The 72,089-nt window shown below is 35.8% G+C and overlaps 2 protein-coding genes across 2 annotated transcripts; one reads left to right on the top strand and one right to left on the bottom strand.

Annotated features, from left to right (window-relative positions):
- The first annotated feature begins 17,589 nt into the window (after positions 1-17,589).
- LOC129255726 (testin-like) lies at positions 17,590-46,335 on the top strand. The gene is made up of 8 exons (XM_054894057.2): positions 17,590-17,628; positions 18,693-18,778; positions 20,807-21,086; positions 29,612-29,902; positions 31,350-31,634; positions 37,739-37,954; positions 39,206-39,364; positions 42,965-46,335. The coding sequence occupies exons 1-8, from the start codon at positions 17,590-17,592 to the stop codon at positions 43,154-43,156; spliced, it is 1,548 nt and encodes a 515-aa protein (XP_054750032.2). The 3' UTR covers positions 43,157-46,335.
- A 7,014-nt stretch (positions 46,336-53,349) lies between these two features.
- Positions 53,350-64,641, bottom strand: LOC129257493 (prickle planar cell polarity protein 3-like). Its single transcript, XM_054895828.2, has 4 exons — positions 61,689-64,641; positions 61,233-61,484; positions 58,820-59,023; positions 53,350-58,209 (listed from the first exon to the last, which is right to left on the bottom strand). Exons 1-4 carry the CDS (start codon positions 61,818-61,820, stop codon positions 56,689-56,691), a joined length of 2,109 nt encoding a protein of 702 aa, XP_054751803.2. The 5' UTR covers positions 61,821-64,641; the 3' UTR covers positions 53,350-56,688.
- Between the last annotated feature and the right edge of the window lie 7,448 nt (positions 64,642-72,089).

The raw sequence follows: 72,089 nt of genomic DNA, 5'->3' as shown, positions 1-72,089 counted from the left end.
CCTAATCCTTATCTTTATATCATTCTGAACCAAAATTTTTATTACAATGCCCTCTGAGATATTAAGACTGGAGCAATTGTCGCAGGAGCAGATGTCGCGTCACCATCACCTACATGTATGCATCAATAATAAAGTTAACAATGAGATGCCTATCATTTCACTCCCATTGAAGTTCCATGATCTGTTCCATGGCTTTTCAATTGTTCACAATTTTTCGTCGAACTTTTTAATATCAATTTGAATTTTTTGGTATTCTATTGGGAATAATTTATACATCAAATAATGCATCAATTTTAGTGATTGGCTCTTCCTGTATAGCTGTTTGCCAGCAACCCAGCATAGAATAAGGAAAAATAGATCATGCACATGCCTATCGTCACAATCCCAGAAGGATCTCCCAGAGACCCAGACATTGGCCTACATACATGTGTAGTCTCTCATCATCTAATCTTCCATCCCATTGTAACACCATGAAGCTATTCTCTTAATAGCTTCATGGTAACACCAAACAGATTGACTAGAATAGCAATTAACTGAGTGTTGAATGACTATAGCCATTAACCACTCAAGTCATTACACATCAACAGCTTCTGTGAATCAAACTGATGGGGTGTTGACTAATGCCCATGTCAATCAGTGTTTGCTTGGATGAGGGATCAAATCAGAAAACAAAATGTTTACGGACTTGTGTGTACATGTAGATATATTTACATTGTACATTGTATACATGTATGTACATGTATACTGAACAGGTTGACAAGTGGGTCTTTACTTCGGCCTACATGTAGGCCTACGCCCTTCATTAATTCGTGGATGTGGATTGGGTGTAGACCAGCTGAGGCTTTATATTTCAATTCAAAAATTAAAAATCACAACCTACTGACTTAAACTATATTAACTTTATTATCTCTTATATATATCTTTTTTTCTATATATTCTTTGATGTTTCACTTATTTTTCTGCTTATAAAATCAACTTATCAGGATATCGATATCTCCTTTTTAAACCTCACCTACTTTTGGTTTGCACGTCTTATTTTATTTGTACTGTACTTTGTATTTCTTTTCTCAAGAAAATTTTACATTCCTTGAACCAGTTGTGACCTCCTAGGCCTACCTCACAATTAAAAAGTAACAAAGGTGTGAATTTACCTGTATCTTTATTATGTAGACCACTGGCATACATTTCAATTGGCACAGAGTTGGCTGAATGTATGAAACATTATATGAAATGACAAGGAAGTGCTGTATAGCTTTTCGTTTCATATTTCCCGGAGAAAGCAATGCAAATGGTACTCCACTGAGAAGTGCCATTAGGAAATTAGCCTTATGAGAAATCAAATGGTTTCAAATTCCATGTGAGATAGGAATGTGCCAAAGAAATTTTCTTCAAATTGTTTAAAATGTTGTTTTTTTCCAGACTACATGAATACCCATTAGGCTCTGTCAGCAGATAGCATATGGTGTGACTTGAGCTATGATTATTCTATTAAAATTTGGCAATAGGATTTTTACAATAATTGAATTCAGTTTTGCTTGATTATGTTGACCATGCGTGTATGTAGTTTCAGAATTTAATTACTGGTAGTTTTTAATGACTTTGATAAAGTTATAGCAGGAAGATACATGTACATGTATGTACATACCCTCCACGCTTTATATACAGAGTCCCCCGCCCCTCGGGATTCTAATTTCGAATCAACTCGCAATAAGAACTGTGATTTTTCAGAATATTTATCGCGATTATTTACAGAGTTTTTTGTGTGAAAGAAAATTAGTTTTATCTATAGATCCCATCATTCTTTGTGGGTGTGCGCTCAATGCGCATTGCATGCAGTATGCAGTGTGTGTGAATGGTAAAAAAAAATTGAGATTCAAATCTCGAACCTAATAATCTTGCAGTTTCCCCTTGTAAGAATGGTGGCTATAAATAACATCGCAATTTAAATCAGAATAAAGATCACTCTACATGTATGGTCATTCATTTTATTAGTGGTGGTTTAATATCTGACCTCATCTTCCATCAATCAGATAGAAGTGTGTGTCATCATCTGGACAGCTTGAATCATCATCATACTCCAATGAGCATATAGGCCTTGATTCATAGTCTGCAGTGTAATTGCTAAGAAAGCATTAATGCTTGTATAATTGGTAGCTTTTAATTTTCTATTCAGTGGATCAGATGGATCCCAATCTTTCCTTTTCATGCATTCCAATTAGAATATTAAAAATATGTCTATAGATATATGTATGTGAAAGGATCGGATGGTGATGATTTTTTACCTGATTGCTAAGAATTGTAAGAAAGCAACCTGAGGTCCAAAGGCTTTACGGTCCTCTCCAAGGGACCTGGTACTGATGTTAAATGCTTTAAAGGCACTAGCAATCAAAATGGGAATCAAACCCGGGTCAACGGATTGCGAAACCACTGCTCTAGGTACCGACACACCTCCATATAAATGTCTTTGTCTGTATTTAACGGAACTATTTTAAACTGGAGCTGTATGTGTCAGTGCAGTGAGCAATGCATGTGGATGAATGAATGAATCATCCCCTCCAACCATCATCCATCTGGTCACAAGGCTATGTTTCTTGCATTCTAACATTATTTGCACATTCATTGGAAGCTTTGGTGAAGATGGGGTTACATCGTGATGAAAGGTACAGGGAGGAAAATGAAAGGGGGGGTAGGTAGTGTGGATGACGAGGGAAGGGTAATGTACTTCTTACCATGTGTCCATTACATTTATCAGTTGATATGATTGATTGATTTATTATCATGTACATTTGCATCCAATTTTAAATGAAAAATAAAACTGATTTTGTGAAATTAAAGCACCTCCCAAAAATGAATGAAATTAAAAACTTCATCTGCAATAAATTCTTACATGTATGTATCATCCCTGTTAGATTATTTTGGAGTGTACAACTGTTCATGTAGCTACACGTAAAAATAAGATTAATTCACTTTGTGCACAGTGAAAAAGAAATAACCAAAATAAAAAAAATTATGTTTATGATGGGTGAAGTGAACTATGAAGAAATGGATTGTGATCATTCATGAGCATTATAAATTTTAATGGAAAATGACATGCATCTTGAGATAGGTAGCCTCTGTTTTATATGAGCAGGCTCAGATATAGATCTCATTACAGACACAATTTATTCCTGACCCAAATTGACTTCTCCATTTCATTTTACGCCCAGCTGATGAAAAATTCATTTCAGTCCTAATATAGAATTCCATGTAATGCTTCAGTGATGCAATTACAACCGTGATCATGCATTAAGATAGATGCAACTGTGCTATCAGTGAGCAATGTGATTATTTTCTTTATTCCTACTCCCCCTCCTTGAATCTTTGACATGTAGGTATTTCTTTTTTTGAGTGAAACCATTTTGCAATCAGATGGAACCATTTTTATTTTAAATCCTATGATCCAGCATGGGAGTCTATTTGTGGGAGAGGAGATTTTGAATGCCTTTTGATACACTTTTACAGTTTCACTTGTAATCCAATGTAAGTCCTTGCTAAATCAGATTATCCCGATTTAGGAGGATGTTTGGATATGCCCACCAGAGGGATAAAGCCGTGGCTGCTAGATGTTTTGAGAAAATGCATATGATTTTCAAACTATTGAAAACAGTAATACAAAAAAAATGAATACAATGATTAACTGAGCCCCTCCCCCTCACTCAATTCCATTGCTGATTTGTATTAGGGAATCAAAATGAACACACATGGTTTTAGTGTCAAGTTTGCACCATGATGCCCAACACCTCCCCCCCCCCAGGCAAAGTGCCCCATGATACGCCCTATTTCTAATTTTTTCAAAGACACTTCATCTCTGAATTTGAGATTTTCATATCACATCTGCTGGTAGAACCAGTCAAATAATACTCATGTGACGATGTCAGGTGTTAAGGTTCATGGGCCACATTTGCCACAAAGAACAATCTGCTTCTGTTTTTTAGACACAGAATTTAGTTTTTGTAATATTTTAGATTAATCGTGTTCTTCGATTTTAATGTATAAACATCCTTGACTTATTCATATTGAGAGGATCTTAGGTTATCTGCATACATGTAACCTTGGCAGACTGCTTGATATGAACTTCCAGCAAGAAAATATATGGAAGTATGATTTAAGAGAACCTAGGCTTTTTAATAGGGTACTTGAATTCAAGGATTTTCGCGTGATAGAATTCAACCTATGATATAAGGTATCTCCTCACCTGGTTCGTAAATAGGGCTGTACTGGTAGGTTTGTGCCTTACTTCCTCAGGATCTGTTTTATTACCCAGTCTCCAGTTCTTTATTAAAACAAAGCGTGACGGTTCTCTTTGTCATCTTTTGTTATGAGCTATTAAAATTGTGGGGGAGGGAGGAGCGTATGTACATGTAGCTATCAAAGGAAGTTTCTGAGACACCTCGAGTCCTTCAGAGTTTGTGTTTTTTGGTGGATCGGGTGGACATGGACCTGATTTCAGAGTGGTTCTTGTGTTGCTGCGGTGGCAGACCACTGTTTACTGATGGTGGCATCTTCAGTAATGAAGTATTCCTGAAGGATGTGAGTATTGGAACCCTACTCTCATTGTTTATAAACTTTCTGTTAATTTCACAAAACTACTCTTCTTCATGTACATGTAGATACTGCCACGTTTGCTGTCTTTGCCATTTGCACACTGCAAGAACTGGTGTTGACTGATGCTTACCAGTCATTTTGTACTCCTGTGTTGAATTTGCAGTGTTAGTTCCATGCCTTTGGTTTGGTGTTGTGTTAGATCTCTAGGGTGTTATGTTATACACATCAGGGTGTGGTCTTTAAGGGACACCATCTGGTGTCATGTCCAATGTCCATGGAAACCATGGATTTGAGTGGCTATTTCTCTGTGACTTAAATTTTATTGTGATTGCTGTTTAAGATCGACCATTCAGCATTTAGATCATAATGAAGACGCAAAGTGTGTAGCAAATCCTATGACATTGTTGTGATAATGTGAAGCCCACTTATTGAAGGATATTTATAAGGCCATATTAAACATAAACCAGTTTCTGGATTTTTTTTTCTTCAATAGGGCATACGTGTAATATTTTGGTTAAATTTTGTAGAGACCTTTTACCAATGTTGGTTTGTAGTGCCATAAAATGTCCCTTGCTTTCTCTCTGTCGTTCTGTTTATTAATTTATTCATCCTTGCAATCGAGCATTATTTCATCAAACGTATTGCCTCAATCAGATATATGGTTCCACCTAAGAGACAATAATTAGATTTGCACTCAGATCTGTTTAGTCAGGGATAGTGCAATTTGATTATGTTCATTCCACTGTGCTAACTTAAACCCTCTTGGACTTGGTATTGCAATAAAAAGTCCAAGCAACACATTATGTAGGTAATGGAAGAGGGGAAAAAATGTGACACTAAAAATGTGTGAGATTCAGATATGAAATGAATGCGAAGCAAATAAAGTAAATTATTTATATTTCTATACTGATGCAATGTGGTTTTCTGTGAAAATACACCCAATTATATCTACCAGCTTCTTTATTGCAACTGAAATGCAGTTATTATTTCTAAGTATCATTAACTTGAATGTAAGTGTAAATCAATGCAGCTGTTGTTCTGGACTTCAATATGAAAAGCAACAACCAATTGCTGGCCTCACCAACTACCACACCCTCAAACTTGAATCAAAGGGCACATGATACGCCAAGGCCCCGTCTTACAAAGAGTTATGATTGATCCAATCAACCTCAATGTATGGTAATCTATCTATTTCATGATATTTTCTACAGGAAAGTTTCATACATGTAATATCCTTTGTAAAGAAGCATACTGAATTTTCACTAAAAATGTATGAATATACATCATATCGCGAAAACATTTTGAAAAAACATACATTTTTAGACACCGATGTTGCTGGATTTCCAAAGTTGTGGTTGATTGGATCGATCTTAACTCTTTGTAAGACAGGGCCCTGATTTGACAAAGCGAAAGTACATGTATTGTTTTCATGTACCAGCACATTTTCAACAATCATAAAAAACATTGTATCTCGTGTTTTTTTTCAAAGGGGATGTGGTATCATAATCAGCCCATCATTTTAATCTCAAAGTTGTGTCTGCTTTCAGGAAGTCGGACTGACTGCGCAATAAACGATTCCACCCACAAATATTATTCTTACCTAAACTTTTGGAGTGTGAGAAAGGTGCAGCTTCCAATTGTTTCTATCTAGTTGATTGAGTTCTAAGGCTGGTGAAGAGTTGTGTTTTTCATCTAGTGGTATGAAATGGAATACTTGATCGGTCCAACTGCAGACCCCATTCTGTGGGTATGTGTCATTACAGTATTCAGCTGGGTTTTCCTCAAGTTCAACAGAGAAAGGGTAAGATGGTTCGTCTTGGGTTCTATGACATTGGCTCCTGCGACAATTGTTCCTATTGAAAATCCACACATTATAAAGCCAAACGTGAACCTGAACTTCAGACCTATAAATCTAACCCTAATCCTAATCCTAACATCATTCTGAACCCTGTACCTTTATCTTCAGAGAAATTAGCGGAGGAGCAATCGTCGTAGGAGCAAATGTCGCATTACTGTTTATTTATCCACTGGGATCTGTGACCGGACTGTAATTGTCAAGTTCTTGTACTCGTAACATACTTGTAGACTTTGACAGCAATGGCAGATTTTGTGATGTAAAATGTTCTGCCTATGACAAACAAAGCTTTATAGTCAATCAAGCCTGTGAAGGATTTCACAAGAATTACATGATTAACTTAAAGGAGAATGAAACCCTTGAAACCAGCTGAATCCATATCAAAGAGAAAAATCAAAGAAACATATTGTTGAAAGTTTGAGGAAGATTGAATGAATAATAAGAAAGTTATGAGCATTCGAATATTGAGATCACTAGTGCCATGTAGATCCTTCCAACGGCAATGCGACCAAGATATGTGATATCACACACGTACAACTCCCTCATTACTTTAGTACTTATTTCACTTATATTCTCACTTTTATAGAGTCTATCACAAGGTGAGGTGTTCTCTTTATGAGATGACAAGTACAGAGGTTTCACAACATTATATAATTGATGAATCGTTTGTCATATGATTAGAATGAGCAAAAAGAGATGTTTTGGGGTATATTTTCAGTGTCCAAATGGGAGAGTTGTACGTGTGTGACATCACAGATCTTGGTCGCATTGCCAATGGGAGGATCTCCATAGCATTAGTGATCTCGACATTCAAATGCTCATAACTCTTTTATTGCTTCTCCTGTTTTACTCAAAGTTTTGTTGATTTTATTCTTTGATTTTTCTGCTTTCACAAAAGCTAACTTGCTCCAAGAGTTTCATTCTCCTTTAATATTTTCTTTGATTAGTTTTACTTCTGTTTTTTTTTTCTACACACATGTCCATGTATGTACTTTGCATGGCTACTGTCAATAATTGAAAAAAATTAATCTAGAATCTATTAGAATTTTGATAGACACTCATATAATCGCCATATGGTAATTGGACCTAAAAGTAGTATGTTTTGAGAATGCAGAGTTTTGACGTGCAATAAAATTTTCTCGAGGTAGGCCTACTAGCTGGTCGACATCATAAGTGGTAAAGAGACACTTATTGCTAAAAAGTGATCTCTCTTGTTTGACTTCTATTTCCTGGTTTTTAAATAAGGTAAACATTCCAATGGTAGTGTAACTCTATTGTTGTTCTTATGTAACTTGAGAGTCTTACATCAGGATAATCTTGAAGATTTAAGGTGCATTTAGTCTTTATTTTCCAAAGAACAAGCATATTGAAAGGCATGGTAAACAACAGTAAAATATTTTTAGAAAATGATAAGAGCAATATTTATGCTCAATTTGGGGTCCTGAAAGAGAGTCAATGCATTGTGAATAGTAGTAGCGTGTAGATATTTAAGAAGTGTACATGTATGTGTGCGAGTTTGAGAGTTTCAAACTCATAAATGCATGCAAAAATAATTTACATGTAGTTCTGCATTTTGAACTACATTGAAAAGTTTGCTGTAACTGGACCAACCTGAGTAAAACCTGCCAACTTTTACTTTTGTATTAAAATTTTTGAGAAAAATTTTAAAATGTGCCTTCTGACCCTAATTTCATAAACTTTCCTATACTTGTAAATTAGACAACCCTCAATCCCCAAATAGAAATAGATCTTCACTGTAGAAGCTCTTTAATGTCATACTTTAAACTAAAATTGAAAGAATTACAGACCAACCAACTTTTTCCCCCCTTTTACAGCAAAAAAAAAAAAAATGTATAAATAAATGTACTAATAAATGTACATGTAAAAAAGACATAATGTCTAGAAAGGAAGTCCATTGTATACCATGTTTATACCAGAGCCTCTTCGATATTTAACTCTCACTTCTGGTTCCTTCACATTAATGTTTTTAATTTGATTAATGTTTATACCAAGGAAAAGTAGTACTCTGGTGAAAGTGCAATAACTGTTTAATATCTTGACTTAATGTAGTATTGATAGTATTTAATAATGAGAAGTTGTTTCAGTCCAAAAGGATAGTTTTCTTCAGCAAGCCTGTGAAATAAATTTTGTGTAAATTGTGATATAAACAAACAATATAAAGTATTACAAAGAAAATGAAAGGAACAAAGTATTTTCATTTTTCAAGATTGAATGCTGGTACTGATGATTTGGAGGGGTGTTTATCCAATGTGGCTGGTTTAAGCGCTTCTTTCATATTAAGGATGCCAACTGTCTTCGCAAAATTTTGACGATTGTTATTCATATAATACTAGTAAATACCTACATTTACATGTAATGTTTATATTCACTGTTTGATGCTCATTATCAATGATAATGTTAAGTTGAAATGGGTTAAAAATGATCAAATTATGTGAATATCTCCAGGTGAAGCACACTGCAGTGAATTGAGATGGTGTACATACAAAATATTCTTCAGCACAGCTGCATACTGTACAGCAATTACCAGCTCAGTCTTTTTGAAGATTTTTTGTTGTTTAAATATCACAGTTCAAAGCAGTTTGGTGTTGACAAGGACTGATTAGGATTGTCTGCTTCAGTTGTTCTGAACAGAAAATTCAAGACTTTGTGTCTTCATCAAGCCTAATCACAGTCCACCTGTCGTTCAAATTCATTAGTCTGCTATTCCCTGGGTGACGGGTTTCACATCTATGCGACTGCAGATTAAAATTGATATCGATGAAACAGATCAAAGTAATAAAATCAGTTATACATTTTTTGTGGCTTTCTGGATTAATTTTAAGAACTTTTACTTAACTGTAGGGGAAGGCGGGGTAAGTTGTGACACTTTTTGCATTTTGCATGATAGAATTGATATGACTAATGATATTGTAGAAATAAGTACCTTGCCTTTAAATATGATTATTGGGAAATCTTTTTCACCTATATTCAACTTTCTACCCCCACACTGAAAGTCGTTGTGACCTTTGAAAAAAACGATGTCAAGTGGCACAACTTGCCCCATCTGTGGGGTAAGTTGTGCCACCTTCGGGGGTAAGTTGAGCCACAAAAACTATGTACAAAATGTATGCGGGAAGAACCAGCATGTCAATTTTTTATTTAAAGTCTTTTCACTTGCTAATTACTAACATTCTCTAAAAGTAAAAGAACTGTCATGTGAATTTGCTCTTTTCTGCCTGCATATCGATGACTGATTAAGGTTTGATTGTGTTTTTATTTACATTACCATAAGAATTACCATGGCTCAACTTGCCCCATGTTTGCTGGCTCAACTTACCCCAGTCCGAACTTAATGCGATAATTTCGCATCCACACATTTCTTATGTATCCATCATGTAAAAAACTGACGAGAATGAAGATCCATACCTGGACTGACAATGTTGTTCATATGCTTTATTATATGTAAAGAAGTGTGTGTGTAAAAAACACTTATCTATTTCACACCCTTTTTTACTTTTTTGGCTGAAATTTGTATTTTTCCCTCTAAAAAATTACTTTTTGTTTCAAAGGTGAAAACAATGTGGTGGGGTTAAGGGTTATGTAATGGGTCATCAATACATGACACCACCATAATGTCTAACTAATTCATTATTGGCCTGGGGGCGGTGGCTCAACTTGCCCCTATGCTCAACTTACCCCGCCTTCCCCTATACTTTTAAAGTAAAATGAATTTCAGGCCTTTTGCTTTTAAAACATGTTTAATCTTTGTGATGTGGCCTAGGAAATAGTTGACTGTAGGTATTATGAGGTATATTATTTTACAAGAAATATCAATAAAGATACAGTTAAATTCCTAATGTGTTAAGATTGGAAAATTAAAATTTCAACCTCTCTATTAAACCATCACCACTAAATTTTCAGGTGCTTCAACTCTTATTTATTCTACATCATTTGTATTTTAAATACAAAATAAATCTTACAATCATTTTAATAAAAACCATGTCAGGTGCATTTTTACCACTTTAATGGGCAACTTTGAAAGCAGGTGCAGATTTGATGTTGGTCAAAATTGACAAGCACCAGAAAATGTCTCTCATAACAGTTGAGTAGCCTTAATATATTATCCATGAGTATGAATTGGCAACAACAAAAAAGAGGCCAAAAAAAAAATGAAGAATAAGAGAAGAACATTGATTTCAAATCCCTGCACCAAACATCCTGCATCCGAAAGAGATGCAGTAATTGTAGCATGCCACCTTATATCGATTGTTTCTAACAGACTAACACGTGAGAGCGTTGGCGGTGACAGCCGCAACCCATCCTTCACGGTTTGTGCTCAGCGTTGCTTGGTCTCCTGTGCCTCATGTATTATTCACTTAATGTATCCCAGCCTCACAAGGCAGGAGTAGCGCTATTTTTGCAGCAATCTTTCTAAAAGACTTTCCCACCCGAAGGGGGGTTTTCACATTAATAAGAAATAGAATTACCTGAGTTGAGCAAATAGTTTTTTTTTAAAGAACCAGGAGCAGAATAAGTTGCTGAAATGCGCCTATTATTGTGGTTCAACGTACAATATAATATAGTTTTTGTAGAGCTATGTGAAGTTTCCATACCCTTTCATCTATGCTCATCTGCAACACACCAAATTTTTCTATTTTTTTTATTTATGCATTGGTTTTCAGTGTTTTTAGTGCCTTCCTTGTCATCCCTCTCCCTCCTCCCCATGCAGGTTGAACATTTCAAGTATTGATTTTGTGCATAAGTATCACCAGTTTTAACAATCATTGGGACATAACTTGTTCATCTATAACTATATCAATGGTTTGCTATGAAGATTAATTTTATGTTTATTAACTTTATTTTAAAAAAAGCATGGCTTCCCTTGCTCGGTGTGAAAAGGGCCTTTATACCATTATATGGAAATGGAGTTTGTACCATCAGGGCTGATTTGTAGAAAGACACATGCTGAGTTTGGCTATTCACGTTGATGCAATCAGTGAATTAGTATTCACCGTTAACTCCCTGACACAACCCTAATGGGACTTTTGATAGGAACTGGAGTACCCACTACATCCGCTGATCTCTCCCGAGACTAGTGGAGGGTTCTATTGTACTTCTTGATGCAAGAATTTGGCATAATGGAATCTTGTCTCAAACTTGATCAAGTCAGTGAATCGTTTCCCCCTGATCATATCAAGCTTATTTTCACTCATTAAATGAATAATTTTCTGGGTTTTGCATCGCAGTATGCTCTACATTTTTTAAAGACTGTTTCACATCACAGCAGATCTTTTGTGAAGTATATTTTCACAAAGGACTGTATATACAGAACTCTTTTGTCTTATGACCAAAAATGCTAGTCAAATAGAAGCAAAGTTTTTGTCTCACCTGCATAGCAGAGTGAGACTATAGGCGCCGCTTTTCCGACGGCGACGGCGGCGGCGACGGCGGCGGCGGCGTCAACACCAAATCTTAACCTGAGGTTAAGTTTTTGAAATGACAGCATAACTTAGAAAGTATATGGACCTAGTTCATGAAACTTGGCCATAAGGTTAATCAAGTATTACTGAACATCCTGCCTGAGTTTCATGTCACATGACCAAGGTCAAAGGTCATTTAGGGTCAATGAACTTAGACCATGTTGGGGGAATCAACATCAAAATCTTAACCTAAGGTTAAGTTTTTGAAATGTCATCATAACTTAGAAAATATATGGACCTAGTTCATGAAACTTATACATAAGGTTAATCAAGTATCAATGAACATCCTGCTTGAGTTTCACATCACATGACCAAGGTCAAAGGTCATTTAGGGTCAATGTACTTTGGCCGAATTGGGGGTATCTGTTGAATTACCATCATAACTTTGAAAGTTTATGGATCTGATTCATGAAACTTGGACATAATAGTAATCAAGTATTACTGAACATCCTGTGCAAGTTTCAGGTCACATGATCAAGGTCAAAGGTCATAGGTCAATGAACTTTGGCCAAATTGGGGTATTTGTTGAATTACAGCCATAAATTTGAAAGTGTGTTGGTCTAGTTCATAAAACTTGGACATAATAGTAATCAAGTATCACTGAACATCCTGTGCAAGTTTCAGGTCACATGATCAAGGTCAAAGGTCATGTTAAGGTCAAAGAACTTTGGCCACATTGGGGGTATTTGTTGAATTGCCATCATATCTCTATAAGTGGTATTGGTCTAGTTCATAAAACGTGGAAATAAGAGTAACCAAGTATCACTGAACATCTTGTGCGAGTTATAGTAGTTTTCAAAATCAGCACTGCTGCTATATTGAATCGTGTGATGCAGGTGAGACGGCCAGAGGCATTCCACTTGTTTGAGAAAATGAGCCAAATCAAGTCAGTTTGAAAATTATATTCTATTATTTTGTAATATTTTTCAAGAGAAGTTAATTTCAGGTTATAATGAGAAGAGGTTCATATCTCCCTCAGATAGTTGCAGATTCAATCTAGACTCTGGCCCTGTGACAGAAAGCATAGCGATTGATCGTGAGGCTGATTTCTACAATTGATTGCATTCATTATAATGTATGATCAATCCTACCAATCAACCCCATGATCAATTGCTAAGCTTTATTATAGTGGGACCTGCTTATCATAACTGAGAGAGGAGGAAGATGGAGGTAACCCCAGGGCATTCCAAGTCATTACAACAGTCGTTAGACTCATCGATTTACAGTCAACATCATAGCCAATTTCACAGGCGTAACACCTCGGAGAGTATAGCCTGGTTGGTCTGCTTGCGCCCCTGGAAGCGCAGTAATTACCAGGCTTTGCGCTGATGGGTAGCAGGGGATTGCATGCCTTGGTATCAAAGTTGAGATTATTTTGTATCTAGAAGAGATCTATCATTTATTTATATTGACGGGACAGAGAGTGGATCACTCGAGGATAGTGGAGTAAATAGACAAACAGCCTTTAACTATGCTGACCAGTACATGTGGACCAGAGGGGAGGGGGGTATTTTATATTAATTTTTTTTGCACATCACATTATATTTTGCAGAGTTTATTTAACTAACTATGAAGTTGAAAGTGAAATTCCTATTTCAGTCTTGCTTTCCCACATTTGCTGTTTCTTACATTGAAATTCTTTCTTCACTTTGTGATGTGGAAATTTTAATTTGTGATTTCTTATTTTGTGCTAAAGCTTCATTGCATCATTACATAAGCATGCATATCAACTTTTGAAAGGCAGGATTATTATTTTTTAATAATATTTGTATTTGATTGTCCTGGACAAGAAGCATCAAAGTGTTTCATCTTCAGCCTTTCTAACCAGCTAATAGCCTAAATTTTATTTTAAAAATAGTTTCTTACTTTTTTCCATAATTTGAAGAGCCTATATGCTGAAGTCTATCAATCTCATTAACAAAATCCAACAGTAAATTTTACATATTTTCATCAGAGAGCATTTCTTGACAAACTTTGTTGTGATGTTCAACAGAAATAGCTCAAGTGGGTATAGGTCCAAGTGATTGGACCAATAGTAAAATAATGCACAAAAATAAATGTTGCTATAAAAAAAATACCTAGAATAGATTCATGGCTCTTTACTCAAATAGAAACATCACAATATTCACAAAAATTAAATCTTGCAAACTTCCTAAAACCATGGAGGTATTCTACCCCCATGCTAAAACAGTCCACAACCGTGATCTGTATGCAAAATATATGGCATAAGCAGGGTCTGGGACTTAGTGATAGCATAGACCTGCTGATAGGTCCACACTGATATTAGACTGAGAGGCTATAAACGTTGATTGATGATGACACACCAAGTCTCATGCTGTGACATGAATGAGGTGGTGGGAATCACCCTTACCTTTGCTCCAATGAATGATGAGAAATGATATATTGCATGACTCACTCGCCAGAAATGTGCATCCATGGTTTCTCCCAAGTTCATAACATGAGCAACTTTTAAAGGGGAAGTGGTGCCTTCGGAAATCATGACCCAGCTGACGAAGTACTTGAGCAGTGCATGGTACTTCACATGCTACGGCAAAATTTCAACTGAGATAAAAATCTACCTGAAGCCTGTTTCATAAAGACCTACAAGTAACAATTGTAACTTTGCCATTATCGTAACTACCATGGAAACCTTGATTGTGTTTGGCTGTTGAGCCCTGTTACCATCGAAGTTGTCATAATATGGCAGAGTTACAATAATTTATGGATCAGCTGATTGTAAAATTTAAGCATTATATCTACAGATGAATATACATGTAATTGATCGATGTTTGATTTCAAAGTGTCTTGACAACTGATTCTGCTACTGCTCCTGCTGCTCCTCCTTATTCCCCCCACTTGATCCTATTACTCCTGCTCAGTCTCCTCCCCGTCTCTTCTGTCTTCTCTTTTACTAATATTTTTAGTTTTGAATTGAACTCAACAAAATCAACTCTGTACATAAACCTCGAGATTAATAGGTAATAAAAGAGCCCTTATCTTGAAAAACTATGATAACTTAATAATTTGTCAACTTGTAACTCCCACTCACCCGTAAGAAGATAACGTATTACTGTCATTGACTCTAGATTGGATATCACTTTTCAATTAACCTCCTACAAGCCGAGCAGTTATCACTTGTAGATCCGGTAAATTATACTTGTCATGGTAATTCAATTGGAATGTCTAAAGTCGGTGTAATCTGTCATTGATCTCCTTCCTGCGCTACATGTACATCCAGGATCCAATTAAACTCAAAACTTCATCTTTTCTCTACTTTCCTCAACCTCGTCTCTCCTCGAACATGGACCAATCTTGACAGTTTAATATATCCCTCACCCTCCCCTCACGGCACGGCTCTTAATTTCATTAACCGGGGCTGTCGGAGCGTGTAACTCGCTCCTCTGGCGTGATGCACTTTCCAGGCGCTTGCGTTTGTGTTTCGGCAGTGTGGATGTGTCTGGCTGCGCACACGTCAAATCACAATCCTGTCACCCTCCATCAGTCAAAGCTGATAATGCAGTTACCAGGCCAGATATCCCAACCGACAACATTAACTATCGGAAGGAATTCAACAACATTGCGCTGATTACTAATGTGTTGACTTACAGTCAGTACAAGCATAATTAATCCATTTACAATTGTGTTTGAAAATAATTAAATTTAGTAGTTGTGTATAACTTCAGACTCATTTCATGAGAAAGTGTATTGGAATCAACTACATGTTATTCCAATGTAAACACCACAGACTCCAGGCTTTTCAAATGCAGGAATTGCTAATTTTGCAAGGTTTCATTCATTTAGTCAGAAAAAGAGTATTACTAGTAACTTGTTCTTCCCAACTTTATATTCCTTACATTGTATTTGTGGCAAAACAAGCTTATAAGCCTCTAAAGTAAACAGCAAGTTTATAAATTCTTGCATCATTGTGCATCATGCATTATAGAGAAGAAGAGTAAAAGTATTATCTCTCAAGACTTTAACTAGCTGTTATTTGTTATCCAGTACAGAAACTGAAATACATTATAGCCTGGAGCTCAGACTAAAAGCAACATACTGCCAAACCCCTCCACCAATCATCATCGCATCATCTTTCTATTTTGATGACTTGACTTTCATGGCTTGTTCATACTTTCCCCATCTTGAATTTCATCTTTTACAGTTATTGCTCTCTGTCCACATAGCCATACTTTCTACATCCACGCTTCATTCTATTCCTATCTTTGGTGTGTTATTATTTTGTAGATTGTCGGTTTCAGTTTACATGTTCATCACCCTTCTATTATTAAAGGATTTATATTCCTCCAAGTTCATTACTATGGCCTTCCCACCCCCCTGATATACTCTATTTTCCTGTATCCCAGTTTTGTAGAGCATTTCTCTACCCTTTATCGAGCTTGTGTAGATGATGGATTCGCGTGCAATTGGGGTTATGAAAAAGTAATATTACTCACTTATAAATCATGACTTCATGTCAAAGTGGATTTTGAAATTAAATTATGTACCATGGGGATGAAAATAACCTATGAAGTGTAGAGGTCCATTGTACGTGTAGGCCTACTATAGCATGTCAGCTTGTCAGCAGTATACGTAGTCCTACTTGTTGAGCTTTTAGTTTAAAGATAATGTTAATAATAAAAAAAAGAATATGCAACATTTATAGTGCTTACAAGTTCTGCCTACTATTACTCCTGCTATAGTACATCAGCTCTGATAAAGTACCCAGAAATTTGAAAAATATCTTTCTGCCGGGTATCATTTATTCATTTATTATGCTCGGATGGAGTGTGGCAATTGAAGGTAAATGCCTGCAAGTGCTGGGGTAGGATTTGAACCGCAGACCTTGTGATACAAAGACTGGAGAGTTATCTACTGAGCTCCAACACCTTTGTGCTATACACAAATTGTTTGGTTTTTGCCAGGAAAAGTCCTGTGTTCATTCACCAGTTGTTTATGCTTTATTGCTCCCAAATTTTGTGAATGTGTCATTGGAATAAAAGTCTAGTATGAACATGGCTGTAGTAGTATCTCTTTTGACACGAGCTTGTCGTGAGGCGATGAGAGAGGCCAACAGCCTCAAGAATGGCTACCATCTGATGTGGTTGGATTGAAAACTGGTTTGGGTGTCAAATATGTACCAAGGTGACATCTATGATAGACTGGATCTAGGTCTTTGGTCCAAGTCCCAACCTAGTTATTAGGTCTGGAACACGAAGCTAGATCATACAACAAAGTTTTTAATTGGTTTATTATTGAGAGAAACAGTACTGCCAGATGTGTTTACTCTCCAGCTTATTTACATTCAAGGCCACTGATTGGTCCAGTCTCAACTACATTACTAATTACTAATGGAAGGTATCCTCTAGTAATATCTGAATTCAGATTTTGACCTCTATCTTTAGAAAATTATACCACTTTCATTCTGACAGCTAAAGTGGAGTTAATCCGGAATCCAGAAGGAGTTACTCCACTTTGGAGGGCAGTATGAAAATTCTAGGATTATTTTGATCAGGATTCAAAGCAGAGTACTCAACCCATTTCGGGAAGAGGGTTACAAACAGAGATCGTATGCACCAGAAGTGCGGTATCGTCTATCTCGCATGTAACTTCATTCATTTCCGCATGGGAGAGATTTCGCGCACCACACACATGGCGCAAACTTGCTTGGAAATCATGGAAACGACTGCGGATACGCCGCTGTGGAGCTTGCCAGTTTGAAAGGGGGTGTAATGTCGGTCCGCAGTACAAGCGTACCAACTCAATCCGGAGTTACTCTGGAGTAACTCCACTTCGCCTTCAGTATGAAAACACCTTTAGACATGTCAAAATTCATGTTTAATGGGGCCATAGTCTACACTACTGTTTTGTTTGCACATTGTAGGCCTATAACTTTGCAGAAACCTTGATACACTTGTATAATGACCATTTCAACCTCCAGAATAATATTTTGGAAACCATCTCCAGATGCCCATATCATGAAAGAGAGGTCACCGTGTTTCACGGAGCATTAATCAAGCTCATGAATGAAATAAATTTTACACATTCATGAACATCTATAATTGGTGACTTTTGTGGAAAGGGGCTTTTTCCCCCACCAATTTGTCTTCCTGGTTAGAGTTCCCTTTATATGAACAAACCAGCTAATTTCAATCAAGTTCTGTCAATCTAATGCATTGTTCATTGGTTCAAGTTATAAATACATCTTTCAATACACTTTGGAAGAAAAAAAATATCCGGCAAGGTAAAGTATGAAAGGTTCTTGCTCAGACTCATTTGCATTTTGTCAGAAATGCAAATGATATTCTGATTTTCTTACATGCAAGATTTCATCTGTTTTTTTTTATAAATTCCACCGTACCTGCCATTCGTTAAACTGTATTGTATTTAATGAAGGGTTAATCATAATAACCCATATTCAGAACTTTGTTTTAATTTAGATCATGGTCTAACTCTATAATGTTAAAATTATGGAAAGCAAAAAGTGCCAAAAGATTGTTTACATTGTTTGTTTCTTATTTTAACTTTGCTCTTTCCTCATTGATTTACGGTGAATAAAAGTGTTAATTTCCTAACAATAATAAATGATTTGTGTGTCATATGGGCTGATAAATTGAACTTGTACATTATTTTCAGAGATTAGCGTCACAGTTGGCTATCCATAGTTAATCCACAACTTTAAGACCAGAGTTTAAATTAAACTCAAGTTCAAAATAGGGGCCAATGCGTTTCAAACTTATAAACTTATGATTACTATGTTAATTTTCTCTCTCTCTCAGGTAACGTTAGGACACGAGATCGGAGCCGGAGCACCATGTATCAAGTGTGGGGATGCCTGTACAGGCTTAGACCTTCATTTCTGGAGGTAAGAAACCATCACCATAATGTACCAAAATCATTTGTGAATCAAGTGACATTTGATTATACTTTTTCCTCTGAGTAGCCATTTTAAATGAATATTGGTCATGATATCATTTTAATCTTGGATATGGATTCAGCATTGATTCAAGAATGAAGATATTTATAAAATAGATTTGAATTCAGATTAATTTGAAGATTCAGCATATTAGGATTCAGAGTTAGATTCATTTATCGATCCTAATACCTTAGTCACATTTGCTCTACGGTGGCCATACAGCGAGTCAAAAACAGCCATTTTATTAATTTTTATTCAAACCACCTATTACAAACAATGTTAAAACAGCTGTTTTCGATCGGCCTTACAGCCGCCATAGAGCAAATGTGACTGAGGTATTATGAAAACATACATGTAGACATTCATGATCTCCACTGGCAGTACACACAACAAGGATATAAAGTGTATATATAAACATGTAAGACGTGTAATATGAGGCATGGTTAGCTGTGAAAGAATATATAAATCAGCATAAATAGCAAAGTGAAAGGTTTAATCATATATAAAGTGATAAAAGTGATTTAATTTTTAAAGTGATTAAAGATGTTTTATGCATTTCAATGTAAATTATGATGACCAATCTTTCTCTGAAAACATGAATATTTTGAAAATTACAGTATTGTCGTATCTATGTATCTTGGCAGTAAGTGGTACAGTAGTTCATCAATGTTGATGATGGTAATAATTTTTTACCTGACTACTTTTAAGCAGCAAGCAACCAAAGGACTTAAGACTTAAAGGGGAAGTTCACCCTGAAGAAAACTTTGTTGTAAAAATAGCAGAAAAATAGTAAAAAATATTGGTGAAGTTTTGAGGAAAATCTGTTAAAGAGTAAGAAAGTTATTAGAGTTCAAAGTTTTGGATTTGTGACGTCATAAACGAGCAGCTGCCACATGTGTTATGTAATACAAAATGCATGAATTTCAAATTTTGTATGGTTCCCGATGACTTAATTTTGTTTTCTATTCATGATCAGGTGTGAAATGATTTGTTTATTGATATACAAAAGGTACAGTGAAAACCATTTTCAATTTTCTGAGAAAATGACATTTTGTTGATTTTTTACCAATCGCTATGTAGGAATGCTGCTCGCATATGACGTCACAAATCAAATAATTGAAATTCTAATAACTTTTTAATTATTTGATGATTTTTTCTCAAACCTTCGGCAATATCTTTTATTATTTTTTCTGCTATTCTTACAATAAACTTTTTGTCAGGGTGAACATCCCCTTTAAGGTCCTCTCTGAGGGACCTGGTTATGAGGACGAATGCCTTCCCAATGGGCACTTGTAAAACCATCGCTCTACCAACTGAGCTATCTCTATGAATGGCAGTAAATTTTACCATTTGTTATGGCAGATATTGTATGACTACAAAAGGAAACTTTGTTGTAAAAATGGCAGGAAAAAAATAATAAAAAATATTGGTGAAGGTTTTAGGAAAATCCATTAAAAAGTAAGAAAGTTTTTAGAATTTCAATTTAAATTTATTTGTGATGTCATATATGAGCAGCTGCCCCATATGTTATGTAATATTAAATGCATAAATTTCATTTTTAATGGTTCGTGATGACTTATTTTATATTTTCTTTTTAGGAGCGAATGTAAAATCATTTGTGTACTGATATACTGAAGGTACAATAAAAACTATTTTCGATTTCCTGAGAAAGTGACATTTCCTTGCTTTTTACCATGCGATATGTAGGAAAGCTGCTCGCATATGATGTCACAGATCAAAGAATTAGAATTCTAATAACTTTTTTATTCTTTGATCCTCAAACCTTTGCCAATATTTTTTACTATTTTTCTGCTATTTTTTACAATAAAGTTTGTCAGGGTGAATGAACTACCCCTTTAAAAAGCTGCATACAGGGCAAGGAATCATGAATATATTGAACTCTGGCTGATGCATTTAAAGGTGGCTGGCACATTGCTGCTTTAAGAAATGGAGATTTCTTCTGTACTTTTTTGCCAGGAAAATCTGCAAAGTATGCAAGTGCGGCCCTGAGGACCACAAGATTGTCGGCCAAGACAGGGAGCAATTTCGCAAGATTGGACGTCTCTTCGACGAAGCACACACGGTTCGTTATAACTTGAATCGCATGACTGTCAGTCGTACGCAGTACTTGAATGCACCGGAAGAAAAGGAAAAGGAGGAGAACAAGGCAGTTACAAAGAAGGTTGAAAGCAACGTACCAAATGGAGATTCACAGATCACTTTTGAATGGATCCCGCAAGGTGCTACGGTGGAAACGGTAAGTTGTAGTAGATGTTGCATGCAGAGTTTGGAGTGGGAGATATAATGTGTATTCTTGGGGGGGGGGGAGACCCTACAAGGTAAATACAAATTTTTGCAAACATACATGAAACATACACAATGTAAGTGAGACAGCATTTTCAAACAAATGATAAGAAAACAGGAAACAACACATGGGGCCAGCTCATTGATGAAGGCTTGTTTTTTCGTACACGAGGATATTATCAGTAAGTATGTTGAATGGGTAAAATAAATCTGATTACATGTACGAGAGAATGGTCATCCTGCCAGGAGATATCTATGCTTTTATGTGTTTTTTTTCTATTACACAGAAATTAACATGCAGTTGAGACCGTCTTCATGAAATTTAAATTAAAAAAATATATATATTTCAATCATGATTGTGAATATGAATGAAGTTTTTTTAATGGGAATAGGGTTACGTCATAGTCAATTTCTTTTAAGGGAGTTGAGGAAAAACTTTGATTGGAATCTGAATGCCTCTCTGCCTTTGATATTCAAGGGCAGAATTCATGTTTTACTCCCAATGTAATGGACCATTTAGATTTATGATTTAAAAAAAATTGCAATGCTGTACTTCTGTTACAATATTGGCTGGGACAAAAGTAATGACTTAAAGGTAACCTTGGAAAATCATTTCAAAGTTCATTTGAATTACAATTGTAGGCTTTAATGTTTATACTTCTCTCCTTGGTTTGATCTTTCAACCAAATTCATCTTTATTATTACATAGAATTTATTGTCGTTGTTATAAATTATCCCTCATTCTCGATTATCTGTGTATGTATTGTGTATTCTTGTAGATTTCTATGACATGAGGGTACATGTACATGCACAGTGAGGATAGAATTAAGTCATGATGTTATGAGTATGATATTCAAATTATGAAAATTTACAGAGTGACACAATTTTAATGCTGGGTTTATAAATCTGAAGTAGTTCAAGAAATATTTGTTGAGAGAATGTTATAAAGAAACTTAAGTTAATTCATAATTCACCAATGGTTTCTAAACTCTGTTGTTGATTTAATCTTTTTTTAAATTCTTTATTCATTTAGTTTGTCTATTAATCATGATTTTCTCATTCTATAGTTTTGTTTTTGACATACCTTTTCACGTTTTCAGTCACTTTTCTCCAAATGTTTTCCAAATTTGTTGATTTTCATTTTTTTATGAACATTACTGAATTATATTTGTTCTTATTATCCATGGTCATTTTGGATTTATCTGTTGATATATCTAAATGTTTAATGCGTGATTTTTTTTTGTTAATTCCTTTTTGTTATAAAATTAATCTACTTTTTATTTCTATTATTTCATTCTTTATATATTTTGTATTATTTTGTTTCGTATTTTTTAATCCTGCTTCTGAATGCTTCTGTCTGTCCTTCCCCAGTGACTTGAATTCACACAGGGTATTGACTTGAGCTGTTGAGCATCATGATCAGGCTAGGTGTTAGTCCAGCAACACTATCACCTGTCTGAAACACTCTACATACAGAAATGTTTATGGAATGTGAAATTTCTGGTATAGAATTGCAGTCTTGATTTGCTATCACTGGTTTAAAGGAACCTTGGAACAAGTTAGTTTGTTTGAAAACATATAACTCATAGAATTAGATGAAAGAAAGGTTTAGAACAATTGGACAAACAATTAGAAAGTTGTTAGCATTTTAATGTTGATATATTTTCTATAGAGGTCCTCCCTTTGTGATGTCACACATGAGCAAACTCTCCCCTTTGTATACTAAAAAATATTCCAAGACATCCGTTTCTGCACATTCTAATTCTTAGTTTCATTAAACCTCTATCACATCATGTCCTCCTATGAAAAGAACACCTGACCTACAGATAGACTTGGTAATAGTGAGAATTTAATTAAAATATAATGGGGGAGTTGTACAAGTGTAACATTGCACATCTTTATTGCATCGCCAATTTGAGGATGCCTATAAACATTAGTGATTTCAACATTCAAATATATACACATTATTATTGTTCTCAAATTTTCATTGTTCTCATTCTCTGATATTTCTGTTTTTACACAAATTAACTTATTCCAAGGGTTTCTTTCATTCACCTTTAAGCTCACCGTGTTTTGTTATCAGATTCTACAGGATGTGATATGGGTCGGGCACCTGGATCAGAGTCTGACTGAAATGGGAATACCAACCCATGCAGTAGAAGTAGTAGTAGTAGGATGAGGAGGAGGAGGAATTTTAGAGGAGGAAGAGGTGGCACTTTTTCACTATTCACTTATTTTCACTTTATTTACTTCACATGGTTGCCGGGATCATAACGCTTTCAAGTTGGCTCACATTTCTCTGCAAAATAGGGATGGGAAGGAGTTGAGGACTTGAGGAGGTATTCAGAATGTTGTCGGGCCATAGAAATGTTGCAAGACGCAGAGATCGAATATTTTACAAATAATGAATGTTCAGAGTGCAATGGACAGAATACTTCATGAGGTGAAAGATGAAATGATCCATTCAACAAGGCATAGCTGAGTTAAATATGTCATTCATTCCATCTTTCACTGAATGAAGTATTTCGTCCATAACATGGATGAAAACATAATTCATTATTTGGTTTATATGACAACTAAAAAATAGATCCTTGTCATTTGAAATTTATAAATTTTGATGCAAAATATTATCATTCTGTGCTCGGTGTGTTGATTGGTCATTTGATGCATACACATGTGCGCTGCAAACATGAGTATTTTACTTGTGGTGCCTGTGGTCTCGGCACGCACATGCAATGGACAAAATCAATATATAGATCCAAATTGCAAGATGAATGGATCTAAAATTGCAAGGATGATGACGTCATTGTGAAATGGGCTGAATGATTGACATCAAACAACCGATCAAATGACAAGGATCTATCTAGGTGTCATTACTATAATGTACATCCTAAACTGGGATATATGTCCGATTGCAAAAAAAACTTCTTTATAGTAATTGCCATCGATCGTTACTCCCATTGAAACTTGGTTTTCATTTGTCCTTGAGAATTGTTATAATGGTTGTCATTGATAGCATTCAACTTTGAATATGCAATGGTAACTTTTTATGCAAAAGGATATTATAGATCTTAAAAGTTATATCACAAGTTACCCAGCAGCTTTACAAATCAGCAACTTTCTAAACATCAGCAGATTTCCAAACATCAATATAGCTAGTAGTTGTCTTGTTAAAATGCAGACTTAAAAAAAAAGGAAATATCTATTCTTACATTTTATACAACACCTGCGTAGATCCTTGACAGCTGATTGGATGAATGTGGGTCACATGACATTCAGAGGAATTGGCTGTAGCACGCCAACACAAGACAGCCATGCTCGAGCACGAGACCCAGCAGTGCAATAGATCCAAAACTATGAACGTGCGTACCATGGCCTGCTCCTACAAACTAGCTGCATGCGCGTACTCGCATCACTGCGCAGCATACACCACATCACATGCAGGTAATTTTAATAAAGAAAATGCTTAAGTTAGGCCCCAGTAGTAGATCTACTTCTACTAAATTCCAAGACCTACTCCTCCGTAGGCCTAAACTTGTACATAATATAGGTTCATGGCCCAATGTTTGACTAAATTTGGTTATTTGGTCTAGTGAGAATATGCCTAATTATGTGTTGTATAAAACCATGTTTTATTATTCGTGTGGCCATTCAAATATCACATTTGTAGCAAGTTAAAGCAGTAAATTCAACTCTGCTTTGTGTCATTGAATAGAATCTTTCAACTTACACACCCTTTCACACTGATGTAATATTTAGAACGATCACATACTCGTGTATAGAAATTAAATATTTGTATACTATATATTATGGATAATTGATACCAGATCAAACTTTTTTAATTAATGCTCTTTTGTCTTTATGGTGAGAATGCTTGATTGTTCATTTTCCTTGTTTAAGTCCATTTCTTACTACTACAATAGAATATGATAGGCCTATTTACTGTTATTGTAAAGTTATCGTATTCATAGAGCCACAACCAATACCATTTAAAGGCATTATGTATTTCCATACATTCTATATACCCATAGAGTTATACATCGTAGAGGTAGACCCACACCCAACCACAATCCAATGGTATAATATTAAACTGAGGTTACTAGTACTCTAAAACAGCTGGTGATATTGATTTGATCAGCATTTTATCTTGCTATTTCAAGGATTAGACAGTCTTTAATCTTAGTACTTTATCTTATCATGATATGTGATATAAAGATTAATGCATAAATTTAACAATGCAAATGTGTGTATTCCCTTCTCTATGACTTTTTATTATGAAAATATACACATCCATAGTCATTAGAATGTCATATAAGACCATGGAACTATCCCTGACAAGACTGTCACTAGCATGGTTCTTATTACTGGTCATATTGGAAATTTATAGAATCATGATCAAATGGAAAAGCATTCATGCAATGGTTGCATAATTTACATCATAATCGCTAGAGGGTATTCATTTGTCTCGCAATCTACTATGGTCAACAAGGAAATTCGTGATCACTCTCGCAAAAAGTGTTCACTGGCTTTCTAGGAAATTTGTGATCACTCTCGCAAAAAGTGTTCACTAGCTTACAAGTTCACGAGCTTTCGAGTGCCGCTGCAACTCTTTATCAAGTGACGAAAATTATCTGATAACGTAATTATCTGAAATTATCTGATAACTCGAAAGCTCGTGAACTTGTAAGCTAGTGAACACTTTTTGCGAGAGTGATCACGAATTTCCTAGAAAGCCAGTGAACACTTTTTGCGAGAGTGATCACGAATTTCCTTGTTGACCATAGTAGATTGCGAGACAAATGAATACCCTCTAGCGATTATTTCTATCCGCAATAATGAACCTATTTAGTATTAATTTACATCATGTTTGAAATTGAAGAGGTCGACCTGATCAATTATTGTCATAGGGTGTATAATTCCCCATGTTATGAAATCAATAATTGAGGTGGACATTGATTTCAGTTTCTATTTTCAAAATGGTGTTTACAATGTATCTCCCCCCCTGTTTGCTATATATGTCTTTCTCTTCTTATTACAATCTAAACAATATTGAACTCAACAATGAGTTGCATTGGAGATTTACAGTTAATAAGGGCTATATTATTTTTGAGGGGGTGGGTAGGGGGTGAATTGCCCCTGGGTCCTATGTGTGTGGAGGTATGTGTGGGTGTTTTTTTTTTGGGGGGGGGGCGTCTTCTGAAGTCTTGAACCAACTTATTGTGAATAGTTAGTCACCCCTCTTTCACAGCCAATGTACGGTTTGTTTGCAATCTTGGTTTATCTGAAAATGATTCCTTAGTGTGAATAGGGCAAGTTAGTCGTTCCTCTTTTCACATGAAATTGTTGCGCTACTATGTATGACAATCTCCTTTGTTATCTGAAAATCTTTTTTTTTTGTGAATAGGGCAAGTTAGTCACTCCTCTTTCACAGCCAATGTTTATGCTGTGTCAATCTCTTTGGTTTATCTTGGAAGAGGTAAACACTGTCTAAGAATATAAACAATGCCATTAGAAAGATGCATTAGGATAAGAGCCCAGACTGCAGACTTCGTTTTGAACGTCACATGATATCGAAGAAAATGTAAATCATAATTTGTTTCTTTAACATGAATGTGCACATGTATAATTAGCATTATGATTTCTGGGATTGGCCTGACTGAGATTCCATATTCCAAGCAGATAGATGCATTGACACAATCATTGAAATATGATGTAGAATTGAAAATAAAAACTTATTTGAAAGACAATGACAAAGGAAACTAATAAGGAAGAAAATAATTGCAATGGAGGAAATAAATGGTGGATGGCAATCTCTTAAATCAAAAGAGTAACTTAGACTATTTTTGGATTATTTACCATAAAAAAACAAGGAAATATTATTTTTTATATTATTTCATAATGCTCACTCTTTTGATATCTTGTAGCAATTTAAATGCTGAGGCATAATTCTGAATTATCTTTTACTGTAGAAGGGTCAGTGAGGCTGGTCATGACACAAGAGTGTAATGTAGTAGATAATACATCAATTTCATTCATCTGGTATAGGATGGAGCAAGAGAAGACAAATTTAATCACATTTCAGAATATGAGCTCTTCTTACAACCCAAACATTGTTATTGTAATTGTTCCCATGGCAATGTAAATGACATTGACTGGATGTTCCAAATTTCCCGTATCACATCTGATGTGATTTAATTTGTAATCAAATTAAATGGAGTCCTGAGTACTTTAGGAATATGAGTACAGTACAATGTAATTTTAGTGAAGAAAAATGGATGGGAATATACATACAGAGATGATCATTGGTATATTGGCCTACATGTATGTGTTAGGGCATGCAAGTTAGTTTGAGAAGGAAATCAGAATTAAAAATTGGCTGGTACATTGTAGAACTATTGAATCATAATTTAAGGAATATTAATCTTAGGGCATTTAATAGATATCTTTATTGAAAATATTACATGTATTGTAATGCCACTTTAATATTGTTATTGGTTTTGTCATGATCAATTAATTGTGTCAATGGTCCTGAAATGTTTATTGTTGTGGATTATGTGGATAGTTAATAAAAGGGCCGTGCTTCACAAGCAAATTAGAGTTTGGAGGGGGGGGGGGGGTAATTTAAGAACAGCTCTTTTTCTTCATCCTCATCTTTGCATTTACAGGTACAATATTTAAACTAAGACAATATATTATACATGGAGGCCAACACCTACATGTAGTCATATGAAGTCATCTCTTATTTCACAGAAACAAGTTGGCCCATAAATTTGGATCTCATATAGCACCCTTGACCTGAAACCTCTCCTTGCTCCAGTTGTTGATATTTTTGTTGCCCACCTAGAATAGGCAATGGGTAAAAGATAGTCTCGTACAAGGCTGTGAAATTTATTAATCATGTTCAGTGTTGTCGGGATGAAATCCTGGCAGTTTTATAGGCTCTGAGACGATCAATACATTATGACCGTATCCTGGCAAGAAAAACATCCATGGTCATTCATTTGTTTGAAAAAAAAACTAATAACCTACATTTGTATATTGAATATATTAAATAGCTATAGTGATTAAAAGTACATAAGTGTCTTCATCTGCATTGTAATGGCAGATACACTATTGTCTTTTATGTTTTGCTCACTTTTCACAAAATGCAAACAAGCAGAGAAAGGAAATGGTGAACTGTTTTTGTGGGTTATCGAGTAATGTTGAGAATCATGCTGCCTAGAGATGAAAGGTGTCATATTGAGTTCATCTTCCTGAATAATTGAATGAATATAGATTTGCGTTCCCTGCCCACTTAATTAATATTGCTCAATGCTCATATATTATGTAGTATATTGATGAAATATGGCAGTGTAAGTCTGTAAGACAATCAAAATGGTTTACATCAGGAGGAAATACCTTATCACAATTTGAATAATCTTTAAATTTTATCCCGGATTTGAGTCAAGAATCAACGACTTTCTTATATCACCATACGCCACCATTACAGAATTATGAACATAAAGTTATGTATTTTTATTTCTCTGTGTTGTGGTGGTACTTCAAGGCCCTTTTACACATTACTTGAATGTGTACAAGGGAATTTAGAACACTAACAGATAACTATTTTGAAAGAGAGCAGAAATCTCAGCGATGCAGGCTTGCCATGGTTTGAAAAAAAAAACTTTGAAAGTATGGAAAAGAATGATTATAAAAGTCAGGAATTTTTCTAACTTGTGATGACACTAATAATGGGCATTTCAAATTGGATGAATTGTTAATGGCAGTGACAATGCATGTCTGTGAATCAGAATGAATAATTTAATGATTTTTTTTATTTGTGTATACTTATAGAGAACCTGTGTTTGCATTCTATCCATATTGATATAGAACACTTTAAGGAAATATCATTAATAGCACTTAAAATTAATTCATAAACAGCAAACTAATAAATTTCCTTATTTGGATTGTAACGCAGTCTGTAGATTCAATTTTTCTCTTTAAAAATAATTAATTGTTTTTGTTGACTTTCATGATCAACATAATTATTATCAGTAAAAAAAACAACACTAAAAACTCATAACAATGTTACAAGTCAATTAGTGCAAATAAATAGTATTAGTTAGAGTAGTATTAGTAGTAGTAGAAGTAATAGTTGTAGTAGCAGTAGTAGTAGTAGTAGTAGTAGTAGTAGTAGTAGTAGTAGTATTAGTAGTAGTTGTTGTTGTAGTAGTAGTAGTAGTAGTAGTAGTAGTAGTAGTAGGTGGTAGTAGTAGTAGTAGTCGTAGTAGTAGTAGCATAATGATAACAATAGTAGAAATGATAATAATTGATCATCAGAACAATAATCTAATCTCATGATTAACTTATACTTGACATCTTGTGTTGCTGTTTATAAATAGTTCTATACTTGATTTGGCTATGGAGCTACCTACACATCTCCATAATTTGACAATGCTTTTAAATTGCCTGTCCAATTGTTCTTACATTACTCTACAGGCTACACGCTACATGGAGATGCTCCCCATGGAGAGCCAGCCCATCGAGGGGACAGAAGGAGCAGACTCCCGCAAGAAGCAGATTCACGTCCAGCTTCCGGCCCATGACCAAGCCCCGGAACTCTGCCAGAACCTGACCGATAAGGAGGCCAAAGACATGGAAGATTTTGTCAAGGAGTACAAGGAGCATGCGGTAGGCATTGGGATGGTACAACCGGTCCAGGCTAAGGCCGCAGGAACCTCCTTCCAGTTGGTAGGTGCTCCACCCGTGCCACCAAGGCCAAACAAGAAGGTATGTCAGGGAATTTGGAACTGTTGAGAGTTAGGAATTATTGAGAGTTGGGAACTGTTGTGAGTTGGGAACTGTTGAGTGTTAGGTTTACAATGTAGTTGAAGGTTGGGAACTGTAATTTGGGAAGTACAAGGAATTGGAAACTGTAAGGAGTTTTTCATTAGGAACTGTTACTCTGTTAGCAGTGGAGTACTACAAGGATTTGGGTACTGTTAGAAGTTGGGAACTGTTAGGAGCCGGGAACTGTATTAAATACCCACATAGGGTTTGTATATATGTATAATTCAAGGTTTCCACTGCCAGAAATATCAACTTGATCAGGCATCAAGTTATCTGGGCAAAACTACATGTAGATCAGGATCGATTTCTTTCACATTGGTCAGTATACAATTGATTGACATTCACAAGTTTTCTTTAGACAGAATAAATCTAGTAGGACATGACAGTAGTGATGATGGTAGAGATAGAATGGCAGTGGTAATGTTGGTAATGGTGGCAATTGATGGTGATGTAAGTGGTGTTGATGGTTGTTCTAGTGATGGTGGTAGTGATGATGATGTTGTAATGGTGGTGGGTTCAATGATAATGATACGGAAGTGATCGTGATAGTATTGTTAAACATGAAAAATTGTGAAGCTGTTCAATCACCCCGCAGGCTTGCAAGTAAAGAATGTATAGTCATTAAAAACATCTAATATAAAAGCAATATTGCCAACGTTACTGCATGCTCCTCAAATGTCACTTATTTTGAGAAAAATTGAATGTTATGTCTATGTTGTAGAAAGTGACCAAAGTCCACTGCACCCTATACATTGCCCTGACTGCAAAGCAAGAAAAAAAACTAGTGCAGAAAGATGTGCACTTTGTCCATACATGTACAAACTACCCTTTCACTGGCAACAAAGCAATGTACACATGACCTTGTTTTGAGTTAAAATACTAATACACAAAGCAGAGCTGAACCCCCTTGATAATATCAGATCTTAGTTGCTCTACAGGTACTTGTGTTGAATCAAAGTCTTGGCCCAATTACACACTATTCAGTGGTAGACATCTGTTTCAAATCGAGGATTTCCTTTCTTTAGTGACTATCAACATCTCTGCAAACTCATAAATGTACCTAAAAAATTTTCTCTCACAAATAGAAGATTGATATAACATATATTATGAAACTGGATCAAACCTCCCCCCCTATTTGATATTTCTGGAGGTTAACAAATCCCAAACTCAAGCGAAGAGGTAACTCAAGCGAAGAGGTAGGCCCTATATTTGCTCTTGTATTCTAGAGATTGGTTCCAGTGAAGTTTATTTCGAATACTCATTTTCCCCAAAACATTGGTGGGTTGGAACTCACTACCTCAAGAAATAGTAAACAATATTTTTTCTTTCTGTTTCTCTCTCCTTCCATCTTCTTTCTCTCTTCCCATCTCTCTCCATATTGTTACAGGGAAGTCATCCAGGAGCCCCTGAGGACATTGGTGCAGGAGACCCCACCCAAGCATCCCCCAAGGCCAACGGCTACAGCACCCCTTCCCCAACCCAAGGATCCCCTGTCCGTGCAGTTGGTACAGACGCCTCCGTCGGTACGGACCAGGAGTACTGGCCACCACCCCCTCCTCTTGCGGTCAACGGAGATGCACCACAGACAGCTTCTGAAGGAGTAGGAACAGACCAGCCACCCTCCCCGACCACCTCTACCGCTTCCGCTTCATCCACGTCCAGCTCAAAATGGGTAAATAAACTTTTTTTTTTTGGTCTGTTAATGATATTTGCCCCAAACTGTCAGTTTTTAATACCACAGATTTCTGCTAGATGTACATTTTGATTCAACACTTAAGTTGACTGAGTCTATACTTTAAAGTTATCTTCTTATTATCTAATGTCAATTTTAGACTCTATATTTCCAGTATATATATAGATTTAACCATAAACTGAAAAGCATGAACCTGCACAAGTTTATGAGACACATTCTGGATTTGTGTTCCTCCTAATATCTTTTGGATTGCTATTGATATACAAATCCTTTACCACTATATGATTATATCAATAATGCTCTTCTAAGACAAATACCATAACATACATGTTGTGACTACTTCATGTATGTTACCCAAAGACAATTATTGTAACATACATAAAGTGACTACTTTACGTATGTTACCCAAAGACCATACCATAAACACACTTGTAGTGGCTACTTTACTCATTCAAAGACCATTACCACAAGGACACACATGTAGTGACTACTTTACATATGTCACCCAAAGACAATTCACATGTAGTGACTACTTTATGTTACCCATAGACAATTACCACAATGTAAATGAAGTGATTATTTTACATATGTCATCCTTTGCACACACTCCCACTCAAAATTTGTACACAACCACATGTGAATGACAAGTTCTCAAAGTTTGACATTCTTGTGATAGAACAGTACTCAAACAAGTAGTGCAAACCAGGTTGCGAACAAGCATAGTCACTGTTGCACGTCTTCAGGACTGCCTATGGCTCTTTAGGTTCTTGACCTAGACCTACTCCACGCTATTAAGACGTCACTCAACATTCCAACATCCTGACGCTAATTAGGCTCCCCGCGGAGCACCTGGGCTTGTGTTAGACTACAAGCAAAGTGGTTCTAGGATAGATGCTATTGTATGTTCATACACAGTGCTGGTCAAATTACACTGAAGCTAGCGTATGAGTATTTTGTAGTACATTTCCCAGGGAGCTTATGTTCTTTAATCTTCATTCAGAAAACTTGGTGTAGACAGTGATTTGATATTGAGCAGTATGAAGGGGATTATTGATAAACTTAACATAAATGCTACATTTACTTAGTGGGTAACCCCTCCCCCCCCCTGTGAATTTCACTATTCCAATTCATTACTAGAGTATATGTCATGAGTATGCCCTAAATTTGTTATGATGTGAAGGGTATGAAATTAATATGCATTTTATTTGATAATTTTGTGATTTACATGGAAGATGGAATTGTCCAACAAATTCCAGATATCGTTTTGCCTGTAGCTTTTGATATTTAATCTCTTAAACTCAAAGTTAAGTGCTCAATTGGCTATCTTTAAAGAAAAAATCATTACCAAGAGATGGCGCAAGGTGACTAAATTGATCAACATCGATTAAAAAAAAGATGAATGTTTTAAAAATGTTCAATGGCCACTACATGTGTGTAAGATGGGAATGTCAGAAACACTTGACATGTAAAACAGCAGCATGGTAATTAATCTATTTAACAGGCTTAAAGGGATCGTTTAACTTTGTGAGCAGCTGATTTAAAAAATTCTCAAACTGAGTTGAAAAGTGCGTATGAGTGCCTGTATTTGTCCTCAAAAACCCTGAAACAGACCACAATATAGGATGAAAAACTCTAATTTAGATACAAGTAGTAATTTATTAGCCTGATTTTGAGAACCATCTAGTAGACGGGTTCAGCTTATGACCAGTTTTCTCCAATTCAAAAAAACCGTTGGCTATTTTGACTGCCTTCTGTTGTGTGTATCTCTTATACACACACTATTAGCTGCACTGTACATTCAGAGTATACCTTGTACACACTGTATGTAGGTCATGCTGTGTTCATCTAGAATTAATGTGTTGTGGTGCACAGATTCCTCATTGAAACCAACTCCCAATTATTTCAAACTTTGGTTTACATCTCCAAGGTTTTAAAATTGATCCTGTAAATATAATTCTTTGAAACTTTTGGGATGGTATTTTTACACTATAAGCCTAATGTTTAGCCCATTTTTAGGAACCAAAAGGAGAATTTTTTAAATCAGAACAAAGTGAAATGATCACTTTAACTGTGCACTGTTTTTCCACGGATTTCCATGTTACTACATGCTGATGACAAGAAAACACAAATGGAAGATTAGAAAGTGTATGTAGAAGGATGATCTTGAAAATGATTTTCCAATGACTTTGTCGGTGATAATTGCTCACTGTGCACTAATGTTACAAGGCCGCCTTGGTCATGACAATGTGTCTTTCTTTCACTTTCCCTTTTCAAACTATTGTCTCCTGTAAAGATAGCAATGTCATTCTCCTGTGTTGTTGTTATATATGTGATTACCTGAAACAACCCTTAATGTTCATTTTGATTGCTTTTAGCCGTCAAAATTTCATTGCAAGCAGTTCCTGAATTTAAAAGTGAAACTGTGTGTAGAAACATAGAGTAGGATATGTGCTCCTCAATTAATATACAATTACCTGATTTTGTTTATGGTTTGCTGCAGACCGAGTATATTCGCAATCTGGGGTCTGTTTTACACAAACTAACAGCTAGTAACAAGGCTCAGTAGCCAATGGCAATCAAGGTTTCCATGGAAGTTATGATAATGGCAAAGTTGCCATAGTTATAATTATTTATGAAACCTGCCCCTGACCGATAAATATCACACCTCGCTTATCAAGTTTGTTTTTCATTATCTTTCAGGATTTGTAGCAACTATAGAATCATAGAAATAATACTCAGTATTCGTTGCAATGTTCAGCAAATAGTAGAATATTGTCTGATGCTGCTTCATGTACATTAATTCCTAATATACAAGAGAGTTGACGACTGATATACACTATCAATAGATATGATGTTCATCTCTTTGGTGGTTGAGATTATGGGATGATTGTGCTTAAAATATAACAAGGTCTAGAAATAGCAATCTCTAATGGAAATGAGCAATTAGATTGGTCAGTCAGTTATTATAACATGCTCGTTCGTAGACAGTAGTCTATGTGGACTAACTTTAACTAATTACTTGTTTATAAAAGGGAATGCTAACCTTAGAAGAATTGGAAATACACTTTGATTGCTGTTTAGTTTCATTGTGTTAAGCATTGTAGTTGCTGCCTTCTAAAGATATATTCCATTAATCATAGCATTAGATGTATATATAAATTTCCTTGAACATATATACTATTTTGATGCAATTTGTTTGATGTAAACTTTTTTATTTTAAGATTTTTTTTTGGTATAATAACTCACCAAAGTTATTTCTATATTAACATTTTCAGATCAGACAATTCTTGCAAAAACATAAAAACAAAGCAAAAAGAAGTATCATTTTCCATTTCAAATATCATACTAGTGTGAGGAACATAGGACTTTGTATTATTTCAGTTGGTAGAGTATGGTCTCCACTTAATAAACCCTAATCTATATAAGCCATCTGACCCTACAACAATGTGATCAAAGTATGTACTAGAAGACTAATGTACAGCATCATTAAATTCTGATTAGTCGGATAAGCGGAGCATTTCTATCAGCCGGGCTTTAAAGGGACCATCCATTAGATTTAATTGCAATAAAAAGTGGATATGGCTTTGTATATTGTTTATTTGATTTATGTAACCTTGAGAGATGGAAGAAAAGCAATTGAAAATTGATGTAGAATTAGAACCTGTGGTTATAATACAATTTGAAAGATGTTTCTAGTATTTTACAACTGGTTATCGTCTCCAAACATCAATTGCACACAATTTGATTTAATTCATTAAGCATTTTGGGGCTAATTGCAAAAGTGCAGTATAAGTTAGTAATAATAATCTTCTAAAGACTGCCCATCCCCCCTTCCTCTCGCATCATGTCACCCTTTATGAATGTATTTCAGACACTTATATCTTTTCAAAATGTATTTTGTTCTTAAAAAATCCATGGTTGCATTTTATATGATTTTTTTCATTCATTTTGCATTAATAATTAAACCCAGTATTTCCAGCATATTTTGAAGGACAATGATGATAAAAATTCATTTAAAATAAGATTCCTTTAACATAAATCCTCATATGATCAAATCTCATTTGGAGTCAAATAATTCATTCTGAGTCTGTCCTCACTGAAGCAAAACCTGAAATTCACACTGCATTGCCCCTGTAATTACATGAATTGTCATCCTTACAACCTTGTAATTGAGAAACCATCTAAAATGATGCAATAATGGGAACAATCCCAGCGGTATTGCATGTCTTCATGAATTAATGATAAATGCACTGTACATGCTGGTTCGGTGATCATATTATCAATTAATATGGACATACTTTTCATAAGCGTAAGAAATGTTGGTAGGAATAAATACATCTGTTTCTGAATCTGATAATTTTGAAATGACAACACAATTCAGATTATTTGAAAGGTTTTTTTTCTCAAAGTTGTTTTGCGTGACTTTTGCAAATCTATATTTTGAGGGGGAATAGTGCTTAATATGCATTTTGCATTATGAAATGAAGTATTTGTGGGAGTGGTACACAATATGGGTAAGTTTATTCACATTTTACATCAAAATATCACCAATTCTTTCAGGCACACATTAAATACTGGATATAGAATACGGAATATAGAACGGTTACATGACATTTGCTCCAGTGACCATTGCTCTGATGGAAAATCTGCACGTTAAGCCAATCATAAAATTTAACCTCCAAAACTTAATAAACCCCAATCCTTATCTTTACTTTATTCCGAACCAAAAACTCTTTTACAATCATAACTCTATCCCTATGCCCTCTGAGATATTAAGACCAGAGCCAATGTCGCGTCACCATAGAAACACATAAGGAAGAAAAGTTGAAATCAAATTACTTTCAGCCATATTGAGGGGGTAATTCGGGAACTAATGTAATATTCTAAGCAATTGTATTCATGGACATAAGAGAGATTGATTCAGTTGTAAATATGATAGATTGACTTTATCCTTAGCATTATAATGAAACATCACTCTTATGATAATGTTGAGAGCTTTTGTAAACTGATACCCCACAAAATACATAATGTATGATATAATATCCTTATATCCTTGTACTTGAATATAAATTGTGACATTGGTCTTCATTTCTCTAATGGCCATTGTTAAAATGAACTTAAGAACTTGTTGAATAGAATTCAAGGATGACTGATAATGCCATTTGTTCTTTGGTCTTAGTATTATCTATCACACAGAGTATCTTATATTGTTTTTTCTTGCAGTATAAAGTATGTCGATTTATGTATTAATGTGAATAAATTTGTCTGGGACAAATAAAGATATGGTAATTGCATTGTCACAAAAAAAATCATAAAACAGCAAACAGAAAAGATCATTCTAGTTTATGTTTACTGCTGTGTTTAGGTGAGTGTATTATTTTCATATTTATATACCAATTTCAAAAGAACCATTGTACACTGTAGGTCAAGACTTGTTGTTTAACTTTATTTTCCCATATACATGTATGGGAAAGATATGTTCTGAGTAAATATTTTGTTCTTAGTCTCATGTGAAATTATTGTATTCTTGTACTATTTGTATTTTTTTTGTTTTTGTGTGGGAGGGGGGATGGGCAAACCTAAGCATTCTACCAGTCAGAGTGTATTTGGATTTGGTTTTCCTAAATATTTATTTCAAGATATTGTGTAAATTCCTTGTTTGTCATACAAGTTTCTGCCTCTATTAAATTGAAAGTGAAAATGAAGGAAAAAAAATGTCCAAATAATCATCCGCTATTTTAAGGTTTGATATCCTTCATCATCATATTTATAAAAAAAATCAACATTATATATTATGCCTTTTTTTTAAAAGTTGGGTTGGGAATTTTCATTTACGTACACTGCCAATGCCGGTTTTGATGCATCTGCCATTCCTTTGCACTTATTAATCATTCAAGATGGGGGTGTGTGCTTGAAGTCGTGTTTACCAAGTAAATACACATAGGTGTCCTAAGCTGGTATTAGTCACTTCTTATTTTGAATGACCGGAGAGTTCCCCTACTCCACTGCTGTAAACACCGATCTTGACCTGTCATTTTGACATGCTAACATTCTTCTCCTTTCACCTTCTCTCTCGTTCCCAGCAATGCGTCAAGTGCGGGGAGAACATGAGCGGCGGCGACGTGGCCGTCTTCGCCGAGAGGGCAGGAGTGGACAAGTGCTGGCACCCCGGCTGCTTCCGATGTACCACATGCAATGAATTGTTGGTGGACCTGATCTATTTCTTCAAAGGGGATAACATCTACTGTGGCAGGCATTATGCAGATACACTCAAGCCTAGGTGTGCTGCTTGTGATGAGGTAATTACCCATTCCCCCCCCCCCCCCATTATATAAATGGTATAGTCCATTTGCATGGTCATGGTTATGTCATGAATTTGTGTATGATATTGGACAGCATCAGCTAAAGACCCTAATTGACTAATAAAGTGCCTGAATCCTATCCCAGGATGCAACATTCCGATCATGTATGTGTCCATTAGAATGATTAAATGACAAATTAGATTTTACTTCTCTGTACAAAAATTAATACCACATTATTTGTCAAGAAACAGAATGTTTACAGTATGGTTTCAAGAAGCATTCCTATTTACTTTAAAGATGAATTAGCCAACATATATATAAAAAAAAAATAAAAATGCACAATACATTTCCAATTGTTTCATTGATAAGTGTATGGATCAGGATTTTCCTCGTATGTATAGTAGGAGATTAACTGTGGGCTAGAGCTATGAGGTGATTGGTTTCCCTTTAAATACACATCTCCTGAGCATGGTGTGACCATTGTGATAACTGTGGCTACCATTGCGATGCAAACCACCAGGACTGTTTTGGAACTTTCTTAGCCCTTCGAATCCCATCCAAACGGCTCAAATACCTTACAGAAGTAAACATAAGTTTGAAACCGTATTGTGGAATATACCTACATGTATGTGAATCAGTGTCTTTATGCCAAGGCTATTTATTTGTACCTTTGAAAAAAAATTAAGAGTGGGAATAATGATGGTAGGTGATATCAGGGGCTTGTTTCAAAAGAATGTATGATTATGGGAAATGCCATGGTAACAGGCCTTGCCACGCGAGAAAAATCAAGGTTTTTGTGATAGTATCAGGCCTGAGTCATCACATATTTTGTTTCCCCCGGCCCGCCATGGGGACCTGTGGACTGGTGAAATAAAGAAATACGTAAGGAACTCGGTGTCATTAATGACCAGACCACAAATTAATGAGTTTTAGAAGTAGTTTCCTTATCTATTTTAGCTTTCTCAATATGAATCTCAAATAATTAGCAACTAACTGGGACTAAAGAAAAAAGATTAGAACAGTCTTTAAATTGTGATTTTTATTCATTGTATTATATCACAGGACTGCAGAGTAAAATAGCCTCTGCGCTGATTTTTTTAAATCCAGTATAAAAATGTTGAAATGAGCAAGTGTATAATATTATTCTTGAATATAATATATGTATATATCTCAGATCCACATTGAATGTGTGAAATATGAATTTAATTCAAAATAAAAATTCACCTCGTTTTTTGTTTCTTTTTGCAGCTCATATTTGCATTGTCTTACACCCAAGCCGAAGATAGGAATTGGCATGTGAACCATTTCTGTTGCTTTGAATGTGACACGCCCCTTGGTGGGCAGCAGTACGTCGCCAAGGACAGTCACCCCTACTGTATGGACTGCCACTCAAAGAAGTTTGCTAAGGTGGGCTATTGACCAGCGTAGGGAATACATGTGGGCGACGGCCCGACGGGCGATTATGCCGTCATGAAAGCCCAAATCGCCCCTAAAATTCATTCAAAATGCATGATTTGGGGCGACCATTCTTTCAAGAGTTGCCCCAAGGTCTGTCACAAACAATATTCCAGATTAGAAAATTATTATTCAAACTATGGCACAATAATATTTGCTTTCACTGCATAATTGTTTGTTACCTCTAAAATGTAACCCATAAAATGAAAGAAATAGCCCCAAAATTCTGCAACTGCCACCATTTTGGAAAAAACGATAGCCCTTAAAAAATAAAAGGGTATATGTGACCTGCCTCTCCAATACCAACATAAAGTTGTCCAAATTGAATTTTTATTTTTTGTTATTGAGCTTTAAAAAAAACACATCCTAAGCTTGAAAATGATTTAGGCCTATATCCTATCAAGATTAATTAATAACCCGCATAAAGTGACTAAATGTAAGAGATTTTCAGTGAGAGGTTCAAAAGAAGGAGAAATCCAGGTTTGGAGTTTGGGGTTCACTCAAGCATGAGATGTGCACACTGCAATATTGGGTGGAACTTTCAAGCAGGACACAAAAATATTCAGAGAAACTTTTTGTATCTTTCATATAAGCTAATTCTCTAATTTTTATGTTTGATGACTGAATTATTACTCTGGCTCTTTTCAGAGAACCTTCCCTGGTGACTTATTGATGGTTTTGGGATGGCGGATCACAGTCGCAAATTTTAACAATAGGTGAAATCAATGTTGTTTCTAAGTAGCCAAAAGTGACACAAAAACAGCAGATGCTGGATTAACAGACCGTCTGGTTCTCTCAAGTATAGAAGGATAACTTTAGAAGATTATTACACAGTTCAATACACTTTTCTCCACAGTACCTCACAGTGCATCACACTTTCTTCTTTCAAAGCTATATTTTATCTTGTGAATAGCTTTTGAAAAACTCTACAAGTATATTTTTATGTTCATTGGGAGTGTATGCACTGAAGATTTATTTATTGTTAGAGTTCTCCAAAAACAATAATTATGAATGATGTTTCTATGTCCTATTAAGATTCCACCAGATATCATTATATGTGGTTGGTGATTAAGTATATTTCAATGATCAAAGAAGTACAATTACCTTGAGAAGATGAGGATTTATTAAAGAACAAAAGATAAAAGATGGCACTTATAGAACTATCCAAACAAATCAACTTGGTTTAATGGGCTCGTAATTGATTATAGAAAAGTATAAATGTGGATAGGTAGTTTGATATCACTTTATAACAGTGATGTGATTTTCGACTTGAAGATTAATATTGTTGCTGGTATTATTGCAGTGGCTGCTTATGGTCGTGATAGAAGAGTTATCAGCATAATTGATGGTAGGAAACAAGGCTGTGACCCTTTCATCACATGTGAAAAGTCTGCAGGCATACTTATTCATCTTATTCCTTATTGGATAAACTGAGCATTGCATTTGGGGTATCAGTGCCATTTGCTAGAATGTAAATACTACCAATGATTAGTCAGGTTGGCTTGCTATATCCATTGAAGAAACAGTTGTTTTGTTTAAACTTTCTTTAAACATATATATACATTTACTATAGAGTGACTTGCAAAAATATACATTTTTCGAAAAAATTCTTCTTCTGGCCTTGTTGCAGAAAGAGCTTCAATCAAGCAATTTCAAATCATATACAAATCCTAAATTTCCATATGTGGTTGGTTGAAATTTGGTTCCGTGACATTTGCTCTGGCAACAATTGCTCCGATGGAAAACCTGCGCATTAAGCCAAACATAAGAGCTAACCTCCTCAACTAATAAACCCTAATCTTTATATTTACATTATTCTGAACAAAAAACCCCAATTACAAAGGTAATACAATCCTTACTAAAACCCGATGCCCTCTGAGATATTAAGACCAGAGCAAATGTTGTGTCACCTGAAATTCAAGTGGCGTTTGGTTTCTGGGGTTGATTGTACCTCTTTCTTTAACAGCCCCCAGATCAGTTAGGTTTAGCTCAATTCACACTATTCACTATTGATTAAACAATGACTATTGATTAAACTAAAGTGATTGAAATTGCTCTATTAGGAATCCTATTTACATGTACAAAGAAATAAGAAAAACTCACCAGCCATTGTTAGTGCCAGATACTGATAAGTCCTCCAAATATTTAAATCTCACCCAAAGCCTGAAAGCATGATGTCTGTAAAACAGAAGTGCAAAATCTATGTACAAGATCCAGATCTGGAGATCATGTGCTAGGCCTTGAAGAAATGCATTGCACTGTAGAGGAATGGTAGTGTTCTCCAAACTTTTATTGCACAAATGCCAGTTGGATAAGACAAGCAATGAATATTTACAAATGGAAATCAAGAGGATGGAATTAAAAGTTAGTTTTCCTAATAATGAATCCAATGTGAATATTCCACAAAAAAAGGCCTTCTTGCTTAGTTGAGAGAAGATAAAGATGCCTCTAGAATCCATATAAAGTCCACACTAGGTGAAGATTTTCTACTGGGTGCAGTGATGTATAGTTAGTGATAATGGAAGTTTTCTCCCATTCTTAATTCTAACTTTCCTGGAGGAAGGCACACATCTATTAACAGAAGAAACAGAAGTCCAGCATTCTTCACTGAATGAATTCTTGGCTGCTACTTAACAATGAAATTTAGATCATTGGCTGAACCAGAAAAATCAAGTTGAATATAAATAGAACAAAAGCATTAAAAGACATGTGGATCACCTGTCCTGAGCATGATCAAAATAAACAAATTGATGATCAAGCTTGATCAATAATGTTTGATGATGAAATGAAAAAAAATGCAGCTGGTTGCTTTAGTTCCATGGAACATCTTTTCTGTGATTTCACTTCAAACTGTTGTCACCCAATCAGATGCAAGTATTTCAGTGGCTTATAATGGTTGTAAGTGAAAGTGACAGACAAAATTTTGAAGTGGACTGCTTCCAAGACCCGGGGTCCGTTGCAGAAAGAGTTGCAGTTAAACGCAAGTCGAAAAATGAACTGCAAGTCCCAAATGCGCGCTTTTGATTGGTTGAAAATCAAGCTGCGCATGATTTTTAAAGTTGCGATTAATTGCAACAACCAGGTGGGTGTTTCATAAAGCTGGTCGTAAGATACGAATGACTTTACGCACGACTGGTGATCCTTTCTTGTGCTAGGTGATATCCGTATGTAATTGAGTTATGACCTAAGAACATGTTCCAGTTGTGCGTAAAGTCGATCGTAACTTAACGAACAGCTTTATGAAACAGCCCCCTGTAATCCAAGCCATGTGGGGAAGTTACAAATTGATGCACAGGTTTGTGGTTCGAGCTCTGGTTATGTCTTTGGGATGGTGATGTTAAAGGTCAGTCCCAGACGTAAATAATCATATCTGATTGATACACATCTGACAAAACTCAAATACACAAAAGGTTGATTATGTTCTTCATAATGGTATTCATTCACCCCTGAACTTATGATAATGATATTTTCTGAATACTAAGGTGATGTGATATACAAACATGCTCTTCATATCATTTATTTCTTAAAACATTCTCTCTTTCTTCTTTCCAGTTGTGTACAAGCTGTGGGATGAAGATAGGAGCTGGCGTTCCCAGATTGAGCCACAACAAGCACCACTGGCACGCAGACGACGACTGCTTCCGATGCTCCAACTGTAAGATCACCCTGGTTGGCAAATCATTCCTACCCAAAGAGGGCTACATCTTCTGTTCCACCAAGTGCAAGAAGCAGCTGCTCAGATAATCGGTGCTTGAGAAATCGCCCTCTAGTGTTAGAGGAGAGATAGTTGAATCATAGATAAGTGACTGTGTCTGCATATTAAGTTTAATGTGTGGATTATATGCAAGATGTTGGAGGACTGTAGTTTAAAGCATTATCGTATCAGACTGGAGCTCAATATCATGGACATGATATATAAAAGATGTTTAGTATCGGGTGTTACACTACTAGTCTACAATATTTAAATAATATTTCGCATTTATAAAGCGCTTTAACACATCGGAACGACTTTTCGAAGGGCTTTACAGATATATTACAACCCCGGTCGTAGGATCCTGGCTTGCCTGCAGATATGCACTTTCTCCACTCCCTGGGGAAGGCATTCTGAATTTTTCTTTCAACACAGACACCAGAACCAACACTGAACTTGAAATAACCCAATGCATTTGAAAGAAAGGTTTATATTCAAGAGAATGATATAAATGGCTGTCATAGGGCTATCCTAATTCATGTCATATTTTCTTATTTAATGTTCAAGAAAAAGAGAGATGGTATTTGGATAGGGCATCAATTGATAAATCATCATCTTTAAAAAAAAGTGATCTCCCCCAAATTTTTAGATTTCACCACAGCTACGAAACAATGTTATGCATGGTATAAGAAATTGCATACAACGAATGTCCATATTTTTCGTACAATGAAATTGCATGCAACGAAATGTTTGTGTATACATATAACGGTGTCAACCTCACACCTGAATACTTTCTGCATGGAAAGGACAAAAACATCAAATCTTTTTTTTTAATCATGAGGGGAAACTTTTAAAGAATATATATTATATTGTGTACAATGAAAGGTATTTTCAATGAAACATACCTTTTACTACATTTATATCATATGATAGCATTCAAATCTAAATGTTCTTCATAGTTAATATTTGACAGCTTATATTTGCTCTCTATCACACTTTCGTCTGTTAGTATATCAATGCAATGTATCATTACTTTCAAAATAGTTACAAATGTAAAATTACAATGACTGTAGTTTTATTTTAAGCATTCATTATTGATTCAATCGATACACTTCAGAACTGTAATCACCACCATATTCATTTACCCCAAATGTAAAAGGAAACATTCATATTGTAGCGTAATTAAAAAAATAATGCTTTCACTCTCAGATTTTTATTAGTTCCTAATAATGTTATTGCAGGAAAATGAGATTGTCTCGGACCAAAATAAGATAGGAGATTTTTACTTCTGAATACAAGTCAAAGAATGGTTGGTGAAAATGAGTCTTCAATCTTTAATTAAAGGTAGAAGATTGGTAATGAAAAATTGTAAATCCATAGTCTGTAGTCCTCTGTCAAGAAATGAATGAGATTGGAAATTTAGGAAATAGGCATTTTGATCATTGTACATAACTATTACATGTACTTTGTATATTGAAAAAAGGTATATATTCTTCAAAGCCTGACTGTCCTCCGTTCGTTCACTTTGTGGAGCAGTTGTAATGTACATACAATTCATGTATTTTCTTCTGAGGTCTTCATTTTTTTTAAAGGTGGAACTTAATCTTGTTTAAAGGTAGAAATGAGCCTTGAAAGTTTTGCTACAAAGATTTAATTGGTATCATTATGAAACATGGATGTGTCTCAATCATGCTGCATTTGTTCCAGTCTAATTACAATCATTAATATTCAAAAGAAGCTGTCCTTCTGTGTTTTAAACGTACTTATACAATTTGTTAAAATTTTGTTAATTCTCTCATTTAAAGCAGGAGCATTCTTTATAATTGCTATAATGTGTAGGCTTACTTTTATACATGCATAGATCCATGTTGAATGTTTTGAGATATTTCATTTGTAGCTGAAGCATTCTTCATAATTGTTAAAATGTGTGGGCGTACCTTTGTACATACATAGATCCATGTGGAATTATTTGAGATGATATTTCATTTGTATCGATGTAAAAGAAGTACGTTTTCATGGTACAATTTACACCAATACTGCATGAGTATAATCATTGCAGCCCAGCTTTAAGCTCTGTTCTGAAATGGTGAGACATACCATCGCACTTATGCTATATCAATGTGCATTACACACTTCGATTCCCCAAAGATGTGCAGACAAACTCATAACATCACAACAATGTCATTTTGATGGCGCAAACAACGTCATTATGATGGCGTAAGCCATGTTATATGATATAATGATGATGTCATATGGCATGAGCCATTGTTGATGACATCATAATGAGTTCATTATGATTTCATGAGCTAGTCCGTAAAAACCTGTGCAACTTTTTGACAAAGTTTATTTTCTGATATCTGAACAAGAGGAAGTGTTGCCCAAGCAGAAGACCTTTTTCTGATAAAATCTGTAATTCTGTACCCAAAATGCTACAACATGCCTGAACAAGGCATTGTAGTGATTACACAATGTATTTTTATCCAAGTTTCTGCACAGAATCGTCAAGTAAGAATGTTTAATTTGTTGTTTTGAATGTCGTGACAGTTTTCTTCTTGAATATTTTAGCCAAAGAATAATCCAAGAACTTCAATTCCCTTACCCTACTATTGTTTTCAGAAGTCATTCCATTTTGAACATGTGATTATGAATGCTTTGATCACCTTTTTAATACAAAATTGTGTGCCAGCATTTTGCTTCATGAAGCTATGTGAGATATTGTAAATAAGTGCCTTGTTCACTTTTGCAGTTACCCTGTCTTGAATGACGTTCTCTTGTGTAGATTGTAGTTTGATAGTTTGTTTTTCATTTATAATACTGCAGCCTTGATTTGCAGTGTATTTGAAATAATGCCTTTTTATCAACAACGCAAGATAACCTCTATTTTCAATGTCCACCTTTCTCTTTCACCTGTAGTTTGCGTTTCTCTAATATTTATTTTAATTGTAAAGGAGTTATTATGTAATGCACATCGAAATTGTTTTTCTGATAGCTTAATAGAATGTCTTATTTCGATATAGATATATATATTTATAAACATGTAATTTCTATTTGAAAAATTGTATTTATTTTGTATGCCTTTTCTGTATAGAACTGGAAGCAATTTTTACATAGGTATAATCAAGGGGTTTAATGAGATTAAGTGTTAAATAGTATAAATGTATGACCCGGTGCTCAAGTCACTCTTAATTCACACCACCCTGTCCTTGTACTACTTTTTTTTTTGGGGGGGGGGTGTAGATTGATTAGTAAGCCTTTTAACCAAAAACTAAAGGGAGAACCAGATCAACAACTTTCATTGTGACATTTCTCCTTCAAAGCTTTCCATTAACTGAGATATAACATGTATTCTTGTCATGCACTCTGAAATAGAATTAATTATGCAATTTAGTTTTCGATTGTCAGTGCCCCGTGCCCCCTCCCCCCCCCCCCCCCCCCCCCCCCCCCCCCCGTCTCCTAGATCTTTACAAGTAAATAGTTCTTTGCAATACACATAAGGAAACAGTCTGAATTTTATCCAATTCTGCGCATTTCCATTATCAAGTAAAAAAAATGATTTTTCACATGCTAGTTAAAACTAGGCTTTAATTATAGCTTGTTTGTCATGCCAATGGACGTAATTATAATGTTAGACTAAAAAATGAAGAATTTGCTCATGCTCATGGAAAATATCAAACATTTAATATTGATTTGTTGTAATTGTTCATTTTATATTGTACACAGGCATTGAAAGCCAAGCTGAAGTTATATGATTATAAATTATTGGGCATTTTTATAGTTATGAAAAAAAAAATGGTGCTGGCTGTAAAGAAATCGCCTTGTCAATGTAGATTATGCTACTTGTAAAAAGAGCGCCATCTTGTGTCATATGTTGGACAATATCACAAGGATCCAAGTAAAATTTGTTTATACCCAGTTTTACAGAATTAGTGTGGACATTTTGCGATAATCATCTTGGATATCTACCTAATTTCTAATAATTATAAAGAAGAAATGTTTGGTAGATTTAGATGCATAATGTATAATTACACAGCCAGCGTCTCTTAAAATCATTGAACTAAATTTGCAGAGTTTAATGGTTGTATTTAGGCAGCAGTTACGCTTACTGGTATATTCATTCATCTTTCTTTTTTGCATTGCTTGCTACTTGCTTAAAAGCTATTTTCCAATTCATTATTTATTTCTCATGTATTTTTATTGTATATTAGCGTTGATACAAAAGAGATGTTGCAATGGTGTGCCAATGCTTGTTATGACCAACTGTATCATGCAGATGTTAAGATAAAAAGAAAAAAAAAATGCCATGTACCTTTTTGTGGTGGTTTGGTTAAAACAAAGGCCACTAAATTTGAGAGAAACAATGAATAAAAGATGTTATATTATCTTTCTCACCTAAAGACACATTTGTTTCCTTGTTGTTTACCAAGAGTGATTTGGACAATCTAATTCATCATCAGTTTTGCAAAAACTTTGAAGCCGCCTTTAGCAAAGGAGAAATTTGCAAACAAAAGTGATTTATACAGTAATTAGTGTAACATTATCTTGCCTAAATAGACAAAAAAAATTGCCTCATTAAACCCATTAAGTTTGTTGGATTTGTAGAACTTTGACTGCATATGCTTTTTCAAAACTAAGTTTACTATCTATTACGACACCCAAGTCACTTTCTGAAGTGATGTCTTGAAATGCATCATTATTTGAAGTATAAGAGGAAGGTACCGTCTCAGAAATATAAGAGGTGATCACAGATTCAAGCAGACTCCTGCTATTGGCCTAAAACTGATCAACTTTTTTTAAAAAGCCTGACAATATTCATCCAAATAACTCCACTATCACCATACTCAACCCTACAAAAATAAGCTTGTTCATCACAGAAACATCAGCCTTCACTGCCAGCTGTTCTTCAAAATAATCCATCCTAGCAGCCGAGACACTTTGGAGAAAAAAGCCTGGGGCCGTATTCTGAAAATTGTCTTAACCCTATCTAGGCCGGGGGGGGGGGGGGGCCCCCTCAATGATTCGCACAATATTTTCGCCACGCGGAATTTTTTGACCGCGCCACTCGCTGACTTTTTACTTTACTTTCAAGTCTTGCGCAACTTTTGAGACCAATTTTGCATCACCCAGGTACGTGGTTCCGAAATTACGCAACATTAGGTGCATGTCAGACCAAAAATTGCTCAAAAACGTGATTTTGTGTACAAATGCAAATGGTGTTTTCAACCTAAAATCATAAATGTATGATTATTTTTAGTTTTGCTGGTCTAAATGTACTTATTTTATGCTTTTTATGATCTCAGAAGAGTCCCCAACAAATTTCATTGAAAAAACAATGAAAAACAAAAGGTGAAAAAACATAGAAATACATAAGAAATTGCTAAAAACAATATAATACATAAGAAATTGATTTGATATCGCAATTTTGTTCATGTACACTTGCTAAGAACACCGCAAAGAGTTTGTATACCAAAAATTAGAACATTTGGAGCTTGATTTAGGGAGTTAGAGGAAAAAGTATGATTTCGCATACTAATTACGCATAAATTAGCATAATCACTTAATAGCAATTCGCATGAAATAAATTACTATACAGTTTTATAGATTTTGTCCCAGACAACCCGCGTGCCAATTTTCGGCTCGACCGCAAGTTCGACGGCCGAGATCTCAAGGGGGGGGGGCCTGGGAGGCCCCCCCCCCCATATGAACTCCCAAAATACCCTGGCCTAGATAGGGTTAAGATAAATATTCTTGTATCTTTAGAGTTACAATAAAATCCGAATTCCGAAAATTCTTGTAAACTTTCTTGTAACTTTCGCTGAGTGCTTATGATGTCAGAGCTAAAATAAAGCGTAAAGTTAAAAACGGCGCATAAATATCCCTTTGCGCAAGATAACATATCGAGATAAAAGGTATTCTGAAAATTCTCTTATCTTTGCGTTCTGTTAACTTCCTTGCAAAATACAAGAAAATTTACAAGAGGTAGGGGACTATTGTAACTTATTGTTGCATGCGATATTTGTCCGTCTGCAATAATTATTTCTTGCTGCATCCCGCAAGAACACTGTTTTACAAAAGGAGACATTATAACGATGGATTGGTAGACTTTTCAGCAATTGAAAATTGGTGTTCGAGACGATGAATATTTCCAGAGAAAATATGTCTTTGAGAAGAGCCACCTGTATTTTTAGCACAGAAGCGCACAAGCATAAGCGTCGGGGGCGCAAGGAAATTACGCCTCATATCAACAATGCGCTTCATTATTTTTCAGAAGAGATGCTTCTATTGGTTGACCTAAGCATATAACAAGCTTAATGATTGGTTGATGATGAAATATTGGGCGTGTCAGAGATAAAATAGGGGAATCCTTACAGAGATAAGACAATTTTCAGAATACCAATTTAAGAGAATTTTAGGGAGCTGTTATCTTGCTGACTTACAAGAAAAGTTAAGACAATTTTCAGAATACCACCCCTGGAATACTTTGTCTTTATTCATGGCAAACAGCATGAAAAGCAGACTGATTACAATCACATTAGGGAGAGTGATTTTGCATTTACCATTCAATCAAAGACAGATAACCTGTGGGTTTTTTTTTACTTTTCATGTGAAAAGTCATTGAATTTACCGGAATTCATGTCACAATTTCTATGACAAAACAAATTTCATGTTAGATCAAGTCTGAAACAGAATTATAGGCTTAATTTCTTTAATGGGAAAAAACAGAAAATTACTGTCCCTATTGAGTCCTTATCATACTACTAGCAGGAGCAAATTCAGAACTTAGCACAATCATAATAAGATTGTGAGCAAGGCCGAAGTTAGTATTACTGTTAGTATTGTCTGCGTTAGCTACTAACTATATATACCTACATGTAGTTGTATGTCTGGATGGGTTGTTAGTGCAGACAAGATGGCAATTTCAAGAACTTTGTGATCAATATTTCAAAAATTGCTTAAAGGTAATGCGAGACAAAATTACATCAAATAAATTTTCACAATCATTACTGTTAGGATGCATGCATGTCAAGAAAACCCAAGATAAAATGAAGTGATAATTTATTTATTTGTATCTAAGTGTCAGGACCATGGGCGTAAATCCTGATGTCATGCTATTCAAGGGGGGAGGGGGTGGAACAATGGATCATCTCCCCTGAACAATAGGTGTGATGCAAGGATTAACGCCAGTGGTCAGGACATCGTACCCCCAATCCTCTTGATCCAGGCCAGTGGCGTAACAGGCGGGGGAAATTTACAAAAAAAATAAAAAAAAAAGGGAAAAAGAAAAAAAAAAGGGTGAAGAAAGGGAAAGGGAAAGGAAAGAAAAAAGGGGAAAGGAAAAGGGAAAGGAAAAAAAAAAGGGGAAGGGGAAAGGAAAAGGGAATAGAAAACTAAGAAAAAACATAAAAAAGGGAAAACGGAAAGATAACGGGAAAAGGAAGGAAAAAAAAACAAGTGAGAAAGAACAATTCGCCCCGATATACAAATACATTAGCATGATTAGTAAGACAGGGAAATAAATTAAAGATGACAAAAAGGCAAACAAAAGCGGGAAATAAAGGCAGAATGAAATTAGCCAAAATCTAAATTGGAAAATAAAAAATAGGAACAAGATAACGTACACTACCGGGCTGCCAAGGATTGAGATAACGAGCGGGAAGAAAAATGGATGGTATATATCATAATGTTGTATGAAAGTCTATCATAAACTTGCTAAATCTTCAAAGGCTCTGTCCAAGAGTCAAGACCCCGTGCAGTGGGGGCTCTTCATCTGTAACCTTTAATGGGTTCTATAACGGGCCCCTATATGGACTCTTCCTGCATTAAGCTAAATACGTTGAAGCACTTGCGTACCGGGGGGTGGTTCCACAGCCAAGGGGAAATAAAAGAAAATAAAGGAGGCAGCGAAATGAGATGAATGAAAAAAATATATGACATGATATTTGCTATAATGATGTAAAAATCTATCACATAATTAGAATTTCATTTTAACAGGCCACTTTTTACAAATTTTCCCACATTTGCTATGGTGTGCCCCTCACAATATTTGGATGATTACAATACACAACTGCATTGAATTTATGTGTTGTGTTAAAGCTACTATATAAATATACACGCAATTTGATTAAAATAAGTGGCCATCTGTAAGGTTTAAAATGGCTTTGATATCAAGAGGTTCCGGGGCTCTGCCCTGGACCCCACCCATAAAGTACTGTTATATATGGATGAGTTTGGACCATGGCCCCCAAAAGTTCTACAACCAAACAAAAAAAAATGAGGAAAGAAAAGAAAATGTATTATATTTTTCTGAATATCACGTTAAAATCTATCTTCCTGTTAGATTCTCATTAAAAGTGATTTTTTTTTTATCTCGCTCGCTTGGGACCTATATTAAGCTACTTCTTGCCAGAAGCGCCATACTCGGCCCCCTCGAGCATATAGAGCTTCGCCCTGATGCTCACAATCATAACAAAAATCCTGTTCACCGTGGCGTACAAAAAAAGAGAGAAAAAAGGAAAGAGAGGAGGGTGAAATATGATATCATCTTTTTAACATTACGTCAAAATCTATCACAAAATTTGATTTTTGCAATAAAATGTCAAAAAATTTTGCTCGCTCGCTTATATATATGTAAATATATATATATATATATTTGCCCGATACGCCATATCGCCCCCTCAAAATTTTTGCCTTATGACGCCATTGCCTGTTCCATGATATGACCGGGAAATTTTGGGCTCTTGGCCCCCCTGGCCACCGACCCCTGTTACGCCGCTGATCCAGGCCTAGTGGTCGCATTAGATTCAAGGTCCATTTCATAAACAATTGCAACTACTGTAACTTTGCCATAATGACAACTACCAATGTACCATGGTAACGGGGCTCAGCAGCCAATCACAATCAAGGTTTCCATGGGATTTACCATAGATAGTTGTTATAGTAATGGGCACCTACATGTACGTGCAGGCTTCACAATGACCAGTTAAAAAGGCAAAACATTACATGAAAATGATGAAAGTCACAAAATAACTTGAGAAGCACAGACTAATATCCTAGAATAGGCCCCAAAGGCCAAAAGGGTGAGTCAAATGATTGAATTTAAACTTTGAAACAAGCAGCAAAGCTTGTTAAAAATACACCGTAAATATGTGTACATGGGACTAATGAAAAATAAGAGTAGTCCTACATACGTACAGTATCATGAATCCATTGCTCAAATATCACATGAATAAGATGCAATCCGATGATGATAATCACAAATGTTTGTTCATCAGATGTTGAGATGATATTCTCAAAATTGTATTACAGAACAATTTTTGTAGCACAGGTAAGCACATCTCATAAGGGCATAACACTATATAAAGCAAGTCAACATTTCCAAAATTTTATTGGAAATAATACAGATTACAAAATATATTTTTTAATCGTGTACTTTGATTTATGTACCATTATAATGGCCATTACCAATACTATCTCACTACTATCAAGTAGATAAAAAATACACTTTTTACATCCATGTTTATGAAACAATTATGTTGATTTGATTGAAAATGTATTTTGCAATGAGTTTTATTGTGATTACTGCCTAGCTTGTAAGATGGGCTATTGGCTTCACTCATTGTAGTCATACCTTACTTTGGAACATAAAAATATCTCATGGGGTGCATTTTCATCAACACTTTTCATCTGACAGACAAGTTGTCAGACCTGACAACTTTCCTTGATATTGATTGGCTGAGATGCAAAGTTGCTATGGTAACTGTCAGATAAAATATCTGAAAGGTGGAGTCCTTTCATGAACACTCTCCATATTATCCAAGTGGATGTGGTATCAAATTATTTGGGAAAAGATACTCTTTCAGGACTTGAAAGTAAAGTAAAATGGTTTTTGTGCTCATGCTAATTTGTTTTCAATAAATTGACAAGTTTTGAAGCATATTTTTTACAGACTCAGAATATGATCATTGATATATTATCATCCATCACAATTACAACATTTCATCAAACTCTTTGCGGCACCGTCGCAACACAATGGTCACCAAATTAGTCATGCTCTTGATGTAGATAACAAAATACTATCATAACTTTTTATTACATTGATATATAACAGATTCATTTTGGATTTACTTCCTTCAATAATTTTCAAAAGTATGCTCGTCTTGTCCCAATCGACACTCACCAACATTGCCATCCATCCTCACTACAGTAATTCACCCTTATTCAAGAACTACACAAAATAGACTGAAAGATCATTTCTTTAAACTGATGATTTGTGAATTTATTTTCTTTTTTGCCATTCCATCAACTGCAGACTTCTGGGAAAAAAACATGAAAAAAAATTAAGGAGCATCAAAAAAGCACCGATATTTCACTAAAATGATAAACAGCTTCTAAAATCTTGAACAATATAAACAGATATTTTATCTTTATGCAGAATAAATTACTTTGGGTTCATAATACATATCAATATAAAACAGTTCTAATTTTGGCTGCCTCGAACTTCTACTACATCATACGCAAGATATTTTATTTTCTTAATGTATACACAATATCCCATAATCCCACATTTTCCTATTTTTACAAGTTACATGTATTTACCATTAATTTAGTGTATATTTACATGTACATCATGGACTATATATTTTTATGTGTATGTATATATGTACAAGAGTTGATCATTCATGTCTGAAAATTCTTGAATACAAGAAGCATATGACAAACTCACACATGACAGTAAAAGCTGAAAACATTCAATTCTTTTTCCAAGAAAACTTAACATGTATACGAGATGCTATTTCTCAGTGGTAAATTTTGATTTCTATTTCATCAAGGTTTCTGTGGCTGTATTTGCCTGAATAAGTACGAAAATAGACAATATTAGCGATTGTAAAGGAAGGATCAGTAATAGTACTGTTATTAAGTACAAAATATTAAATAGCAAGTCCATCCCAGCAATAGTGGGGTTGAATACATGGAGAAAAATCAAACAAGCATAATACTAAAAATTTCATCAGACTCTCATGTAAAATAAGGAAGTTATAATATTTCAAAGTTTCACTCATTTTCATAAAAACAGTTACTGTTATATGCACAACATGGGTGATATGTAAATGAGAGACTCAATGTCAAAAACCTATTTCTTTTTTATTTTATTATATTAAATATAGAATATTTCAATTTTCATTTGTAGATTTGACATGAAGAAGAATGAAATTGAGTCACATTAGGTTACAACAATGGCAACCCCACAATTTCAAGGAGAAATCAAACATTTTACATTAATGTATGAGGAAAAATTAAGATACTCCATATTTCATGTAATGAAATACAAAAGATATAGTGAGTGAGTGATGTCATCGGTTTTCTCACTTGCATACCCAACATGATGTGCATTGTAAAATTCACCAAAACTTTAAATGTCAATTCCTTCTTACTTTACATCCAATTTTGATGAAATTTTCAGTGATATTCTTGTTATATTTTTCTCTTTCTTTTCAAACCATTTCATTAGAGTAGACTGGAGTATACGATGAGGCTGAAACCTATCTTCTATGAATATACTTTTTAATTTTCAGGGCTTCCTAAGATTAGTTATGGATTCAGATTGAATTCTACAAACCCTACATGTAATCACAAAAGTTTCTTTTCTGCTTATCAAACATTTATTTTGCAAGATATTCAAGAGAGAGACTGCAGAAATCTGCTCAACTTTTCACATTATGTTTTGAATAATCAGGTTTAAAAACATGCTACGACTTGGGCAAATATTTCACTTATGGAAGATTGATATGCAAATTTACCTGTAATTACAAAAAGTGATAGAAATACACATTTTGTTACATTACAATTCGTTTGTTTTGTTTTTTTCCTATTTCATTTACCTGGGCCTAACTTTAAAAAACTTGAAGTCATTCACAAATGCGAAGAATTTTAATGACAAAATTGTTCTTGGCCAATCACACGGCACCATTTCAGTAACTTATAACAGAAGCTTCTCACTTGCCACTGATAAAAAAGGTTCATGAAACAGATCTCTGGTACCGAGTACCCTACTTTTATAAAAAGCTTTCATACTGTGAGAAACAGGAAATAAATTAAAGGAGAGCAAAAGGGATATTTTCCGTCTATTGAAGATACATATGAAATGATGGAGTCAAGAATACAATTGAAGAACTTTACTTGATAATACAGTTTAGGATATAAATCTAAGACAACTTTAAATTTCAACTAAGCTCCTTAACATTATGGTCTAAACATTATTTCCCAAGCTGTACATCTGATAGTTTCAAAGCTTGCTGTATGATTTTGGCACAATGTATCTTTTGCATGTTCTCCTTTGAAACACAAAAGATTAATACATCAACAAAGCGAAGGGGTTCTTTTATTCCATATTATCCCATCTCCATATTGTTCTCAACTATAATGGGGAAAAAATGGAAGCATTCAAAAACAAAGATTACAAAGATTTGTGATTGATACAAATAAACTCAAATAATAGTTGATATCAATTGTGTGTCAACTAAAGTGAATAAGTGTTTGGTACTGCAAAATTAATGTCAACTGTTTTCTTTCAATTCTATTATGTTTCACTCTAGTGTTCTGATAATTCATGTGATTTTAATCTGATGAGTACATGTCAAAAAGCTTCAGTATGTCTGTTTTCAATTCTGTTTACAAATAGATTCTGTTGTTTTCAATCAATCGCAATATGTAATTTAAAAATCTATCGCAACTATTGTAAGACAGCATCCAGGGTAAAGAACATTTGCATTTTGAAACTGATCATCAGTAAAATGGCATTAAAAAATATTTTTTAAGGCTTAAATGAATATTTATTAACATTAAAAAATTACAGAATACATAACCAGCATTCAATACAAATTACAAACCATTGACAAAATAAGATCACATAACTCTTGATTCAAATTGCACTCATGAAATGAAGGTAATTTTCCGACTGAGTTTTTAGAAATTTGAAAACTTAAAATAAATTTACATGATCATGTGCGTAGACAAAAAACAGATTATTCTAATTATATAATTTAAAGTATCACATGAAGTACGTAAAAATGCTTAAAGAGGTTGTATATTCACTGATCTTTCTATATATTTTTGTTTTCCTTTGAAATAAACCTCATCACAAAAGTATTTTTATGACTCTATCGTTGATACTTGATTGATACGTGGTTATAAATTGGATCCTCTCGTCAGAAAACATGGCTCTAAAGGTCCTATAACTTATCAATTCAAAATTGCACTATAACCATTTTTATTTAAAGTCAAAGGAAAATAAAACATCATCGGAACAGAAATTCATAACATTCGCAAATTTACATGAAGATCTGTTACTTAAATCAGTCTTTGAGAAATTGATATGCTGAACAATGATTTGAAAAATAAATCATGATTTTGTTCCAATATGAAACTGAATGGAGTTTAAAAAGCAGTTTGATCATTAAGGTGTCATCATTTCTCTTCACACATATTTGAAAAGAATTGGTGAATACAATATACATTTATGGCTGTCAATAAAACCTGGGAACACAGTGGAAAACACGAGCTGGAAATTGGTCTTTGATCAACAGATACCTTAAGAGACAGCGCAATTGCCCTTTTTCTTGGATCTAGACTTCTTCTTTTTGCCATCTCTGGGATAATGTACAGTGGGTAGGGTGTTGATTTGCACTCTAGCAGGACCCCTCTCGACGTATCGGATCTTGGGCCCTGCGCTGATGAATGAACTGCGAGAACTGATGAAGTAGTCATCGTCATCATCTGAGGAAGAGGAGGAATAGTAATCATCTTCATAGCGGTTGTATTTATCATATCGCATATGAGATGAGACAGTTCTTGTCATCCTTTGCGAGCCGTACTGACCATCCCGACCGCGCTCGGAGTGATAGGTATCGGCATGACGATCAAACTGAGAGGCCGATCTTGTCATGTGCTCGTTTGGTCTCCTTCTGGGACTGTAGCGATCGCCACCTTCGGACTTGATGGAAGCTCTCCTCTGCATGTCTTTGCGGTGCGACACAGGCTCCAGTTCTTCGTAATTGTCACAGAGCTTGTTGTGGTGGCTCTCGCTTCGAAGCCGATTGTTCTTGTGTGGCTCTTCATACCGATGTTCAGAGAAGCCTTTCCTCTCATTCCTCCCATAGGAATTAAAGTGAGGATTCTGCTGCTGGTGCGGTCCATTCCGCTGCTGGTCGTACCTTAGACCATCCTGTCTCATTACATCTTGTCTCATCCCATTCTGCTGATGTTGTTGCTGCTGCTGTGCACTGTATGCCGTCTGATATCGCTTATGCTGAGGAGTGCTAACAGTCGATGCCTGCATAGACCGCGCACCTCCAATTGTGTTGGTTGCTGTCCTGAAGTCCACCGCTCCTCCTTGATTCCTCGCATCCACCTGCGTGTGCGAAGGAGGCCTGGGAGGAGGCTGCGGCCTTCCCTGCTGATCGTGTCTCTGGCCTTTGTGCATGGATAGATTTTGCGAGGAGGAACTGTTTGCTTTCCTCCGTCTATCCTGCATTGCACTCCTAGGTCTACTGTAGTCCGTTGAGGGACCATTCCGCAGATCAGGTAACGACCTTCTTGATATGTCTCTACTCCTCTTGAGGGATGTTTCCCTTCCTGTCTCTGAAGCAACAACACTCAAATTGTCCAGGTTTAAATCATCAAGATTAATCGGCCTCCGACTCCTACTCTCATTATCAGTCCTACTGTCCTTGGCAATATGCAGGGTTTCTTTGCCATCCTTCCCTGCCAGTTCTCCCCGACTGCACGCACTACTGCAGTAGATGAGTCCATGCTTTGGCAAGAAAGGTCGCCCGAGTAATGAGCGGTGGCATGTACAACATGAGAAGCACTTCTCCGTGGCATGCCAGTGCTGGCCTTCGTGCGACATTTGACCTTGATCAACTCCTATGGCTTCTCCGCAAGCATCGCAATACTCTGCAAACAGACTTTCAAAGCACTGACAGCAGTATGGGTGTCCTTCTCTCATGATATAGCGCTGACCTCCTAGCTGTGCGTCGCATTCAAAGCAACAGAAATGTTTCATGTGCCAGCTACGACCCTCAGCCTCAGTGCACTCGTCTGCAAATATTATCTGAGCAGAAGAAAAAAAACAGTAGAGAGGAGCGTGATTTGACTTTTCCAATTAAAGTAACGATCCCCTATATAATCAAAGGTATTTTATAATTTCTATTGAAAATTCAGTTTCATAACATTCTCTAAAACGTTAAAGATTACGAAAGTATCATCAGCTATACGCGAGGGTTTCCATATGTAATGAATTCCTATCCACAAAAATACTCTACTTGATGAAAGTTTTGTATTCTTTATGTTACATCCAAGGTTGCAGTTAATGCATGTCTTTTGATCCTCCTCTGCCAGCTAGTCAACTTCAGTCAAATTGAATGATAAAATTTTCTCCTACACTGTACGAGAGAAGATCTAAAAGGTGTTTGATCAATCTTGAAATCAATCTTAATATCAATTGTATTTTATGAAATACCCCGAGCATGATGGAGTCCTTTCCAAAGAGCACTGAAATGCCTCGAAGATGTCCTTATTAAGGATAAAATAGTCAAAAAAATATCGTAAATTTTTCTTCAAAATTTACTTTGGGATGAAATGAGTTCAAATCACCCCCTCAGGTAACCCATCTTCATACCATTCCCATTTAATTCCTAAAGACACGCATCACTGTTACTGACCTCATCGCAGGCAGCACACCTAGGTTTGAGAGACTCTGCATGATGCCTTCCACAGTAAACCTTGCCTTCTCTGTAGAAGTAGATTAGATCCACCAGAAGCTCTTGACACACACAGCATGCAAAGCAACCAGGATGCCACGATGCGTTGTGACCGGCTCGAGAGGCAAAGACCGCAATGTCTCCAGCGCTGATACCACCACCGCACTGTGGGAAGAACAAGAGAGATAGAACAACGTACTGGGTTAATAACTTGAATTATGGCAACAATCTAACACAAGGTAGGACATTATAAATGTGTTAAACAACTTTTTAACTCAGATTCGGAGTCCCCTTGTCATATATTTGATCATTTGAATCATATCAATTGAGAGGCAAACAATGCAATAAAAAAAAAAAATGACATTCAAGATGTTTTAAACATTTTCTATACTTGGAGGAAAGTTGAGGTCCCCTTTTCGCATATTAGAAAGTTCTTATTGAATTAATCTCCAGACATAATGATTTGAGCATGAAAGCAGAGGAGATACATTGAAATGAAAAGCGAATGATAACATTCAAAGTATGAATAAACTGTTGTAAATAGTGAGTTTAGAAGTATACCTTTTGAGATGGTAATCAATAAATACAGAGAATAATTTAGAATATATAAGACCAACCTGCTCAGAATTTTGTATAATGGTTTAGGAAGGAGGGCCAGGGGTCCATTTCATAAAACTTGTTACAATAACAAATTTAAAATAACAGTTATAAGCTATTGAAATGCTTCAATCTAATTGGCCAATAGTAATTTGGTTATAGAAATCTTGCATTTATTATTATAACAAATCTTTATGAAACCGGACCCAGATTTGAGTGATTGGGGACTTGAGGTGGGGCTCTATAAGGCTGCTAGTTCATATTGGCTTTACTTATTGTTATCAGACTATCTAAACAAAACATCTTCAAAAATCACCTTTGAAGTAAGAACATTTTACCCAAAATATTTATAATGGGAACAAGATTTCTTTCAGTCATTGTTTACAGGTGATTGAACTATAGTACCACATCCTCTTCCCCCCTCCCCGGTTCAGAAGGTCACCTTGTCAGTCAGACCCACATATCATCAGAAGAGGAGTATGAAAGCATTAACATCCTTCTCATCATCAACAGCTGATACCATCACAGAGGATTAATAAGAATTTTTTAAGGTGCTTTCAGACTGACTCGAATTCGAGAATGCCAGGTATTCTCTGATCAAAAAGTTTACCCTGATCTACCCCGATCAGAAAATACCAAGTTCTTTTACCAGTGTGAAAGGAAGTTGCTTGCAATTTTCCAATAAGAAAATACCTGCTAAAACGTAGTTACTTGTCAATATTATGAGAACTTTCAGTGATATTTTCTATGGTTGTGGTTATTCTTGCAGCATAAAAGTTAATTATGAGAACTTATCAATCCCATTGAGTGTGCCGAGGGCAGTCGATGGTGCTTTCTAACTATACTTGCACCTGCCAACAACTTTGATAACTTACCCCCAAATGATTGTTTGGGTATGTATGAATGTAGAAAAAAAATTATCAAGTATTGTGAGGCAAGTTCTTGTAATTTAACAATTATTCTGGTGATCAAGTTGGTCTGAATGTGCCTATTGAGTTTAAAGGCCATTAACTGATACAGTTTAACGCCAAGTTACGTCCATATTTCACTGGACAGACAAGAGAGTATTGGGGGATGGGGGTAAGAATGCTAGATATTTCACACCTAAGGATAAGCAGTGTTTGGTGAGGGAATCCGATGCTTGTTCTCTCATCAAAATGAAAACACCATTCAGGATACGACCAAAAGGTTAAGCAAGGACAATGACCTATTTCTTAGTAATAGGTGTAGAAGTGCCTTTTACAATCAAGTCAGGTCAAGTATGCATTTTGTTGTTAATTATGAAATAAGTTAAAGTATAAATGCCAGAAGGATTTTTTTTTTTTTTTCTTTCTTTCGGGAGGGGGGGGGGGGGTTCCTCTGTTAATATCTCTAAAGATATAGGGTTGGGGGTGTGTTATGGTTTATGGATCAGAATGATGCAAAGATTAGGGTTATGGTTGGGTTTTCAGGGTTAGGGTTGGGTTTTTAGGGGTAGGGTTCATGTTTGGATCAATATGTGGATTTTCCGTAGGAGCAATTGTCTTTAGGGGTAAATGTCATGGAACCCACACAAGTACAGTCAAACCTGTCTATCCAAGGCCACCAAGAGGAGACAGAATATATGGCCACGGAAAATGTGGCCACTGAAGACAGGTTCCATGACAAATAACTTAAAACTATAGACAATTATATAGGTCACTAAAGACAGGTTTCCACTACGAACAGTTGGCCATTAAGACAGGGGAGACTGTAGTCATACTCTAACCTATCAACAGCTAATGGATAGACCACTAACCTGGTTACATATGCTTGCTGTCAGGGTGATGGGTATGGGTCTGGCTGCTCCTCTCCCCAGCGCCTCCCGCTTCCTCTGGCTGCTGAACATCCTCAACTCCTTCTTCTCCTCCTCTCCAAGGCCGTTGCAGTACCGGACCTCATTGTCGTGGGGCGGGAGCTGCTGCAGAAGGGACTTGATGCGGAACTTCTCCCCCGCACTGTTCACGTACGGCACCTTGTCGTCCGGCAGGCTGCAGAAGTACCGATGGACCTGTAAAGACATTGGCAGTACAGAGGAAAGGGATAATGGAGATGTATAGGACATTCAAGAGAGATCATCAACTGCATATGCACAGGAACTGGTAAGTTTCACCATCTGCTATAGATCCTAACATATAAATTTTGAAAATTAAAATTTCATAATTTTTGTTAATTTTCATAAAGAAAATATCTTGAGAGTGAATGACGGTAATACCTGATCCGGTTTGAGCCCTGGTGGTATCCAAGTGTATTCCTCTAGGACACACCCACTATCATCATCAGATGCAGAGCTTCTCTGGAAATCAGTCATCATCCGGTTGACATTCTTCTCTTGGTCCACCGCCATTACGATGTGGTCCTCCCTGGGACACTTACAGTGTAGACAAATCTTCCTGTAGAAACGAGAAGAAAGAGATGAAATATGACTAACAGTTTTGAAAAATGCAATACAAAAAATGTGGGTATTACAATCTTTTTAAAAAACATAAAATAAGGATATCAGTTGAAGATGCAATCCAGAAGATACTTAATAACACTGCTCCTATGAAGATGCAAATCATTGTATACATCATTTGGGCAAAATTATTTAGAATGCTGAGGCCCAGTGGATTAGCCTCATAACTATGAAAGAGGGCCGTGGGTTCGAATCCCACCCATGGCCTAATTTCTTTCAGAAAGAAATTGATCCACAAAATGTTATACACAACCCATATGAGGTAAATGAGCGCCTTGCAGGAATGTATTCCTTGAAATGCTTGAGCATTGTACTACACATGAAATAATTATTGTAATTAGTTTAAACAAATATGACTTCAAATGCACCATAAATGATCAAAGAATAATTGTCATTTTATTCATGATACAAGGAAAATGACAGAAAATTATATCGGTTCAGAAAATATGAAGTTTTGTGAAAAAGTTAAGAGAAAGATAAATGCAGAGTGTGTCTGTCCATGAACACAATATTGATAATCAATATAAATCAAAGTAAAGACAGTACATGTAGCCAAATAAAGAAAGAAGACAAAATGTTCAAGTGACTAGACAAAAAAAAATCACAAGTATTATGTACAAAAATAAGATAAGTTCCTGTTGAGAGCACTTGGAAATTGCCAGACAATTGAAGGAGAGAAGAGATAGCTATATGATATCCTCCCGAGGCAGAGTGTGAAGATTGTATGCACAGAAAAAAGAAAATGGAAATGTCTTTGATTTTAAGATGTCGACGACACTTTGAAAAAGGTAAAGATCCTGATTGTAACAGGAAGCGAAAACAAACAGCGATAGATCACACTATGAAGTGGACACATATGAGCACCTCAGAGGCTCCACTTTAAGGCAGAAAAATACAAAACATGAAAATAAGATGAAAGAATTCCATTATTGTATCAATTCCGACCAAACTATTCCATCATAATTCCGATCGACCGCAAAACGGGGTAAATGAAATCGTCACCACAAAGAGAAGGGGTAATGTTTCCATCATGGCATCGCGCATCAAACGAAAAATGTCAAGACCTGGAATACAAACTCAATTTGAGGATTGTCGGGGAGAGAAAACGAGCAGTCCTATCTCATTTGGAAAGCTATTACTCTGGAAACGGGTCTAATGCTGGGCTATCAAGCAGGCAATCAAAAGGGACTTGGAGGGAGGCGAGAAGGAGGGGTGTGGAATAGAGTGGTAGGGATTTAGAGCATGGATGTGGGAGAGGGTATGGCTCAATTTATGAGGAAGAGGACGGCTAAATTGGCTACATCAGAGGCACTATGTTTGGAGCCTGCTGCGGCCATGAAGCACATAGACAACATTGTCTACTCGTCATAAAAATGCAATTTATCCCGTTTTTTATCGTCAACACGTCGTTCTTATACTGATATTACAGGCATGCGAGAGGGAATAAACTACCTAAATGGCTACCATCAAATCCCTTGATGTCCAAAACATACCAACTGGTCAGAATGTTTTATGTACATAGCAAACCATGATAAGACGAAAACAAAAGCTATATGTCTCGCTTTATATTCATGCACTGAAAAGTGGATTAAACCCCCCAAATCAGGCTGAGCTGAACAGAAACATGAGCCCTATTTGGAAACTCTATTCTCAGCACAATGCAAAAATACTGCAACATTAGATCTATTTGGAAACTACAGTATGTGCGTACAATTCCTTATGCTGAATTTTGGGTCACTGTCTGCTAGCTGCATGCTACAACAGAGTGCTTTCATGATATTTATTTTACTTTCGGCAGCTGCATTCATGGATCAAAATCAGAGATCAACACACGGTAAATCATTTTTCAAAGTGATGCAAGATAGTGTAACAAAGCTTCCTTTACAAGATAGCACAAACTCAATATTACTAAGGTACACAAAATACCACCCTCCAACCCCCAAACTAACACTCTTACAGCAAAGGTAACCCATCCCTACAGAACCCCTGGGGTGCGATATCAAGACAACCAGAGGAAGCGATGGGAGACAGAAAGATGCTCCTGGATGATAGCTGATCAATCGATGCTCGTCTGGCGAGCAAACAGAGAGGAGGGAATGCTGGGAGATTCAGAGAGGATGCTGGAAGATAGATGAGTTACCAAATGGCAAAGTGCCCCTCCTCCTTTCCTCCCTACCTCAGAAGAGGTTTTGGAGGACCCCTGTTTAGTAGATTGGAAACATAATAGGATGATGTATCGATGGCCATACAGCTGGCGAAGGTGATCAAGCAATGATACGGGATGCATCCACAACATGGAAGATGACGGGTAAAGAACTGCTTCACTGCCTAGTTCCTCAAATAGAAAAAAGTAGACACTGCAACCTTGGAAGGCATGCAAATATGTACAAGTGCAAGCCCAAGGCAAGCAGTAATTACTTTGTCTTTAACCTTCTCACCTATGCAAACAAGGATACACCTTTTCCTCCTCCACCTAATTTCCAATGTCATTAAGAAAGTAAGTACCAAGGGTGATACATTTAATAGTACACTATGTATATCATATTTTACGTAATATCTTCTTTTAATGATTCATTTTAGGGTGACCGCCCCCTATAACCAAATAAAATTACAAAATCTAAAGTAAAGTATAATCACTTGTATGTAGAAATAACGTACAGTTGATGGCTATGTTATAATCATTCATGAATGTCAAAGAGAATAATTTAGCCTTTATCATATTCACATCACGTTTACAGCAAAGAAATAACATCTTCATCAGGAATAAATGGCATTCCATAACGCAATATAGTGTAGGGATGGAGAAAGAAAGACAAGATAAATGACCCTTATTCTCCCTTCCATGAGATCCATCCAAACTTTACCCACATCAGACCGCGTCCTGAATATTTCACCAATGGAGAAGATCATTAAAGAGAGACATTAACTCGGCCATTCCTAACCCGTATGGTTGTTTGCTATCCATTAAATTCTGACTTTGACTTTGCATCTCTTTAGTTCCGGTAAACTGATGGGCCAAATAGTCTTCATCAATCCTTGATAAATGTCAAGGAGAATACAATTCTATATGTCTTCTGATATCAAGTTTTAAGGTTTGGCCCATGAACTTCTTCACAGAATTAGGGTACTGAAATCTTAGAAATAGTATTGAGGATACTGCAGGACAATTAGACTACTTTACAATCTACACACTTAAGTAGTTTTATTTTTATTTTATTATATCATATGCAGCTGGTCGTATCTTATATCAGTTTTGAATTTTGATGTAACTTTTTAACCTTTTCAGGACCTTGATGTAAAAGTGTTTTTATACTGATCTTGTGTTTTCCTGAATAAATATATTTCAATAGTTGTTAACACTGAAATGGTGTTTCAGAATTTCTTTAGGACTCTCAATTACTTGATCCTTTCCATACAGGGAGGATAATAAATTTGATTTTTTTTAAATCTGTAATTGGCCAGTAAATTAAATCTAATTCTGGACCTGAATCTGAATAGTCATCAATGGTAACAGAGATTAAATTTCATCAGTAATTCTTTCTCACTTTTAGTCCTACTTGTTTTCTCGTATGCCCCCACCTTTCCAAGAGGTAGGTGTAGTTCTCAGGGTCTCATATCGTTTGAGGAGGATTACTATATATTTTGTGTAATAGTGGTGTCAAACTTGATTTACAAGAAGAAAAAATATTTAAGAAGGCAAATCTAGGACAGTCAAACTTACAAATTAAAGTTCAACTCAAGTGTCAAATTGAGTCTGTACTCTTACTAACATTCTTTTTTAATGTGTGTCAAATATGCAAAATAAACTCTGGTTTGTGGCATCTGTTCAGTTTAGTTTCAAACAGAATAATTATTCTCTATGTTGGTCGTAATATACACCAACCAGTGGGTCTGCCTGCCCTAGAATAATCTTGTGTTTTCCCTGGCAAACCCAATTGTTTACCGCATGTAGAAGGTAAGCAGGAGTTCATTTTAAAAGAGAAAATGACTCACCAGTATACTGCACAGGCCCGAGTTGAATAGCAAATACTTCTACGGGCTGAAAGAGGTCGCATAATACACTTGGTCCCACCTCATTGACTTTCATGCTGGCTTTTATTTATTAATATTTGCGCCCTTGGCATTTCCCCAATTGGGGAGTAACAAATTGGGCCTACAATGCATAGTAGCATGTTTTATTTCTCATCACAATGTATGAGCTATTTTGCAGTTTGCGTGAGGAATACAAAAGAGGTGCTGTGGACAAAATAAGTGCAGTCTGAGGTTGCTCAAAAGCTATATTATGAATAATATACTGCTGGGAACTTTTATTTTCATTTTCCATCAGATTATAATAAATACTTCATATGATGCATATTTTGGTAAAGTAACTTACATGTAGATTGTAATGAACTTTGCATTTTAAGTTGGAAGCGCTGGTAATTTTGTGTACATCATTTGTGAAGAGAATATTTCTGCAACACTAAAACATACATGTATATATACTGCCAGAATGCTGAACCCAATTCCTTAAAAGGTCTTGAGCAAAAGAATGATGCATAATTTGGAAAAGTAACTTAGTTTGCAATGTCTTTTTAAGTTGAAAGCTCTGCAACTGAAAAAGAAAAGGAAGGCATTCTTTGCAAAGTATCATCTATGTGGAGAATATGCAACATTGAAAGATGTAGAAGAGACGGCCGGAATGCTGCACCCGATCCCTGGTAAGGTCCCGAGCAAAAAAAGGATACACTCCAAACTTGAACCGTTCAAGCGAACAAACATCCTGACATATGGAAAGTAACTCACCTGGGAATTGGAACTGATTAAGCAATTCATTCCAATAATAGAACTAATCAGATAATTGCAGTGCTGACATTCCCTACACAAAGGGAGGAGTACTACTACTCCATCCATGAGTAGTATGTTGAACTTCACCTAAACCAGTGTGTTTCTATCAGCAGTAGAAGACCAGTCTATCATCAAGGAACAGGCATGGGTATCTGGAGGACTCGCTAGGTGGGGGTTTTCACAGACCAACCCTGCAGGCCTCCCCGACTGATGCTTCAGATAATTCCTTCTGCAAAGTTTACATCCGAGATGAGCCTAGGCAAACAGCAGAGATGTAGCCTCATAGCATACAGGTTATTTCTTTCCTGCGAGCAATCCCACAGGCAATGGAGTGCGTAGCCTACCGTAACTGGTTATTCCAATGAATAAAATATCCCAGCAAGCTTTGAACCAAACAAACATGAGCTAACAATGTACATAGAAATATACCTTAATCAGAAGGGGCTCGTAACAAGAAACATATGTCTTTATTCATGAAACATATATATATACAAATTATACCTGGAGGCTTCCAAGACATAATGTGTGAATCAAGCATTTGAATTCAAATAGATCTAATGCCTTCTTAATATTGATGAAGCAACCTTATGAACATTTGAAAATACACAATTTATAGTTTTAAGAAAGAAATAACACATCGTCCTGAGATAAGTTCACATCTGATCGAGATAATTAACAATATTATAGTTATACTCGATAAAAACGACAGAAAGCAGATTCAAATTTCACTGTCATTTGAATTGCCAGTGTACTCCAACACCATGCATTATACATGTAGATATGGATGTGAATTGTCTTGCAGAATGAAATATTTATTTTCATGAATATGAGTGGCAATCATAAATTTGGTATGGACGCCGAGCTTAAAAAAGTGCATCCCACCTCTGGACCTCCGTCTCCCCCTCGTGACAAATGTTTATGTGTACATACAAAGCAGATTCTTCCCCTAGATCCCTTCTGGGCTCAACTTAGAATCAATTTCAATCAACTCTGGGTATTTCGAGCTCTAAAAATTCCCTTTTTTCCAATTCACTCTGCCCTCCGCTCCCTACCAGAAAGCCACCACCATTCACTGTATGGATCTTTTGTATTTGTGGAAGGGTGCTCAGAAAAGATCTTATCCTAGCTTGCGGGGTGAAAGAGAATGGATTGACCCCAAATTACACTTCATCATCGCTGATGAAAAATTATCCTAGCTTTCACACCAAAACCCCCCAGTCTTGCCCAAAGGCCGAGTCAAAATTCAAAACATACATACATGTGTGTATTTGACTTCAATAGTAAATAAACTCCAAGATAGAGTCTTTGTAAGGGGCGAAATAATATCAACCCAGCATCATACAACTTCATTTTGTCTGGGGAAAAGAAAAACATGTCTGCTGATGAAGACTAGTGAATATTGCGGTTTCAAACTTTATAATAGCACTATACAAAATGATATGCATTTTGACATTGGGTATATGAAGACGTTAGCTAGCGAGGTTGATTCTGGTTGCAGCTGATATGGTCACCACAGATTATCTGGAGATGGGCGAAAATTTAGAAGTTGATTCGACACAGGTGCAAGCAATGATGATGGTGATTGGGTGGCTCAATAATGTAGGCTATTTCACAGAAATAACTCACATCAATCAAGATTTCACTTCAATAAAGGGAACATCTTTATAAAATAATGTAGTTTTTTAATGAAATCCAGAATCATGCAATTATTATTATTTTCTTTTGCATATTGATGCCCTTTGTGAACAATGGCCTATCAGACATAATAACTAACAGAGGCACTAATATAAGAGTGAAATTTAAAAAAGGATGAAATAGGTATACTTTCCATTAAACTACATGAACCTGTATTATACTTTTTCTACAATACACGCAGTAAAATCAATCTGCATTGGAGAAAACTGAGAGGGAGAGGGGGGCTAATTTGCTTTTTTCAAAGATTTCTACTATTTATGATATTCACCACCTCTTGACCTGCCAATGCTGTCCTAATAAAACCAACTCAGCCTCCCGCTTCTTTCCTATTATCCTTACGATTGAGTGACATTTTGTGAAAGTGACACCGAGCTACACACTTTCAACTGAAAGCTGCAATTGGTCAGTACTTTGAACTTGACAGGTCAGTTACGATGAAAGATGGATAGCTTAAAAGTGATTGGCCCAAGAACAAACATTACATCCTAGGTACACACATTTCAAATATGCAACCATACACGTATGCCTATAATTTTCATTAGGAAACTTAAGGCCCTCTAAAATGGGTTAGCTACTTAAAGATCACTAAAAAAACTACATCTTTAATTTTACATAGACTTTTTAATTCCCAACCATATTCTGAATATTTTTATCTTTTTCTGTAACCTAGCTGATGCTCCAAAGATGCAGTAAACCACTGGGTGTTTTCCCCTTTTATCTATCCTTTCTTAGCTTAAATCACCATCAATAATAAATCAATCACGAACAATAAATAAATAATTAAAAAAATAAACTAAAAATCCTTTTATCATCACTTGGTGGAATAAAAAGTAAACAAGAAGGGCAGACGATGAAAGTGCAAATACCAAAATGACCCCTCAAATAAGAAGAAGAGGCGGAGATTATAGAGCAAACCATGGAACCACCATCGTTGGAGAAATCGGAGACGCAGCCAAGGGCCAAAACACTTGAGTGTCATATTGGAGGGGCGCAAAGCTATCGCATCTTACCTTGGATGAGCAATTAGTGTCGCACAGACCCCCCGCGAGAAGAAACGGATAAACTCCCCCGAATCATGCCACGATTATTACCCTTCTTTTCAGGAAAACGGAAGAACGTATTTTTTTATTTCTCCGCGGATGTGGGGAGCCAGTAACCTGGTAGGGCTTCAGGCGGTTACAATATTGCACTGGTTGGTGTATAATCTTGATAGACAATACTCCCCCAAAGATATTTCAAGCTAAGGTCGTGCATAATGAGAGTTTACTGTTGTTATGATGTATTGATCTTGATAAAAATCATAAATGTTATGAAATAGAGGGGGAAAGAGTTAGGAATTATTCAACATTCTTGGTTGATTTGACAGGCAGGAAGGTGTAATAATGTAGAGATTCTGTGATTGTGATGTCATTCGCTTCAGGGAGGAAACCATAAGAAATGACAACCTTGCTTATAAAGTCTACAGATTCACTAGTTTAGCATTTTTATCCTTAGTGGATCTTTCATAAGGGGCTGTCACATCGGAATGTATTAAGGCCATCGCACACCTTACGATTACTCTGCGACCCGATTTTGGAATACTATACGTAATAAGTTTGATCTTATATTGAGACATGGAACATCTTACTTAATCTTACTGTGTAACAAATACTTATATTCAAATCTGTGACTATGCACTATCATCCTTATCATAAAAGCAAATTTAATATCTAGTTATAGTGATGTCATAGTTATCATATGATCGGCTACGATTTGAAACCAATTTGGCCTTTACTCCAAAATATAGTCTTGGAATCATCCAAAATTATTGCATTAGTATTCTCACAGTTAATTCAAACTTCAAATAAAAAGATTTGTTCCAAAATCGGATCGTAGACCAGTCCTAAGTTGTGTGTTGGCCTTTAGTCACCATATGCTGACACATAATCTTAATCCAATATCTTGATATCAAGAATTGCCTATTGTTAACACAAACGATTCTTTATAAAGAATTATGAATAATAAAGAAGAAAATCACTGGCCACACATCTAGGTGTGACAGGACCCAATAAGAACACCAATGATGTTATGAAATGCAGAAATATTGCATTAAAGCATGCATTGCCAGGTTTTGCCCTGAAGAGCATTTTTTTTAAGGGGAAGTGAGAAGAGCTAATTTTGACAAGCTTTTTGGTTTATCTTCTCAGAGCCACAAGATGCACACATTTCATCACTTTCACAATGTCAATACACCCCTTGGTATCCCCTAAGTGGCTGGTGGATGGCTTTTATTCCCTAAATGAGTAAAACGAAACTGACAATGATGAGGCTTTCACTGCAGAGAGCTTCTCTACGCAGACTTGAGAAGGCAATAAAAGCCTCAACAAAGCCTCGACAGTACATACATGTACCTATTGTAATGGTCAAATTAGGTCCATGCACAAAATAATGAACAGTGTAAATTCATTCTATCATATATGTTTTCTATTTAACTTAAACATTCAAGTAATTGATTTTTATGGGATGAGTGTATTTAATTTAAACTTTTAATCAAAAGAAAATGTGGATTAATGAATAGATGAAAGGTTTTAGAGATAATTGGTGGCTGTCTATTTCATGAAAGCATGTAGCAGACTCGCAAGTGATACAAAGGAAATAACCCAGTTGAAAAAGCTAGAACTAATTAATTCTAAGAAAATGTACATTTAAAACTAAAAAGGTCAAATGTTTCTTCAAGGTTTATTGAACTTGTCTTTATTCCCTGAAAATTTTACAATGAATTTAATCATACTAATGGAAAATTGCAATGATAAAAAACTAACATGTGTTACACGATTTAAAATTTCCCCTGAAATGCCCTGGAAAATAGAGCCTCGGAAATCCCAATTCAATGCAGTGTTAAGGCTTATATGTATATGATGTTGTATTATATTTAATGTTAGTTGGTGAAAAGTACATGTAGCCCCCCCCCCCCCCTCCCCCATAAATAAATAAAGTGAGCAAATAAGTGAATGAGTGATTGATTGAGTGAACGAATGAACAACCAAACAAATAAATAAATAAATAAATAGATAAATTAATTAATGACATTTTTGCATGCTCAGATACTATACCCACATACAGATTACAGAAGGTGGTTTCAAACCGCCTCGATCACAAGAATCCCCGTTAAATTACGAGAACTTTTTAGGCTGAAAAATACCCATTAATTATTCCTGCATTCACACCGCCCTGAAACATACCCTTCGGGATAAGTTCCTGAAGTTACGAGCATGCGCAGTATGGTCTGATAAGCAGCAAGGCGCGAAATTCAAAATCACTAGCCCAGCAGCAACCCATGCACGGCGCCGCACCCAACGACACGCTGGGCTAAAAGTTCCCGTAATTTGCTTTCAGACCGCCAAAATACCCACGACCTTGGAAAAATCCCCGCGAAAGTTCTCGTAATTTCGCCAAGTACCTACTATTTATCGGGTATTTTCTTTCGGGGATATTACGCGTAGTTTGCTTTCACACCGCCAAAATACCTGGTATTTTCTGATCGGGGTAAATTTCCCGATCAGAGAATGCCTGGAACTGGCGAACTTCGAGGCGGTCTGAAACCACCTAGAAATCTTTTTGTTAGAGGGTCAGGGAATGTATCACATTTTAAGTCAGACA

Source organism: Lytechinus pictus, chromosome 3, assembly GCF_037042905.1.
Source record: "Lytechinus pictus isolate F3 Inbred chromosome 3, Lp3.0, whole genome shotgun sequence".
NCBI classification, from domain to species: domain Eukaryota; kingdom Metazoa; phylum Echinodermata; class Echinoidea; order Temnopleuroida; family Toxopneustidae; genus Lytechinus; species Lytechinus pictus.
This window is presented reverse-complemented; position numbering and strand designations above follow the sequence as displayed.

Bases quoted from the DNA above. Each gene is read 5' to 3' on its own strand.
- LOC129255726 (XM_054894057.2), top strand. From the start codon at position 17,590: ATGGAAACGACTGCGGATACGCCGCTGTGGAGCTTGCCA. The intron at 21,087-29,611 runs GTAAGTTGTAGT...ATTACTCTACAG, and splicing joins AAGGTGCTACGGTGGAAACG to GCTACACGCTACATGGAGAT. The intron at 37,955-39,205 runs GTAATTACCCAT...TTCTTTTTGCAG, and splicing joins GGTGTGCTGCTTGTGATGAG to CTCATATTTGCATTGTCTTA.
- LOC129257493 (XM_054895828.2), bottom strand. From the start codon at position 61,820: ATGGCGGTGGACCAAGAGAAGAATGTCAACCGGATGATGACTGATTTC. The intron at 59,024-61,232 runs GTTAGTGGTCTA...TTCTTCCCACAG, and splicing joins CAGCAAGCATATGTAACCAG to TGCGGTGGTGGTATCAGCGC. The intron at 58,210-58,819 runs GTCAGTAACAGT...TCTTCTGCTCAG, and splicing joins GGTGTGCTGCCTGCGATGAG to ATAATATTTGCAGACGAGTG.